Below are 72,089 nucleotides of genomic sequence, written 5' to 3' on the forward strand. Positions count from 1 at the left end.
TTCGTAAATAGATCTCGCCGCAACGAAAAATGTCTTTGCTTTAATGACTTCCATCCCAACTCGTGTATCATATCTGCCACACTCTCTCCCCTATTATGTGATAATATAAAACGAGCTGCGCTTTTTTGCACCCTTTCGATGTCCTCCGTCAATCCCACCTGGTAAGGATCCCACACCGCGCAGCAATATTCTAACAGAGGACGAACGAGTGTAGTGTAAGCTGTCTCTTTAGTGGATGCTGCCTGTAGCAGCCCTAGCTTGTCCCTATCACGTCTCTGCACGCTCCCAAAGCTCCCACAGGCTGCACTGGCAGCCTTTTATCCTTCCGCCTCCACACTCAACACCTCATCTGCACCCCAAATACTTGCTCCAGCCAAGATTGCTGCTCGCCTCTGACAAAGTCACAGTTGCATCTTAGTACCCATGTGTGTGTGAATATGTGTGTTTTCTATGTCTGACAGACTTAGTCTGCTGAATATTCTAGCATTCTTTTCATTTTGCCGTCTGTGATTCAACATCTCCTCAATGTGGTGAGCAACAACCTATTCCTTCCATACAGTTGTAATTCCATCCTGGGTTTTCCATTGTTATATTGTACGAGGTTGGATGGACAACATAAGCTTCTTCTGCAAGTACATTAAATAAGATAGAATACTCCAAATTTTTGGGTGTAAATACTGATGAAAAATAGAACCAGAAGAAGCATATTACTGAGCTTCTCAAACAATTACAGTCAGCTTCTTTTGCTCTTTGTGTAACTACCAGTCTGGGAAACAAATGAATCAACCTCTTACATATTTTTCATATTTCCACTCTGTAATGTCTTATGGAATAACTTTCCGGGGGTAAGTCATCAATTCGAAAGAATTTACTGAATAAAAGCAAGCAGTAAGAACAATATGTAGCATTCATCCACAGCCTTCATGCAGCTCCATGCAGGTATCTCTTCAGGGAGTTGGGCATCTTAGCTGTACCATCACAATACATATATTTGCTAATGAGATTTATCATAAATAATCCATCACATTTTGAGAAGAATACTTAAAAAGCTGCAACCAAAAATTTTTGACAATTTTAAAAAAAGGCAAAGGGTTAGCTGCATTAATAGGACAAAAAAGTGTATACTAATGTCAACATGAAACATGTATACAAGTCCTATAAACTGACTTATTCCATGTCATTTCGATAAAAGAATCATTCAAATGATCTATGAAAAATGTAACTAACTGCTGACTGAAATGTCGAGGACTTGGGTTCGATTCCCAGTACTGCCAGGGATTTTCCTATGTGGAAGGTCTGGTACAGAGTGCACTCGGCTAACTGAGGAGCAACTTGACTGATTAGTAGCATTCCCAAGGTCAAGAAACCTGACAAAGAGCGGGAAAGTGGTGTGATAACCACATGTCCCTCCACACTGCATTGTGTTGCTATTGACAGAGGATGACGCAGCAGTCAGTGAGGCACGACTGGCCCGTCTACGGAACTTTACCTACCTCACCTTACATGTAACTAAGTGACAGGTTTCTGGTTGAGACTATCTCATTTCACAGTATGCTCTATCCAAGTCACACTCTTGATACAGCAACTGATGTGCAGTTGTGCATAACAAAGAAAGTACTTTGTTTCCGGATCATATATGCGCTACAAGTTTAGACCAAAAATAGCACAACTCAAATGCACATCACTGTGTAGTTACTAATTTATACATTATGTCCTGAATAACGTCCTTGATGTTCAAATTAGACTTTCTATTAACTATTAAGATTATTCATGAATAAAGTGAAGCTGTGATTACTGTGGCATGAACAGACTATCACTACCATATTTACTCGAATCTAAGCCGCACTTTTTTTCTGGTTTTTGTAATGCAAAAAGCCGCCTGCGGCTTAGAATAGAGTGCAAAGTAATTGGAAGTTCTGAAAAATGCTGGTAGGTGCCGCCACAACTAACTTCTGCCGTCGAATATATGTAGCACTATAAAAAAAACGGGTGAAAGATGAGCTTTTTTTCTCCGCCTCAATTTTTGACCACTGCATTTTCATACATTATCTGACGAAGTAAATACAAATTCCGTATTGTTAATCTACGAATGTAGCAGCATTTCAATGTACTACAAAAATCCGACTGGCAAGACTGTTTGGGACGTTTGTCAATATGGCCAACTCTACATTCTGAATTTTTTCCTACCTATGAGAAGAGATGGTTGGTAATAGGAACTTTTATGAATTGTGAATCACGTACAGTATTCTCTTCACTATAAGTATAATACGAATATAAACATTTTGCCATGTATTCTTTCGTATTTGCTGCTATCTCATTTAAATCCTGTCTGCCTAATAAACTACGAAGCTAGAGTGAGACAACAGTAAATGCGGAAAAATATATATATCATGTCATGTTTATATTCCTATTATTCTTATGCTGAATAGTGACACAGTCAGAAATGAAGCACGACAATTGACTAGATTTTTAAATCTAAGATGACTCTTATTTCTGTGCAGAATGTAATGTACTAAAGAGACGTCTGCAAAGATTTTCAAACGGAGAAACATTTTTGCTAAACTCTCGTTCAGAACATCATCTATCATACGCAGTCTATTATTTGGTTCTTGTTCATCATTATCAAAGAAAGGAGCAGTGTAAGTAACAACAAATCTCTTGCCATTGTTTCGCTAATGAGACGATTTCTCTCTTTTTTTTTTTTTAATTGTAAGCGGCGGTAGTGTGCACAAAAGCAAGCCACGCCGCGAGCGGCGACAGGCTGTAAACACTCATTATCAGAATGCGACAAACAATGCATGACACAGTACAGTAATGCATTTTCAGCTTAGAGTGACGTAAATACCTATAACAAAGAGGACGGCACTTATCAGCTCAAAGAAAAATAAGCAATCAATTCAAACCAGACAAAGCACGTGAAAAAGGAAGGATAGCCGTATAAATACGGACGGAGCGCCTGACGCATAGCAATGGCCACCTGGTAAAGCTTAACTGCTAAGCTTACGACTCAAACCAAACTACTGTAGCTGTATAGTCATTCATTCGACCTAAATTGTGTCTCATATTACAATGGACCAATTTTGTTTCGATTTGGAGGTGCGGCCTAAAACATTTCTCTCCCCTTGAATTTCGAGTCTCAAATTTCAGGTGCGGCTTAGATTCGAGGGCGGCTTGGATTTGAGTAAATACGGTAATTGCTGGTTTGAAGTTGCTTATATTTGCTAGGTCCAAGTACTAATTTATTAATGTATTCATTTTAAGGTTAGAGCTACAAAACAAAAGGTATGTTTCAGACAAGAGTCAGTCTGTCAAAGCTCTGTAGGATTCCACAGTGGTTAACTTAAAAATGAATTTTGTACAGTGAAAAAAATCACCTGTTTCTGAGCAGTACACTACTGGCTATTGTTTAACACACAATGAAGTGACAAAAGTCATGGGAAAGTGATATGCACATATACAGATAGTGCTAGTATTGTGTACAGAATGTATAAAAAGGCAGTGCATTGGCAAAGCTGCCATCTGTGCTCAGGTGATTCGTGTGAAAAGGCTTGGACTAGACACATGGGATATTCCATTTCAGAAATCATTAGGGATTCAATGTTCCACTAACCACAGCGTCAAGAGGGTGTTGAGAAAACCAAATTTCAGGCATTACCTCTCACCATGGACAACACAGTGACTGAATGCCATCACTTGATGACAGAGCCCAGTGGCATTTGCATAGTTGTTAGTGCTAGCAGACAAGCAACACTGCATGAAATCACTGTGGGACACTTTATGAACATACCTGTTGGGACAGTGCAGCAAAATTTTGTGTTAATGGGATATGGCAGCAAACTACCACTGCAAGTACCTTAGCTAATAGCACAACATTGCCTGCAGTGTCTGTTCTGGGTTTCTGACCATATCCGTAGGACACTATTTGTGATGCAGATCCCACAAAGCCATGGACCCAGGCTGTCAATAAGGCACTGTGTGAGATGGTGGTTGCTCCATAATGGTGGAGACTGTGTTTACATGGAGTGGACAGAATCCTTTGGTCCAACTGAACCAATCACTGACAAAATGGTTGTGTTCAGCTAGTTGGAGACCACCTGCAACCATTCATGGACTTCATGTCTCCAAACAACTATGGAATTTTTATGAATGACAACGTGCCACAATTGTTTGTGATTGGTTTGGAGAACATTCTGGACAATTCAAGTGAATGATTTGGTCATCCAAATCATCCGACATGAATCCCATCAAACATTTATGGGACATAATCGAGAGGTCAGTTCGTGCACAAAATCTTGCACCAGCAACACTTTCACAATTATGGACAGCTTGGCTCAATATTTCTGTAGAGAATTCTAACAACTTGTTGAGTCAATACCATGTTGAGTTGTTGTATTACACCGGACAAAAGGAGATCCAACATGATATTAGGAGGTATCCCATAACTTTTGTCTCTGTATGTTACAAAGTACTGAGACACTTGTTTCCATCGACTTAAATGATGTTAACATTTAGTAGCACAAAAACTACTGATTGAACATTCATGACGAAGTAAAATAGTGTACTACACTAGTAAACAATCCTATTTCTTTGGTATTCGTCAGTAAGTATCTACAAATACACCGTAAGATACAAAGCTTATCTTCCAGTACATTCCCCTTACTTTTTTCAGATTACACTGAAATCCCTTGCATGCCTTCATTGGTATCTCATAATAAAGATAATGAGGAGAATATCTCCATTTTAGCCAAGGAATTCGAAGAAGAATCACACACTTTTCAGCAGCATATATACTTCCTAGCAAATTAGAACTGGTGCTGGACTAGGATTCACAGTATCATTGAGGCACTGTCAGAATGAAGGTTTTAGTCTGTCAATGCGGTTTCCCGACATACTTCAGCAGCTTCTACGAGAGAAAAATATCTGTCTCTTGTCTTAGTCTGGCTCAAAATGTGATCCCAAAAGTTTACTGCAGTACACACTTCAAGAATGTGTGAGGCTTCTTAGTAATTCTTGGATTAACACTTTCGCTGCGGCATCGGTGCAGGCGTGCAACTCTCCAGTGCGGCCTGGCAATTGCGAGTGCGGGCTGCTACCGCTCGAGTGAGGGGCGGTGACACTCTGAAACGGCAGGTACCGCTCGGAGCCGACGCTCCTAAGCACACCTCAGCTACAGGCTGACGTCAAGACCTTGTAAGATCTGTAGGATCATGTTCTATACTGACTTAATGATGACACCTTAGATGCATTACTTCATATAAGCTTCGACTGTATTGTGGTCATGTTTTAAAGTCTGTTTGCTATCTGACATCTGTAGGGGTCACAGACGTCATTCAAATGTTAGTGATTTGTTGATAATGTAACAAAAATACAATTTGGATTCCAAAATGCATATTCTTAAGGAAAAAAGGAACTGGGTTCATTTGAAATTATATTTACTTCAAATGCGCATTTTTTAAGATAGACTCTGATAGCGGTCGTCAATTTAGTAGCATGCTTGCTCCTGATGTGAGAGAATTAGCCGTCTACATTTATCATAGACGCCCAGGGGACGCCCGAATGTGTAGAAATTAGTAAGCGAAACACTTTTCATGCTCCTTTTCACATTGGAAGGTCTATTAACCGCCATTACGAACAATATACGTTCGATAACTGACCACACAAAACAAAAGTTTAGACGCTGCAGCTGGACTGAGTAATCGGACAGTGAGCGTGGACGCTTATGACCGTCAGCCGCACTGGTTCGTGGCTTGTTGTGACGCTTATAAGCGTCAGCCGCAGCGAAAGTGTTAAAAATGTTTGATTAGTCCCATTAGTTTCACTGCCTTGGAGCAATTCAATCAACTCCAATGAAAGTGCTGAACATTCACTGATTGGTCCCTTAGGGATTCACACACATTTGAACATCCACTGTGCATGCAACATCAGCACCTGGCGAGAAAATTTATTTGCTGCAAGAGTCAGCAGCCTAACAGTACATTAATCACCCTCTTAAGAGAAAGAGACGATCTTCCGCATACAAGATCTACATCAGAAATAAGGAACCATTATCATTGGATTCAGATTGCTACATAATCACATATATGGAATGCCACTCACTATTGCTATTTTATGAGAAATTATTTTGCCACAATTAATTCAAACTTATGTTAATCTTTATTGGCTGCGCTCTGTTGATGTTATATTGATGGATTTTGATATCACGAGACTTCAACAGAAGGATGTGCTTTTCTTGTCCCCAAATTGAAACATTCCACGTAATTTCATCTGTCCCCATACTGTACAATTTTCACTGCAGAAGAAATACTGATTTGAGAGGCTTTCAAATTTGGTCATCATGTGGTGCTCCCGACCTGCTGATGATGTCAAGACTCAAAAAGTGTATTGCAAGCTACTGAAATTCTGAATTGGAATCGTAAAATTAATATTCAAACACCGGAAATCTTATAAAGAGGTATGAGAATCTCTTTTCCTTGGGTTCCAACTCATGCACGATTGGTCTACAGTAACAAGGTCAACCAGCTAGTGAAGTAGGCCATGTTTCTGGTACTGTAATGAACATCAGTCTACCATCTTCTCCGCTCAAGTTATGGATGTGGCAACCGGCTGAGGATTGACACCTTTCAGTCAGCCAAAAAGGTCAAAACTAGGCTCTGATCCAACCAGTAAGTAGAAGCACCCCCCCCCCCCCCCCCCACTTTCCAAAGTTTCAGGAGAGCAGGAAGCTAATAACTAGCTTGATATGAGTTCATTACCAATGATTGTTTAACACTTTCCCATGTATATTGCATAGGTATCAAGGATAATGCATTCAGCAATTGCCAAAAGAAAGATGATGATGTCAATCACTTGCTGTTTTCCTAGAATTTCTTCAAGCCACAGCAAAACTGCTTACTGCAAAATCTTGTGAAACTGAAAGTGACCCTTTCAAAAGTGCTCCTGTTTTGTTATGTCATGAAGTTCTTCAAATATACACACCCCTTTTTTGTTTCCTATGAGACTACAATGTATGTATGTATGTAAAATTTTTGATTGCATAAACACTCTACTGAGTTCTCTTTTTTATATTCTATTTTGTTCATAATTGATACGTCAAGCTCTCTTAGTTATCAGTGTTTGAACTTACGTGGAAATTGTAATATAGTTTAAAATAATTTTTCAAACTATTTATATTGTGATACCTCTGTATACATAATTTTATATTTGTATCAAGCTGTTCGCAGTGTGGTTCAAAAAACCTATGTTAGTGATACGACCAAAGAAATGCATCTTTAAAAGAATAATATGAATATGCTAGTGAGAACAAGTGTAGTTACCACAGGCACATTTCACACTTTCTATTCTGGTGAATGTATTACTGCTTCACACATTATAAACTTACAAACATTATAAAAATTTTTAGTTTGTACAGAGATCAACAGTGTTAACATACAGATTAATTTTCATTCTTACTTTGCTTCTTCTTTAACTTCTGATTTTTGTTTCCCCTCTGACTGAGCACCTTTTCTTTCTTGCTCATTTGTTCCTGTACTGACATTTTTGCTGTTCTCCTCATCTATTCTTTTATGTTCTTTGGCAACTAATTCCCTCAATTCATCCTGAAATATTAAGGAAAGAATTTGATATACATAATACACTTATATAAGATGGTAAAGAATGGAAGATAAATTATTTCGACAACTCAGTAACTGCATGCAGAATAAGTACTAATTACAGTTCTTGGTAATTTCAAATTATGAATGGTAATTACTTTATTTACATTTTAGTTACATCAAGTTTAAGTTATCTGACCTCCTACAATCAGACAAAAAACATACTGTAGGACTTACACCCCATCCAAGCTTGTCTGCTAGCAACTGACATCCATAATCACAGTCACCTAGTAGAGCAACATCACGAGAATACTCGGATTTGAAATCAAGACCACCAAGTCCCATCATCACCATGAGAGAACTTCGTTCACCAGCCTTTTCTCTGTTCACAAGTAACCTAGGACAATTGCTTGGAACTCTGCAACAGAAAACATGATTTAAATACATAATTTCACCAATTTCAGGCCTGACTGTGATGATCAGCTATCTTGGTTGGGGTGTGCAGTACAGACAGCTTGCTATGGTCTCACACAGAATGCCACACAGTGTTTGCAGCTAAGTTGGTAGACCACAGGGTTGCTTCCACAGGTGGCCCAACCTTTAATGTGGTAAGAAATGCCACTACTTTTCCCTATGCACAACAACTGACTCCAAACCTAAAATCTCCATCCTGGCCACCATGACCAACTATATCCTCAATCACAATTAGTTCATCTTTGACGTCATCACATATAAACAAATCTGTGGTTCAGCTGTGGGTATCCACGTCACCATCCCATGCCAACCTATTCATGGGCCCATCTAGTCACCCACAATCCTAAACCCTCACTGGGGTCAGATTCTTTAATGAAATCTTGATCAATGGACTGAGGGTAAGAACACCCTAGCCCTACTCCTCCAGAGCCTCAACACCTTCTCCCTCATTCATTTCACCTGGTCATCCTGAGACCAACAAGCCACTTTCCTCAATGTCTACTTCCACCTCATGGATGACCCCGTCAGTAGTTCCGTCCACATCAATCCCTGCAAACACCAACAAAATACTTCCATTTTGACAGAAACCACTAGTTCCACACCAAGAAATCCCTTTCATACAGCCTATCCACCTGTGGCCTTTGCTTGCATCTTTAGTGATAAGCAGTATCTCTACATACACTATGTGATCAAAAGTATCTGGACACTTGGCTGAAAATGTCTTACAAGATCGGGATGCTCTCTATCGGTAATGCTGGAATTAAATATGGTTTTGGCCCACCCTTAGTCTTGATGACAGCTTCCACTCTCACAGGCATATGTTCAATCAAGTGCTGGAAGGTTTCTTGAGGAATGGCAGCCCATTCTTCATGGAGTGCTGCACTGAGGAGAGCTATCGACGTCAGTCAGTGAGGCCCGGCACAAAGTCTGCGTTCCAAAACATCCCAAAGGTGTTTTATAGGATTCAGGTCAGGACTCTGTGCAGACCAGTCCATTACAGGGATGTTATTGTCGTGTAACCAGTCCACCACAGGCTGTGCATTATGAATGGATGCTTGATCGTGTTGAAAGATGCAATTGGTATCCCCGAATTGCTCTTCAACAGTGGGAAGCAAGAACATGCTTAAAACATCAATGTAGGTCTGTACTGTGATAGTGCCACGCACAACAAGGGATGCAAGCCACATGCATGAAAAACACGATCACACCATTACAACAGCCTTTGAATTTTACTGTTGGCACTACATACGCTGGTAAATGACATTCACCAGGCATTCACCATACCCCCACCCTGCTATTGGACCGCCACATTGTGTACCATGATTCGTCATTTCCCACGTTTTTTTTACTACTCAATAGTCCAATGTTTACGCTCCTTACACCAAGTGAGGCGTCGTTTGGCATTTACTGGTGCGATGTGTGGCTTATGAGCAGCCGCTCAACCATGAAATCCAAGTTTTCTCACCTCCCGCCTAATTGTCATAATACTTGCTGTGGATCCTGATGCAGTTTGGAAATCCTGCGTGATGGTCTGGATAGATGTCTCCTATTACACATTATGACGCTCTTCAACTGTCGGTGGTCTCTGTCAGTCAACAGACGAGGTCGGCCTGTACACCTTTGTGCTGTATGTGTCCCTTCGTGTTTCCACTTCACTATCACATCGGAAACAGTGGACCTAGGGATGTTTAGGAGTGTGAAAATCTTGTGTACAGATGTCTGACACAAGTGACACCCAAGCACCTGACCACGTTCAAAGTCCGTGAGTTCCACGGAGCGCCCCATTCTGCTCTTGCATGATGTCTAATAACTATTGAGGTTGCTGATATGGAGTACCTGGCAGTAGGTGGCAGCACAACGCACCTAATATGAAAAATGTATGTTTTTGGGGGTGTCCGATACTTTTGATCACATAGTGGTTATGTTGGGGATCTTGCTGAGAGCCTCACAGGCCAAAATTACCCTATCCACTTTGTCCAGAAACAGATGTCCTATGCCTCGTCTTCCCGGTCATTTACCATTACCCACGTAACCACTGCTCAGTCACAAAGGAGAACCCCTCTCGTGACTCAGTAAGCTCCAGGACTGGAGAAACTGAATCTCATTCACACAGGGTTTTGACTACCTCTCATCTTGCACTGAAATGATAAATATTTTCCCCACCTCTCCCACGGTCATACTCTGCCACTCATCCAACCTATTCTTGTCCATGTGAAATCCATGCCTGCTCCCAACCTCTTGCCTGATATCTCTTCAACAAAACAAGGTGCAAAAAAACTGTCCCATAATCTTCCAACTACCACCTACTCCAATACTGTCACAGGCATCTCCCACCGCAACAAAGGCAGGGTCATGTGCAAAAGCAGCCCTATGTCATACCAACTTAGCTGCAACCACTATTTGGTATTGTATGTGGGCAAGACAATTAACAAGCTGTTGTCCACATGAGTGGTCACTGCCAAACTTTGGTCATGCGACAGCTAGACCATCCAATTGCACAAGTGTGCTGTGCAGTATAGTATACTTGACTTCAGTGACTGCTGCACAGCCTTTGCCATCTTGATACTTCCAACCACCACATAATTACTGTACTATTCATCCCAGCTGAGATCATTGCTCACCACAGTCATACAGTCATGCCTTAGGATCTGGAGATGACAGCATCCTTGTGTGTGTGTGTGTGTGTGTGTGTGTGTGTGTGTGTGTGTGTGTGTGTGGGGCGGGGGGGTGGGGGGGTGGGGGGGGGGGGGCAAAAGTCATTCTCAGACAAAATGTTCTGCATATTGGCAGATAATCAATTTCTCCTCAAGAACGGGTGCAACAAAAATATGGGTAAGCATCAGCCACACTCCGATTGTGTGATGAAGCCTACTTACTATGTGAGGCAAGCTTTAAATGCAGTATTTCACACAATTTCAACACCACCTCTTTATTCACTGCCTTTATAGCCACAGTAAAGAAAATCCAATTCAAACAAGAAACAAATCTGCAACTTTACCAAGGAATTATCACTACACTCAGGAAACATTTATTAAATATGACAGAAAAAAATCAAACAAAAACATTGACTACTCTTCAGAAATATTGAGAATTTCCATTACAGTAAAACCTGTTTGCTGATGATGTGTACTGGTAGCTGAACAGTAGCTCAAACAGAATCAAGCAATGTTTTGATAATTTCTGCATTCACATGTTGTGTCAGGATTCTGCCCTGTCCTTCACACTTTGAAAATCTGTTCTTCCTCATGACTAGTTTTTTTCCCCATCAGCTGCTTCCCACTTTTGTACAAAATGACTTTTTTTATTTTTTTTTATGAGGTCTCCTTCATGTGCCTCTTGGATGCTCCATGGCAGAATTAGTCTCGTATCATTCTTTTCTGTATCCTAGTCCCATTTTGCTCCAATTATTAGTTATATAAGTGATGCAAACTAAGAAGTGCCATGTCAGTTACATGGAAGAATAGTTTTTTTTTCCAGCAGATGGTCACCCATTTAAACAAATAAAATGATAACATCTGGTCCTGCCTATCACTCACAGCCCTACACAGACAGATTATATTTTACAACTGGCAATCATTTTGAGAGTATCTGCTGGTGTGCAGCTGGTACCTCTACAATTGTATTTAAAACATTACAGGGAAATTTAAGAAACATCTCATTAAATCTTCTATTTTCCAATCAACACATCTTGGGAATTCTAAGCAATAATATTTACTTTTCTCAGTTTCTGGATGTGTAACTTATTTAGACATTCTTGTGTGATATGTTTTCAGATTTGAAACTACTTTGGCTAACCAAAAGGTACTGTAATAATTATTCATGTGATTATAATGATCACTACACAACTTTTTTAACACGATTTCTGCTTCCTGCCTCCCTACCAAGATCTTGCCCTAACTGCCCATATTGAAGCAGGTTTTCAACGCCATCTGAAATCAACAGCTGTCTTCATCAACCTGGCAGCCATGTATGACACTGTCTGGCGACAGGTACTTATCTACAAGCTACTGCAAGTTTTACCAAGTCGAGAAATTGTGGATCTAATATCCAGCATGCTTAGTGAAAGGCAATTTTAAGTGTTTTTAGGCAGCCCTAAAATCCACAAACGGAAACTAAATAATGGCCTACCACAGGGATCTGCTTTAGTCCCATCACTATTCAATTTATACATTAATGATTTACAAATCACAATATCAACTAAATTCATCTATGCTGATGACATCACACTGGTAGCACAGAGCAGCAATTTCAAAGATGGTGAATGAATTCTTACGAAGGAACTGACGAAGATGTCAACTTTCTTTAAGACCTGGAGATTGATCCCAACCACATCAAAAACTGAAGTCTCTTGTTTCCATCTAACGAATCATGCTGTGAACTACAAACCAAGAGTTCTGCTCAATGAACAAACGTTGAGGTACAATCCTTTCCCAAAATATCTCGGAATCACTCTAGATAGAACCCTGAGCTACAAAGAGCACATCACCAAGTTCTCTCATAAAGTTGCTGCAAGGAACAACATACTACATAAGCTCAGTGGTACCACCTGGGGAGCCTCTGCTGACTGTCTGCGTTTAACTGGCACCAGTCTTGTGTACTCTGCTGCCGAGTACTGTGCACCTGTCATGTTGGAAAGTGTACATGTGAAGAAAGTAGACACAAAACTTAACAACACAATGCGCTGCATTACTGGTTCCATCAAATCAACCCCATGCCACTGGTTACCTGTACTGAGTCACATCCCACCACCTCACTTAAGGTGGAAACAAGCTCTACTGAGGGAGGCTAAGAAACTCTCAGCATCACCTTCTCTACCACTGCACCAGGAATTCTGTCACCCGCCACAGCAACAATTGCGATCAAGAAGACCAGCAAGTATTACTGCAGGACAACTCATCGCAAATGGTTTTGATCTAAATGAAAGCTGGAAGCATGAATGGTCAACAAAAATATTGGGAACAAGAGCCCATCACCTTGACCCCACAAAGAAGCCAAAAGGTTTTGACCTACCGAGGAAACTTTGGTGCCGCCTCAACAGGTTAAGGACTGGACATGGTTGTTGTAGCTACTTCAGGTACAAATGGGGGTGGATCAGTTCACCAATGTGTGAATGTAATCAAGAAGAGCAGACAATTGAACATTTAGTCCAACGCCGTCCACTTCATTCATACCCTGGAATTCCCGATGACTTGTTCACTCTCATACCCAGCTTAATTAACTGGTTGAAAAACACGGACTTTAAGGTTTAATCTTGTCTTATGTCATATGTATATTGTATAAAATCATTTGCCTTATATCAACTGTATATTGTATAAAATCACCATATGATTAAATAAATGAACCTCCATATCGTCAATCATTGACCAGTATTCACACTTATTTATAGGTACCATCCGTATTGTTCTCAGGGTTGCCACAAGTTTCCCTAAGTGAAATGCCCTGTTATTTCCATGATTTCCAGACAAGTTTTAGCATTTTTCCCTGACAAATTTTGAGATCTCAAGGGAAAGTAAAGACGTAAGTTGACAAAAAAATGTAAGGACTTACGTATTTCTAAATGTCTGAGCAAAAATGTCAAGTATTAACAGTAAAATCTTTTGTAATGAACTGTTTTTGGAAGGAGAAAGAAAGCCAACTGGTATTTACGTTTCATTAAGACCACAGATGTTATTTTATTTCAATAAAGTGAACCACATTTGATGACAAAAAATGAGATTTGTTGGAGTCACAAAACAGGTTTAAAATATCTTCACTGCTTTCAGAAATAACAGAAAAAAGTGAGCCTCTTTAAAGAAACGTATAAGACGGGGAAGGGTTGTGCAAACCAACACTATACGTGACCGCCAATAAAATGTTGCTTCTACTATGTTCATTATTGTCTGTTATTACCCAATGTGTTAGCTCTATTATTCTACAGGTATTGTGTGATTTTTCCTTCAAGAAATACATTAGTACTTAGCATACAAACTGCCAGCAATGCCCCCATATTCTTCTTCTTCTTCTTCTTCTTCTTATCGTCCATACTTTATGATATATAAACTACTTTCCAAGTGCCAAAATGTACTAGAATAAATAAAATGTCTATAAAACACTGCACTGTACAATGTACTTGTGGTGAGACAGTTGCAATTCCTGAAATCCATCACCCGTGGCCTCTGGCCCACTTAGGAGCACCACAGTTCTGTGTCCATGGATAAACCATGGAAATCCGCCACATTATGCCACACACAGACAGACCTGGCCTGTGGGCAGATCGGTTAGACTAGATCCGACAGGCAGAGCCCGCACATTGGTGGGAAACTGTGTGTCACAGACACCATATTGATGAAATGAGACCACAGTGATCATCCACACAACAGATAACTTGCGCAAATACTTTGAAAATCAATACTAATGAGGATAGGAAGCAACTCACCATAAAGATGATCGCTGAGCTGCAGACAGGCACACAGAAAAGACAATCACACTCTCACAACTAAATTTTTGGCCACAGCCTTTGTCAGAAAAAGAGAGTGCACACACATTCACACAATCACACAGACACAAGTCATGCACACGTGGCCACCGCCTTCCGCTGCTGTGTCAACAATCTCCGAGAATTAGATACAAATAAGTCACTCCACTTGCCTTCCAGCCTCTCATCGTCAGCTGCAAGGCTAGCAGCAAGTAGTGGTGGCAGCACTGAGTGCAAGTTGAGGGGAGGAGTGGGAAGGGGAAAAGCAGTAAGAATGACAAAGTAGGGAAGCGGCACACGTACTCAGCTGCGCCCAGCCAGCGACAAAGCATGACATCTCAATAAATGAACAATTTCATGCTACTGAGACAAAAACGAGATTTTCCAGTTTTTTTCAAATTTCCCTGATACGTTTGAAATTCCCTGATATTATCTGATTTCCAGAGCTTGGGGCAACCCTGGTTCTGCGTGTACATCTTTTCCCCTTGGTTTTATGTATACAGAGCGGAAAAAAATCTGATAAAGTCAGAGCAGGGCGGATGAAGTATAATCCTGCAAAATTTTCCATGTGACAACAGGTTGAAAATGCACCGTTGTGGAGCCACAACAATTAAACAACAGCCAACTGGCAATGTGCATGCTAACTACCTGAAGTTACAGCTGAACATTCAAAGCAAGGCAAACTCAAAAATTCCTATCTGTTGCTGGTTATGTTAGATGAATTTTTTCTGAAACTTAACTATCAAATCAACAATGCTAAAAATACTATAAGACCATTAATTTATTAAATTAATGAGCTTCATTGCTGTAAGATGGTCCACATCTGGTACTTTAAGGTGTAACATTGTTTATAATGAACTCTAAGGGCCATGTGTTTTAATTTTTGCTAATGTACAGGCAGCATGAATGAATTTTTTTCTCTAACATGCACAGTACATCAGTCAGTGTGAACTAAGACAATGGTGGAATCAAATTTTAAATATTATTTTTCCCTTAAGTCACATATTTTGCAGGAAGTGCTTCAAATGCCTGCCTCCAACTTTGAAAAGATAATTGGTGCCCTTTCTTGAAAATTCCTAGCATGCTAAAAATTACAGTAATGGCCTCTAAAATTATTGTGAGCAACTCTTCATGGATGTTGACAAGTGCCTGGTAAGAGCTATCTTTCATAAAATCTCAAACAAACAAAAATAAGGTCATTAGTGTTAAATGGGGTGATCTGAGAAGCCACTCTCGCAGACCATCATGCCAAACTCACCTGCACCTGAGCACCAAACACACACACACACACACACACACACACACACACACACACACACACACGACTACTGTCTCTGGCTGGCCTCGGCAGCCAGACCAAGTAGTTGTGTGTGTGTGTGTGTGTGTGTGTGTGTGTGTGTGTGTGTGTGTGTGTGTTTTGTCTAATTGAGAAAAAGGCCTTTTGGCTAAAAGTTTACTTGTTAAGTCTTTTTGTTGTACCAATCTGTGACTCAACATCTCCACTGTATGGTGATTCGCAATCTATCCTTTTCATAATAAAGGGAGGAATAACACTTTAAGAGGATAAATGTGAACATAATTCGGCTTTTATACGACAAGTGCTAGCACAGCTACTCACATGAAATTTGGTAATCTCAGTCAAAAAAAACTCTTTGCTGCATAAGTATAATTTCCCCCTTAGTGAATCTGCCAATGTTGATTCCAATAGGCTTCAAAGAATTTCTCCTTGGACTTGGGTAGCATAAAGAGCTTTTATGGAGAAACTTTTCTAATTCCTTGAATCTTCCCTTCTATTTAGTACGTCTCACATGCAGGCAAACACAAAGCCACTACATTTAGATTATCTCAACCAATAAAATTCGGTTTCATTAAAGCCTTTCATTCAGAGCTGCATACTCAAATAATTTTGTTAGGGATCTACAAGTTATGGTATACGATTTTTGTTAAATAAAAACACTATTTAGTCAAGTCACTTACCTATCAATAAGAGAAGCAAACGGCTGTACAGCAAGGGATGATCCCATTATGATGAGAAGGTCACATTTTGGAAAATCTTTCTGCATCAAAGTAAAAAATCTTGTCGGCAAATTTTCTCCAAAAAAGACTATATCTGGTTTGACAATGCCGTTACAATCTTCACATGTTGGGACGGAATCAGCAAATATTTTCTCTAAATAAGGAGAAAAACATAGCATCAACAAGATAGTAAAAAAGTGTTCAAAATCTCAAAACACACAGTTGCACTCACCAACAGCACTTAATCAGTGACCCATGAAGATGTAAAAACAAAACTTGAATTAAAGATCCCTTTGACAGAGGGTTAGAAAGTAACAGCACATGAGAGTTGGGAATGATCATTATAGGACATGGGAAAAAGTTGCACATAAACAGGCACAGAGAGGCACAGCCCTCAAGTGGGCGTGCCTTTATTTAAAGAGTGCCACCCAACAAATAACCTTGACCTGTACCATTCCACTGTTGTTTTACAGTTGTGAGCCTGTATCTATTCCTTCATTATCACTTGAGCTAACACTGTGATAATTTGTATAGTCATACGTCCAAGAGAGCAGCAATAATATAAAATAAACAGTGAGTTAGGTAAGAAAAAATTTATGATCAATGCAAGAAAACAACCCAGATTCTGAGCTTGCAACACAATCTCAAGATTAGGCAGTTGTCTGCAAGATAATTAGCAACTGAAGAAACAACTGACTTGTATCTGAAGCAATTGCATTGTTTAATGTTTTGAGTGGGTCATTACTGTGGGGAAACACTTGTATACAGCAACAAAACGATAAAATGAAACTTTTGTTTATTATTGTTCAACTAAACAGTAATCTGGCTCATATAATGTAAGTATATTTTATCATTGTTGAATTATAATAAGTTGAAACTGTGGTATTGCTCATACATGTTTACCTTGGTAACATAAAGACAGCTACCCTTGACATGTGCACAAAGCATACCGGATGCCTGATCATGTTATAAAAAATGGCACACCCGCTTGAAGGTTAACTAAAATAACTACGGGAACCTGAGAGATATTTTTAGAAATGTAAATGGCTATTTGTGTTGTTCTACATCTTCTGTAATCGACACGGCTCACAGAAGTTACCTTCAGTGCTTAAGGGAAAAATAACCACTGGGTAGCTACTCAATGTGTTTATTTTGCATCCAATTTTGAGACATCATAGCTGTTTTCAATGAGGCAAAAGAAAGGTGTCAGTTATTGCATTCAGATGTGAGAAAGTTAAAAGATATAAAAAGTGACAGAGGTTAATATCTATTTACACAAGTTACGCAATTCATTTGGGAAAAGTGGAGAACATACACCACATCAGGGCAATGTACCATGGGCAATCATCATCAATTACAAGCAGGGACCACCACCTAAATTCCTTGGTCAAAGATTGCTTTTAATTTTATTGGGGATAATACAGTGCAGACAAAACACTGGACCCTAGTGGTGGATGTGTAAGTGTATTTCCTTATGTGTATATGAAGTTGTGTTGATGACTTGCTGACCATACTTTATGTACTATGTTCTAGTGAAAAAAAAAAAACTATACTTACATACAAATGAAGTGTAATGCTAAAAATGAGGGTACCGTTTAAAACATGATCTTACAAACAAGTGCAAAGGTGACTTAATGAGGCAGTATAATAGATAATCAACTTAATGTAGAAACACACACACACGCAAACGCACACACCCACGCACGCACGCACGCGCGCACACACACACACACACACACACACACACACACACACACACACACACACACAAAAAGGAAGTCATGTAGCTGCATAGTCAATTTTTTTCCTTATACAAAGAGAATTACTACTCAGTGAAGGTATTTGTTATTTATCAGGTGAAATATGATACTTGTACATCACCATACAATTGAAATAAGAAAATATGGAGTACCAAATTGTTGAAAAAATGAGATTATTCAAGGGAATATTGTAAAATGCTGTAGCGCTATTGTATATTAAATTAGGAGCTGCAAACTTCCAGGAAACCCAAGAAATATATACAGCAAAGACATAATTTTTAGGAGAGATCTCCTATGTTCTTTACACCATAGCACTACAATCTGGCACAAAAGTCTTTCAGACTGTTCATGTCAGGTTTAGCTGTTGCACAGGTACCCTGCGAGTTGGATTTAAATGGATGCTCAATTGGTAAAAACTGCAGACATACAATTTAAAAAAATAAAACAATGGAAAATCCAGGATGGAATGTAACAATATTATGAGAAGGAAAGTTGCTACTTACCATATAGCGGAGATGCTGAGTCGCAGATAGGCACGTTAAAAAGACTCTCACAATTATAGCAGTCATGTATGTGAGTTGCATTTGCGTGAGTGTGTGCATATGTCTGTCTATTGTTGACTAAGGCCTTAATGCCCAAAAGCTATAATTGTTAGAGTTTTTTGTTGTGCCTATCTGCAACTCAGTATCTCTGATGTATGTTCAGTAGCAACTTTCCTTCTTATAAATTTAAAAAATCAGGTTTTAAGTATTATGAACAGAAATTTCAGAAATTCTGCACATGCCATCTATGTGGATTCAGAATGGTGTTTTGGTGTGATAGGCTTCAAAACAGCCTAGTAAATGCAAAGAGACAGAATTTTCTGCAGTGCCAACCAGTTTTACTCAATTTTCCTCTGCTTCAGCCCAATGCATAACATTCTGTTTTGTGGGATTCTCCTTATTTTCAGATGATTTGCCAGAAAATGAGCCTAGTGCTTTGATCATAAACGCACAACATATTTCATCGCCTTACAGTTGTAGACCGTGCCTGGAACATACCTTTAATCCATTCCATTGAGTAACCTGAGTGACAGTCTATGCAATGAGATGTGTGAAATGTTCCATGGGCTTCTACAATCTTCTCTCCAGGAATTCCAGCTACTCTTTCTAATGTGTCAATATTCTGTAAAAAATTGTGAATCAGCAAATGAGTAACGACTGCAACACTTTCCAAAACAGTCTTAGACAATGGGAAAAATAATCATAAAAGAAGCAGATAATAAATACTGGTACACTATATTTAAGCTAACTGCACAAGACTGTCCACCAATGGTATGACAACAGTTCAGATCCCTTTCAAACTATATGCAGTTAAATTTTCGATTGTTTCTTTACAATACGTAAGGTAAATGCTGGGATGGTTCCTTTGGAACAGACACTGCCAATTTCTTTCATTAATCTGAGCTTGCACTCACACACACGGACCGAAAGAGAGAGAAAAAGTAACAAAATTCATATTCAGTGTCAAACTCTCTCCGGAATAAATGAACTCGACAGATTTAGGAAACACAGCAACACAGTGCATGCAATGTTTTGTGAAGCAAAAAGGCATTTCTAAAAAACGAAATTACACAAAGTACTTTAATGTGTGTGTCCAGTGCCCTCAGAATGCTGTATACCACATTTAAAATCATCATACCTATAATGACAAAAATAATCAATTTGGCAATATAATGTAATGGGATAGATAAAAAACTTACAAACCGGCAGCAGGCAAAAAAAAGTTTTACATATGAAAGCTTTAGAAGTTTAGCAGCCAGTGCCTCCTTCTTCAGACAGAGGAGCTGAAGGGGAAGGAAGAGGGGTGAAGGGGAAGGAACTGGACAGATTTAGGAAAAGCGGTAGAGTTTGGAAAGATCATCCAGAACCCTGGGTCAGGTGAGATTTTTTGGACGAGATGAGAAGGAAAGACTGATTGTTAGTCCTTGTGGCCACCATTCCTTCTTATGCAATCCTCTTGTCAGTCTTTGTCATCATCGATCTTCTTTAAACTGTTGTCTGTTTTCTACCTTATGTGCTAGTTCATTTGTTTCCGGCCAGTAAGCACAGTGCCACCCCACAAGGGGTTATGGGCGCTAAAATCTCCCAACATTAGGAAAAGTTTAGGGAGTTGATGAATCAGTGCAGCCAACACGTCCAGTGGTACTGCGCCATCTGGAGGAAGATATACATTCCAGACAGTTATTTCCTTTGTCGTCCTTATCCTGACAGCCACAGCTTCAAGAGCAATTTGAAGGGGCACAGGTTCACTACATACTGAGTTCAGGACATAGACGCAAACTGCACCTGACACACTATTATAGTCGCTACGGTTCTTGTAACATCCCCTATAGCTGTGAAGGGCAGGGGTCCGCATTGCCGGGAACCAGGTTTCCTGGAAGGCTATGCAGAAAGCAGATGTAAAGCTTAACAGTAGCTGTAGCTCAGCCAGGTGGTGGAAAAACCACAGCAATTCCACTGGAGGATGACTTTATCGTGAGACTGGGAAGACATGAAGCATGCAAGGAGGCAGGTTACCTGCTGCCACCGATTGAGTACTTGTATCTATTCCTATTGTGTATGATGCATCAGTGAGATCCAGGTCCTCAGGGATGCTGTGATCTCCACCTCATCTGCAGGTGCAGGTGCAGAATTGGTAGGGAGTGGTGGTGTTGGGGCCACCGGAGGGTCCTTTTCCTTAGCAGACTTCCTTGTTTGCATGCCCTCTCACTTCTCTTTAGGGGCTTGCTGGGAGGACTTATCCAAAGTAGCTTCAGGCATGGAGTAAGACTGTGAAGCTCTTTGTCCAGCAGCTTTTGGCTCCTTTAGCCACTGGAGAGTGTCCACTGTGGCATCAGTGGAGACCTTGGGAAAGAGCATGCCAACGGACCCCTTCCGCAGGAAAGGAGCCATAGGAGGCTGTTGCTCCTCTCGCTGGGAGGAGGGGACTGTTGTCCCCTGCATTGGGGGGGGGGGGGGGGGGGGGGGGGGGGCTTGCTTCCGAAGTACGTACTTTGGGAGCAACAAAAGGAGATTTTCCCCCTACCACCAAGGGGGCGGAAGTCTTCTGGAGGCCCAGACGGCCCACTGTTCGTAGCACAGAGTGTGGTACAACTGGTACTTGTGGTGGCGATGGTAATGTAGCTGCAGCATATGTGGACATCAACCCAACGAGGTGTAACCGTTCAAATTTATATTTACCTTCTTGGTAAGTCAGCCGGTCCAGGGTCTTGTACTCCATGATTTTCCGCTCCTTTTGGAGTACTGTGCAGTCTGGCGAGCAGGAGGAGTGCTGCTCTCCGCAGTTGATACAAGTGAGAGGAGGCACACAGGGAGTATCTGGATGTATTGGACATCCGGTCACATGTGACGTTGGAAGTGAAGTGGGGAGACATGTGCCTGAACTTCCAGCACTTAAAGCACCACATACGGAGGGACTTACGGTTTAATGTCACAGCAATAAACCATCACCTTGACCTTTTCAGGCAATGAATCACCCTCAAAGGCCAAGATGAAGGCACCGGTAGCAACCCTATTGTCTTTGGGCAGAAAATATCTAGAGATATAATTGAGAAAGTGACCAAATACTCCTAATGTACATCACATATCTGCTAATTATTCTCTTTGGTAAGTGCTCTATTTATTAACTTAATTACCACAGATCATACTATATGTCTAGCATTATATTACTGATTTATGGAGGTCTAAGATCTACTTCAGTTTTACACTCAGACTTATTTCAAATGAAAGATGATGTGTCTGTTTCACATTTTGTTCCTGTGTAATGTGACACAATGTCAATCGCTTCATGCTGCAGTTTTTTTAATTGTGTCTTTCTTTCTCTGGCCCTATATTCTGGGACACAGTGTAGTCAATTAATTATACCATGAAAGCAATAAGTTTTGTTATGATGATTCATTAACCACTGTAAATTATATCTGGAATAATTCAAGAACCCTTGAAATACAATACCCAATTCTGACCTGAGTATAGTGTCTTAGCAGTAGCCCTTTTTCCTGCAAGAGCCGAATGAAGTAGTGGCATACAGTTGGCTTGAAAGAACCAGGATATAGCTCCTTTGCCAGTGTGAAAAAAGGTTTTGGATTCTCTCTAAAAAAGCCTATTTCAAATATTGCCTGTGGATCAGGCAAGTTGTATTTCTCAAGATTGTGGTAAAGACCTGATCCTGGTGATCGAAAATCAGGAATTCCAGCAGCTGCAAAACAGGAAAGACATCACAACTAATGAACAATCATTTATGTTGCACATAAGACTTACAACATAAACACTTAGATTTTTGTGATACAAAAAATTGAAAATGGAATTTACTGATAAAAAGAAAATGTGTAATAGTGGAATTCAAACATACACATTGTGTTTCGGAGTGATGTTCATTCATTCATTCGTCCATCCATCCACAATGTATTCTGCAAATCTTGTCATGGAAGGATTAGTGAAACGAATCAAATTATATATTAATAGGCAGAAGCAGCTGTTGCTGATGGCTTCTGTAACATATACTAATAGTAAATTACAACTAGTGATATTCTGACGACTTTTAAAAGGAGCGGCAAACAAGATACTTTTTAACCGAGATAAAAATATTGACAGATTTACGTGTACCAGCAGTTTTGGAAAAACACACCACAATAAAAATATTTTTAATTCTCTAATAATATTAAATGCACCAAATTTCTGGAATATTTCTCATTGTGGAACAGAAAAGATAGAACTAAGATGTATTTTTGTAAGGTGTCCAAGTTATAGGTAGAGTTAAGCACTTTTGAACACCAAGCAATCAAAACAAGAAATTCTGCAATTACTATGGTAAGATAATCATTCAATTCTTGAACTTCATAAGTGCCATAAGATCAAATCCATTAACTCAACAATTGAGTGGAGCTACTGGAAACACTAAAGATTTAGGGGACAAAATGTTGGCACCAAGGTTAACATGATGACCCAGTACCCAATTGTTCACAACAATGTGCGTACCGGAAACTGATTTCAACTGAAATGACTGTGTAATATTGCTTTCACGAGATAACTGCACTTCTCTAAACACATTGAAATATGGGAATTTTTAATAATTAAAATGCCAACTATTTCAGTTTTCTTCTTTTCTTTCTTGTCCCTCCAATCCTATTAGAAAACAACAAATATGAAACCACAAATGCCATTCTTTGTTTGTCCATTACAACAACAACAACATGGAACTTTACACAACAAGCTTTAATTTCATTAATGAATAACTCAACTAAAATTCAGTAGGTGTATATATATATATATATATATATATATATATATATATATATATATATATATATATATATATATATATATATATATATAAAAAAAAAATAGATGAGGTGACTTACCGAACAAAAGCGCTGGCAGGTCGATAGACACACAAACAAACACAAACATACACACAAAATTCAAGCTTTCGCAACAAACTGTTGCCTCATCAGGAAAGAGGGAAGGAGAGGGGAAGACGAAAGGAAGTGGGTTTTCAGGGAGAGGGTAAGGAGTCATTCCAATCCCGGGAGCGGAAAGACTTACCTTAGGGGAAAAAAAGGACAGGTATACACTCGCACACACGCACATATCCATCCACACATACAGACACAAGCAGACATATTTAAAGATCTTTGGTGTGGATGGATATGTGCGTGTGTGCGAGTGTATACCTGTCCTTTTTTCCCCCTAAGGTAAGTCTTTCCGCTCCCGGGATTGGAATGACTCCTTACCCTCTCCCTTAAAACCCACTTCCTTTCGTCTTCCCCTCTCCTTCCCTCTTTCCTGATGAGGCAACAGTTTGTTGCGAAAGCTTGAATTTTGTGTGTATGTTTGTGTTTGTTTGTGTGTCTATCGACCTGCCAGCGCTTTTGTTCGGTAAGTCACCTCATCTATTTTTTATATATATATATATATATATATATATATATATATATATATAAAAAAAATAGATGAGGTGACTTACCGAACAAAAGCGCTGGCAGGTCGATAGACACACAAACAAACACAAACATACACACAAAATTCAAGCTTTCGCAACAAACTGTTGCCTCATCAGGAAAGAGGGAAGGAGAGGGGAAGACGAAAGGAAGTGGGTTTTAAGGGAGAGGGTAAGGAGTCATTCCAATCCCGGGAGCGGAAAGACTTACCTTAGGGGGAAAAAAGGACAGGTATACACTCGCACACACGCACATATCCATCCACACATACAGACACAAGCAGACATATTTAAAGACCTTTGGTGTGGATGGATATGTGCGTGTGTGCGAGTGTATACCTGTCCTTTTTTCCCCCTAAGGTAAGTCTTTCCGCTCCCGGGATTGGAATGACTCCTTACCCTCTCCCTTAAAACCCACTTCCTTTCGTCTTCCCCTCTCCTTCCCTCTTTCCTGATGAGGCAACAGTTTGTTGCGAAAGCTTGAATTTTGTGTGTATGTTTGTGTTTGTTTGTGTGTCTATCGACCTGCCAGCGCTTTTGTTCGGTAAGTCACCTCATCTTTGTTTTTATATATAATTTTTCCCACGTGGAATGTTTCCTTCCAATATATATATTCAGTATGGTTAACTGTTCCCATGTAAATCTGAGGACTGCTGATCCTATTTTGGTGGTACGCAAAACTGGGCGTTAATGCCAATGTGGGTAGGAGAAGTATGAAATATGCCATACAAAACTTAAATGCAGTACTGCAGCGTGTTTACGTCTTTTATCACACTTGTGAACCAATCCCCCCCCCCCCCCCCCCCCCAAATCTAAAAGTAAATTCACTCAGACAAGAAAATAACAGATACCTGAATACAACACAGTCCTCAACATCAACAGTAAATTAGAGGGGGACACATTCTGATAGTGGATGAAGCATGGCACAAAAAATTATGTAAAATAGAGTATAAAATAAAGCACGCATGGAAACATGTTCAGAAATATCTCTACCATAAGATATGTGGCACTCTTGGTGGTCTCTGATTCAGAGAATCCATTAGTGTTCAATGATAAAAGGAGAAGTTGCCCTCTCAACAACACATTACAAAGCACTTCATACGAGGTGTGAGGGAATGACTAATGTTATCAGTAATCAGTAGTCTTTAACAAATAAGTTACAAAAACTGGTGAGGAGTTGAACAAATGCCCGACTCTTTCAAAATTAAAATTCCTCTAACTGGTATTAGAGAACACATTCTGTTTCTTTAAATAGCTCTCATAAAAGAACAAAAATTGTAGGAACCTTTTGTACGGAAGGAGATAGAGTATGCTGTTTATGACAAGTGCACAGGTTAAGATTTACAATGAGACCACACAGCTGGGTGTATTTTTAAGAATAAAGTAAGTTTGCATGAGTTAGCTACATAATAAAAAATTAATTTCGGCACCTTAATGAAAATTTTGAACTTGTAGGTTTCATGATGCAACTTAAGAATATCATGACTGCGGATTAGAAACAGAATGAGTCCTTCACACACCAAATACTAACATGTCGCAACAGACAAATTCCTCCCACAGTTCTGAGAGATGTCACTGATGTTGGAACAAGCCAAGATTGTCCAAGAGATTTGTTGCACATGTTACTGATTTGACAAGGATTTACAACTGAGTAATGAGGGGAGTCATGTTCAATGGCAAGGAAATAGCACAACTGTTGTGAGTGAGGTGCATTTCAGGTACATTTTGAAACTTCCTGGCAGATTAAAACTGTGTGCTGGACCGAGACTTGAGCTCGGGACCTTTGCCTTTCACGGACAAGTGCTCTACCAACTGAGCTACCCAAGCACGACTCACGCCCCGTCCTCACAACTTTACTTCTGGCAGTACCTCGTCTCCTACCTTCCAAACTTTACAGAAGCTCTCCTGCGAACCTTGCAGAACTAGCACTCCCGAAAGAAAAGATACTGCGGAGACACGCAAATTTCTCAACCAGAGGCTCTGTCGATTCTGTGACAGGGATTAGTGATCATGACATTACAGCAATAATAATTACCAAAGTTAATAAATCCATCAAGAAAGTTAGAAGAATTTTCTGCAGCAAAGAGCAGATAAGCAGTTGTCAGCCTACTCCTTAAACAATGAATGGACGTCATTTAGGTTCAATACAACGAACATAGAGGAAGTATGGGCAAAGTTTAAACTGGCAGTCTTGTGAAGTACTTCTGAACTCTGGAGAATTATGTGGAAGTATGTGCATTAAGGATGGAAAATACACACAATAGTTTAACAACAAAATTTAAAAAATGCTGAGGAAGCACAGGCTCTTGCACTCGGTTCAAAAAAGACCACAGAAATGTCGATAAGCAAGAATCAGTAGAAATTTGTGCATCCACTAAAAGATCAATTAGCGAAGCGTACAACGACTTCCACCATAATACCTTAGCAAAACATCTTGTTGAGAACCTGAGAAGATTCTGGTCATACATAAAATCATTAAGTGGTCTGAAGGTTTCTATCCAGTCAATTGCCAACTGTTCAGGTGTGGAAATAGAAGACAGCAAAAGTTTTAAATTTCACATTTAAAAAATCATTCTCACCTGAGGATCGTACATACATACCATCATTTGAATATCAAACAGAATCACATATGGAGGACACAGAAATAGGGATCCCTGGCACTGCCAAACAACTGACAGAGTTGAAAACAAATGTCATCAGTCCTGGCTGAAATCCCAGTTTGGTACACAGAGTACTCTTTGGCATTGGCCCCTTACTTGGTTTGCAATAATCGTGAATCTCTCGCCTTGTGCGAAGTACAAAGCAACTGGAAAAAAAGTGCAGCTGACTCCTATATATAAGAAGATGAAAAGAAAAGCCTCTGCAAAATTACAGACCACTTTGGATCACTGTAGAATTACTGAGCATATTCTGAATTCAAATATAATAAATTTCCTTGAGACATAAAAGCTTCTGTTTGCAAATCGGCATGAATTTTGAAAGCACTGCTCAAGAAAAACTCAGCTCTTGCCCTTCCTTATACAGTACCCCGTGAACCACAGATGAAGGGCAAGGGCAGATTCCATATTCCTAGATTTCCAGAAAATGTTTTATACAGTGCCCCACTGCAAACTTTGAACGAAGGTCCCAGCATAAGGAATACGTTCCCAAATACGTGAGTGGCTCTACGGCGTCTTATGTAACAGAAGTGCATTGTTCTGGATGACAAGCGTTTATCAGAGATGAGGATACCTTCAGGAATGTCCCATGGAAGTGTGATAGGGCCATTCTTGTTCTCTATGTACATAAATAATCTGACAGGTACGGTAAGCTGAAATCCGCGACTGCATACTGATGATGCTGTAGTCTATGGGAAAGTGTTGTCACCGACACCCAAACCTCCAAATGTCAGAACTCAGAACAGTACCATAGTTGTATGTCGATTGAGTATCAACCACAGCTCCGATTTAGTTCCGTACTACGTGCTGTTGTCCAGCAGAATGGGCATACACGTTACTTAAAAGTAACACCAGAACTGTGGAGCACAGGAAAAGCGGAACTGTGTGTAAAAAACACAATAGCTTCCATGGGGAATTGGTAGAGCGTTGGATTGACATACCAAGGATCATGGGGACATAGCCCAATGACAACAATTTTTTATTTAATGCATGAAAGTGTTATATGGGACTATTAATACTTCCACATGTGTGATGCAATTGTTTCTTTATTCTACTGTTCCAGTTGTTTACGTTTATTGTGAGAATCCGCAAATGCACTAGCTGCTTCATCACGCGTGGTGTCTGTTCTGTCGCACATGTACGACAGAACACCAAATCTATCTATACAAATCTATTCTATAGGTTTGCTACTTTCACCTAATGAAGCAAAAGCAGAATGCCAAAAGAACACTGCTACAGACTCCGAAAAGATCGCTCCTTAAAAATATTTTCGTTTGAACATATCATGACTGAAGCGACCGGAGTTACAAACATTTTAATGAAAGTTTGGCGTTTCTAAATTAAATAGTTTGAGAGATACGAGCGTGTGAACTTTCTGGTCGCAGTAACAATTCCATGTGGCATGTTTCGTGCTCTGTATGGAATATTTTAGCGAGCTCCTCTTACAAAGAAGACCACTGAAACAACCGAATGTTTAACTCATGAACAGAACGTGAAAATTAGTTGGATCTGACTTACTAAAATTCTGGCTGCTTTTCGAGTGAATATTTGTTATACGGACAGTGAACTTTGAATGATAATGTTTTACCATATTAAATACGGACTTGATAGCCATTTCATGTGTTTCAATATGAATAAAAATCAGAGTTAATCTAATTTCAAACACTTTTCTGCAAGTATACTGAAGATCCCAAACACCCGATTTTTTAACCATGAACTTTCAGGAGCTGACTTTCAACTAGAGTTACGCGGCCTCTGTGTGGTAGATATTAGATGGTGGTTTCATCAACGTAGCTTTACTCTGCCTGGCATGTATCTGCTACCATAGAGTGAAGGGACAGCGGCAAGAATCCTATCGAGGTAGGTGGACTGAACAACAGTGTTAACAAAAAAGCAGACAACCAACCTACACCTCCAGGAAGTGACGGACAATGGTCCTTCCAGTACAAAATAATGCGACTGTCCATGATGAACCCGAAAATTCAAACAAATGAAAATCAAATAAACATGGACTACTGCCCTTTTCATATTCCCCAATTCAGTTACACAACATACTGCAGTTTATGGAAAAATGATTAAAAATAAAAAGTATTTCTTTATCGTAGCTCAGTTTTCCCAAATCATGCATAGTAATGAGATGCAGGAAACTGTAACTCACTTTTAGGGTGCTAAGTCAACACTCATTCTTGTACTCATTTAGTAGTGTGAAAACTTGTGTACATTTGTAGATGTGAGCAGTACATTTCTTACAAAAATCTTTGTCAGCATCTACTGACCTATATGCCAATACCATCATGGAAAAATTTATATTTTTTGTAGCCAGTTTTTTGAGGTAACACGGGAAAGATAATAAATGACAATCACAAAGTCTGAAAGGGTAATATACATTTTAACCAATTTTTTGACCAACTGCCATCTCACTAGTGCTGCCATTAGACACAGTGTGGGCATTTACTGTGCACAATGAGCTACAAATTACTGCAAACAATAATGCATCAAAAGTAACTCAAAAGCAGTATAATGATTGGAAGCGCATGACACGATTGCGCACAGATCCTGTCACCCTCGACAACTTGATGACTGGGCAAAAGCCAAAAGAAGCAAGTCATAAGTGTGACTAAAGTCTGTCTAAAATTACTTGTTAGTTAACATGTCATGCCTCGGAAAACCGAATTGTTCCAACCAAAGCTCTCAATGTCACACGTCAATAGTCCACTGCCGCCAATGTGTCGCAACAGTGTCAGTCAAGTTGCAGTATTCAAGTTGTGTAGTGCATTCTCATTTACAGCCTCATTGATGATTGCTGGTTACAACCTGTAATAATTTATTATTTGTTTATTGGCAGCTTGCTCCCTGTTTGACTGTACCTTGGCCAGAAGGCAGCTGACAACCAATGTGGCAATGTTTGACAGTATAATGTAACTGGATACATAAAAAATTCACTCACCAACCAGCGGCAGAACATGCACATAAAATAAGGTTGTAATTATGCAATGTTTTGGAGAGTGGAGAGGCTCTCCAGCCCTTTCCCTTCACCCCTGCTCCTTCCCCTTCAACCCTTCTGCCAGAAGAAGGGGCCACTGGCTCCAAAACATTGCATAATTACAATCTTCTTTTATAAGCTTTTCTGCCGCTGGCTTGGCGAGTACATTTTATAATGTATCCAGTTACATTACATTGTCAAAAATGTGGCAGACATCAGCTAACAAGTAATTTCAGTTAGATTTTGGAACTCTAAATGGACAGAACTTATATTTGTATGTTTTCTTGGAGGAATGTTGGCAGCATTCAGCATAGTGGCAATCAAGTATGGACAACAACTCGTTTTGTTAGCTGAAAGAGAATATAAGTAAGATGATGTGTTTTGTAGCATTTAAATCTCTCATGGCCCAATCATAATTACTCTCTCAATGTGCAATTTATTAAAAAAATACAACCAGAATATATTGGCAAATAATTTAAACTAATCTTTTATTTTTCACTGTAACCAGAACATCAAGATTGCAATGTGTAACACCACTGAGCCACTAGCTTTTGCATTACCATAAAACACAATCATTGTCGTAGCTGAAATTTAAAGAAATTTCACATTTTCTAACTTTACCACAAATGCAAGCTGTGCTATGTATTCAAACGAAACAGCCGAACACTTGAAACAAACTTTTCACAATACCGGAAACTTCAATTTTAGTGCTAGAAATGTTTCATCATTTTTCTATTTTCTTATTAGTTACCTAAAACTGTCCTCCACAGGGATGCAAAACTGTTGGTGATAATTGTAGTTTTATATGGATTGGACTACTAGGTCATCAGTGTCTCTGTCCTAGGCGAAACCACTATTCATGATGGTGAGAGGGAGGATAAACACTGACCTGATTCAACATAAAATTTGTTTACGATGTGTTACTGTCATCCTTTACTTGACTAAAGTAATGACAAGCAGGAGAGGAATAACCAGATATCCACAAGGAAAACCTCTTCTGGAAGATACAAGATAAGTCATCGATTTACGAAAACTGAGACAGTGCCACGGTTTTGCGATGCAAGGGAGTACCCTGACGGAGGCCTCCTGCGGCTCCTACTCCGGCAAAAAACTCTCTCCCTGCATTCATCCCACCCATCAACTTCAAACTGGCAAGACTGTAGGAAAAGTTCTAACAACAATTACATCTAAAATTGAGAAATAAGGCATGCTAGCTTTGCTGGATCTAAAATTATTGAATGATTAAAAGACTAAAACAATTTATTGGTTGCACAGATCACAGCTAGTGGTCTCTCAGGACTCTTATTGCAGTGAAAGATTCTCTCTCCCTGTCCGCCCCAAACACTTGCATAAACCTAAGAAAAGGATAAAATTTTTTGGGGTTATGAATTTAGGACTTATAAACAGTTGTTCCACCACCTGAAAGTATGAGAGGTGGAGGGAGACTCAGCATGAAATCTCTCCTCAGGTTGACGCAGGTGGCACACACTCTCAATACATGGGCTGTTGAGTGGGGAGCCCCACACACAAAATGACATGGGTTTTTCTTTTCACCACAAGATAAAATCTTTAGTGAGCTTAATGTACAAAATTTCTGCCTGCATAAAGTGATAGATCCTTTCAACGATGTTCAACAGAAAATCCTATATGCAGTAGTTGTTTCCGTAATCATTGTTAATTTGTTGGGAGTTGTGACAGTTTGCCACTAAATATCCTAAATCTTCAAGATTAGGTGCTTTTTGGCATCATCAGTTGATACCAAGTACTTCAGAAACTAGTAATTCACTTCTAGTTAATCTTAAGACAGTTGGTTAGTGAGCTTGTTTTCTGGCATACAAACACAGTTTAGTGGCTGGGTCGGGGATTTTCTCCGCTCAGGGACTGGGTATTGTGTTGTCTTCATCATCATTTCATCCCCATCCAGCACGCAGGTTGCCCAATGTGGTGTCAAATGTATTAAGACCTGCTACAAGGCGGCCGGACCTGCCTCGTAAGGGGCCTCCCAGCCTATGGCGCCAAACGCTCATTTCCACTGATAAGGTATTTCTGACATTTGATTCGTAGTGGTGGCGTGTCTGCTTCAGTCACAAGTGTCAAAGGGACTTGAGCAAAAGGCTTCAGTTGCCAGCATCATGCCAGTATGGTGGACAGGTTCTACTACACTTGATGCCAATGGTGCTGCAGATCCATAAGCCATACAGCTGTAACCTAAACTAGATTTCAGTTTGTTGGGAGAATTAGAGTCACAAAAGAAAGCCCACCAGGAAGTTCCATTCAGGGACTAAAGAGTGTTGAGTTTATTCGTACAGTTAACGTTTAATAGGCATGAATTAGGTAACATGTTAGCTTCTAGTCAAAATCAAGACCTAGGAACCAAAATTGTTCTACCACAACTAACATACTACATGATCAGAAGTATCCAGATGTCTATTAGTGGCTATTAATATGGGGTACATCCACCCTTCATCTTTATGTCAGCTCGAACTCTGCTGGGAACATTTTCAGTGAAGTGTGTGGACATCTGTGGAGGAATGGCAGACCTTTCTTCCTCAAGAGCCAAAACCAGAGAAGATAGTGATGCTGGTCACAGGGGTGTGGAGTGAAGTCAATGTTCCAATTCCTTCCAAAAGTGTTACACTGGGTTCAGGTTGGGACTTCCAGCAGGCCAGTCCATATCAGGAATGTTACTGTCCACAAACTATTGCCTCACACTTGCTGCTTGACGACAGCATGCATTGTCATGCTGATACAAACAATTGTTGACCCCGAACCATTCCTCTAGTGCACATAGTACACAATAGTGTAAAATGTGTTCATACTCTTCCACATTTAGCATTTTTCCAGTACGACAACAGGATTACACCTTAGCCATGAAGAACACCCCATACTGTAACACCACTTCCTCTGTACTTCACTGCTGGCAATACACATGACAGATATCGTTCTCCAGGCATTCGCCAAACCTTTCATCAGATTGTCACAGCACAGCACAATTTATCACGCCAAATCACTTATTTCCAGTCATCCATTGTGCAATCACAATAACACACAAAGTCACAACACTCCTGCTCAGTTTTGTTACATGCTCCAAGCAAACAGAAAGCTACACTTTCGAATATGATATTTAAAGAATACAAACAGTATTCTTTATACTGTAATATAGTTTTTACCATAGGAAGCATATGTAGTGCCATAAAAATCATCAATAACTAACAAACAACATCACATTTGCCTTTCATTAGTTTTCCAAGGACCCATGGAGGTATGAAACAGATCTTTACGGGATAGTATACTTATGATTATCTTGTAACCTACATAAGGTGTCATCGCTGGGTGACTGTAGCAGGATAAGAGATGACTTAGACAAAATTTCTATTTGTATGATGAATGGCAGCCACCTTTAAATGTGCAAAAATGTAAGTCAATGCAGATGAGTACGAAAAACAAACTCATAATGTTCAAGTGCAGCATTAGTAGTGTGAAGTTTGATACAGCAACGTCAATTAAAAATCTAGACGTAATGTTGCAAAGCAATATGAAATAGAATGAGCATGTAAGGATTGTAGTAGAGAAGGTGAATGGTTGACTTTGCTTTGTTGGGAGAATTGTAGGAAAATGTCGTTCAGCTGTAAAGGAGACCACATATAGGACACTAGTGTGATCCATTGATGAGTACAGTTCAAGAGTTTGGAATCCACACCAGGTTGGACATTAAAGCAATTCGGTGGCATACTGCTAGATTTATTACCAGTAGGTTCAAACAACATGTAAATCTTATGGAGATGCTTTGGAAACTCAAATGGGAATTACTAAAGGGAAGGCATTGTTCTTTTAGAGGAGCACTATTGAAAAAATTTAGGTAACAGGCATTTGAGGTTGACTGCAGAACAATTCTACTGCTGCCAATGTACATTTTGCATAAGGACCACAGAGATAAGACTAGAGAGATTAGGACTTGCAGGGAGACAGACAGACAGTTGTTTTTTCCAACAGGAAAAGAAATGACTAGCAACAGTAGAGAGTACTCTCCACTACACACCATATGGTGTCTTGCAAAATATGTATGTAACATCACCCACTGTTGACTTGGCCAGATTTGGAAGGGTTGAGATATCCGTAATGGAATTGTTACCTAAGTGAGATATAATGAATAGTCCACGTTTAAAGTCACTGAGATCTCCTGACTGACACATTCTGCTGTTACCGCTTCTCTAATGATGATGCAATACTCCCCACTTTCTTTTATACTGGTTGGTCCACCTCTTGTGACTTCTAGTGACCAACTCCCCATAACATCAGGATGCTCACGCACATTTGATCAGATAGTGTACTTGATTACCTAGGTGAAGTCAGAAAAGTTCAAAATGCTGGTCCAGAGTTCCGAGTATACAGAAGTGCATGAAGTGCTTTTTTACAGAGGAGACCAGGATCTGTGTCACTTGGCTGCACCAACTGAAGAAAACAGAAGGTATCTAAATACAGCTTGGAGAAACTATATGGCTCATTGCAGACAATGATATTGGAGCAAAAAGGGTGATACTCATGTCTGATCCCTTCAAGACTCTTGTTCTCTTGTGTTTATCAGTTGCTGATGGATATTCCAATTTAAACATGAAACAATCAGGGATATCAATAGTTTCACATGAATTATGGTAAACGACCTTGGAATCTCCGCATACGGAATTTACAAAGGAGGCGGGGTAACATCAAGTAATGTCATATACTTTCTTCAAATTGAAGAATAGCTCATGAAAAGGTCAGAAACTGATACAACGACAACACAACACAGAAAGGAACAAGTGTCTCGGTGGTATTATCCCTAAATATAACTCTGGAAATACAATGGAATAAAACATGAAGTAAAAAGTTTTCAAAACTTATAAAATTTCATGATACACAGAGATATCTTGATACAGTACACAGTAGTACCTCAAAGTTATTGCTTTTCCCTTGGTCCAAAAACAAACACCATGCATATGAACTTGAACATCAACACAGTGTGATCAAAACTATTAGATTCATTTACAGTTTCTAATACAGAAAAAGGAACACCAACTGAAACTTACATGTGGATATTCCAGCTCCAGCCATTGTAATTATATTCTTGCATTTGCTATCTTTAATGTATTTTATTATTCCATCTACAGAAGACTCTTCCAAAATCTGTAAAAGTTTATTTTGTTGTTATTAACTAATAACATCTGGAATATTTGAGAGAGAGAGAGAGAGAGAGAGAGAGAGAGAGAGAGAGGGGGGGGGGGGGGGGGGGGGGAAAGGACGGGTGCTGTGATAAGATGGGGCAGGAGGAGACAAGGGAGTGAGGGAGACAGGGGAGATAGAGAGAGACAGAGAGGGCCCAAGTCAAGGGAGATGGCGGGAGTTCAGGCAGAGGGGGACAGCGAGAGACCAGGCAGAGGGGGACAGCGAGAGGCCAGGCAGAGGGGGACAGCGAGAGGCCAGGCAGAGGGGGAGAGACGAGGAGACGGCGAGAGAGGGGGGAGATGGATACGGAACATACGGTTGCTGCAATGAGGAGGAGAGACTAGGAGCGGCATTACTTTATTTAGGTCATTCCATCTAGTTCTGTCCCTGATGAGTTACTTTTATTTGTGACTACTGCAACCACTTAACACATTGCAGTAATTCCTAGAAAGTGTCTCGGAGGCATATAAACAAAAACATTCCCTGTAGTAGGTTGTTCCATATGCATACTGAACTCATTCCTGTATCACAGAAGCAATTTTATTAGTAGGTTTTCTTTTTCCCTGTTTGTGTTGAAGCAGGGACCCTGCAAAGGAGTGGCAGGGAGATGATAGGATGAGATGGGGAAGGAAAGTATGAGAGTTGTTGAGGGACCTGTTTCTCAAGCAGGTTTAATATTCTACAGCATCTGCAATAGGATCATGAGATGCGACAGACAAAATAAGTGTTACATAACATGAATCTTTTGTCCCATTTTTCCAAGCATTTTTTAATTTTATATATCTTCACTGGTGTTGGTGAAATTTCGTATTTTGGTCATTTGCTATTTATTTTTGTTTGCCCACTAGGAAGATATGGCTACCTGTGTAGAAATGGCAGCTGCCATCCTTTTTAGCTTTTCTACCAGACCTAGGAGTATTTGAAGTAAGTGTACAATCATGCTGTCAGTTGCAAGGACAGGTGTTGCTCTTCTCATTATTCCCCTCAATCTGTGTCAAGATACCAGACTTCACTGTAGGTTTCCAAACAACAGCAGCAAATGAGGTAACATATAAAAGTGTATCACCTTATAGACCTTTTTTGCTGCAACATGTGAAGTATGTATATGAAGTATTCCCGGGCAGTTCATCTAGTGAAAGCGCTGCCCACAGAAGGCAAAGATCAGCATACTTGCATACTTATGTCATTCTCCACTACTTCCTGTCCAGGTTCCTCTCAGGCTCACAGAGTCAAATGAGAAGCAGTTTGATTAAATACGCAGATACCAACATGCAAGGTTCTGTGGTAGAATACACCAAAGGAGCACTACACTGTTTAAAAAGTGACCATGCCGTGGACTATGGAAAAGGAAAGTTACCTTGACAATCCTCTTCACTTGGGACTCTGTTATTAAAAAATGACAAATGTGAGTTGAGCAGAACCTTGTAAACAGAAGTGGTGGATTCCAGCTTAGCCATGGGAACCTATGTTTGGCAAACTGGTGGTACAAGTGAAGCAGAAGTGACCCCAGTGGCATCACAGCAGTAACTGAGTCTCCAGAGTACATCCCAATTTGGGTTAACTGAAGCCTTCAATATCGTTTCATCAACTTATAACCAAACTGATAGTTTCCAACTTGGCGTAGGCCTCAGGCTACACTAAAGATCAGTATGCCACCATAAAACACCTGTATTATTCAGTCAGTACAGAATTCTTCTGTACATTTTCCATTAATTTGCAAAATGGCAACAGTAATGTCAGCAGCCATAGTTGTTGTATGCAGAGTGATATGACAATGCTGAACAAAACAGAAGGTGTAGCCAAGTTCATTTCTGGTTGTTTGTTGCTCTGGTAGCTCTTTTGTAAACAACTAGCTGTCAATCACTTGGTTATACTGATCTGAGTATAAGTTTTCATATTCAGATTAACAGGCTTTGCCGACTCTCAGGCAAATTGCCATCTTTTAACCTAGACCTCAGACTGTTACAGATCTGTCAGTCACTACAACCAACATCTCAAAAAATTATACAAACACAAAAAAAATTGTTGGTGTTCCATTCTCTTCCTGTTTACTAATGTACGATCTCTCATGCCAAATCATCATTATGGTATGCGAGGATGTGACGTCCAGTACCAGTAGCTTCAGCTGAACCTCACTAAACTGTCACTACAACATTTTGGGAAAAGAGGATGCCATGAGAATACCAAAAATACTCTGTTGGACCCACACATCATAGCTCCCCAGTCATCTGAAGATGGCATCAAGTCTTGCTGCTGAAAATTTGTGCACCAATGATTCACCAGCAGATCACCCTTGAAAATTATGCAGACATCCACCCACTCAGGCAGGGATTTGATTCCCAATCACCTTGAAATACAAGTTTAATGTTTTAACCATTACATCACCTCACTTGGTAATTTTAAACACCTTGAAACTGCTTCCTGGTAGGAAATGTTTGACCGTAATTTCAAACAGAAAAATCATGGACATTGTTTCACATGTGTGCACAAAGCTGCATAGCAAGTGAAATAGGCATTTCTTACAATTTTACAGACAGCATCCAGTAATGAAACTAAATGCTAATAAATTGAAAGTACCACCATACTAGATCAAGAGAATTAACTGAAGACTATGGTTAATAATCCTATTAACATATATGCTTTTAATATTGAAGCACAAGCATTTATTTAGGAAGGAAGGCCAGACTTTGACACTGACAATGGAGTTAACAGAGATGAAACACAAGCTCAGAATATCAGCTGTATTTTCCTTAAACAAAACATCCCCAAATTTGGCTTAAACAATTCAGGAAAATCAAGGAAAACCTACATCTGGAAGGCAGGACATGGACTTGAAATGCCAAGTATAAGTACGCAGTCTTATACATCACTTGTTAAACGTTTTGTATTACTGAAGATGCTTAGGTTCAACAGATTGTGATAGATCTCTCATTGTTATAGCCTAATCTATTGCATCGAATAAGGCCTTGGTTAGGTTACAAGGTAACAATTAGTGTATGAGGTGGCAAAGCCAATGAATGTGGATGAGAGAGAAATACTGATTGATTTGTAGAATAGCCTGGTGTCTATGTTCGCACCACATTATAAATTTCGAAAATTAAAGGGGGGAAGGTAGCTCAGTAACTCTTATTGATGCAAATTAAATAAAATTAAAGTCTGTAGTACTGAGTAGACCACTAAAAATACGGTAAAATAAATCAAATATTATCACCCACAGGAAACAATATCTAGATGATCCAGATTGTATAGACGAAAATGACAGACTATGATAGAATATTAGTAGTGGATTAGATTATGGTTCAGATTGTACACCTGGCATAACTAATACCATAGTTTACCTTTTCTGTGGGTTCTTCTAGCTCATCCTCGTCCCTGCGGAAACCAAATTTTCTTGCAAAGTACTGTGTAATTCGTTCTATGTCCCATCTATCAGAAATATCAGTAGCTGATGCAGATGCTGTATTATCTTCTCCATCACTGCTTACTTTACCTGAATTAATTAAGATTTAATAGCACTCACTCACGCGAATTTCACAACACTACGTCTACAAGGTAACTTAAATACACATTGTAAAATGTCACTACACAGAAGTATCATACTTGCCAGTAGGTTCTTCCTTCGATGCCATTTATTTTAAATTTTTCTGTCTTTATTTACCTGCGGTTACTCTTAAGCCCAGTCTTACAAAACCAGTGTTCGACGTAAACTCACAAGAACTCCCTCAAATCTGGAGCAATTTCTGACAGAATATTTACAGCCGCAGCAGAAGATTAGCTGGTGGAATCGAATATGTATTACTTTCCAAAAACTGAACTAATATTTTCAACGTATTACATAGTTTTCCTCTGTTTTGTTTTGTTTTATTGTCTTGATGCGCAACTGCACCGATCAGCTGCGCACGATGACTATAGTCAACATATATTATTGTCATGTTACATCTCTGACAAATAGTGAAGTAGCGCTTTGTCAAGCGTGGAATAGCTTTGAAAACGTGCACATGTGAAAGGGCCATCCTCACGCAACGATCTGTCTGCGCAAATGTTTGTGCCTGCTACAAATCTCTGTTAATGTGGTGTGTTCACGAGTTCCAATCTGCTGTTTGTCTGCTATCTGTCGCTGTAGAAAGAAACTACAGCGGCTAGCGACTACACTCCCACAACTTCAATCTTTATTTCATTTATTCGGAAATTCATGATGCAGAAAATTCTATTGTGCTCTGTGTCCGCAATAGTGTTGCAAAAAAAAAAAAAAAAAAAAATGCAAGAGGCAAAAAGACCGATTAAAAGGGTCTACACAGTGACCACTTAAGTGATGACAGCTTCTGCAAACAAATACCAAAAATATGGCACATTAGTTAGCACACTGGACTCACATTCGGGAGGACGACTGTTCAAATCCGTGTCCGCGATACCTGATTTAGGTTGCCACTGATTTGCCTAAATCGCTCCAGCAAATGTTGCAGTGGTCCCTTTGAAAGAACTTGTCCGAATTGCTTCCCCATCCTTGAAAATATTCCTACCTTGTGTTCAAGGCGAGTTCGAGAACATTTATTTAACACTCACTCCCATTTCTTTCACTCATAGATTTTCACGCGTGTCAGTCTTCGCCGCTAGTTGTGATACGTGAATTATACAAATCTCGCACTTGGGTACTCCTCTCAGCTTTGCGCCTCAAATGGCACCTAGTGTTGCTTGGACTTTAAACTGGCGTTGCGTGTGGTTAGGTTAGTGTTTTTTTTAACGTCCCGTCGACAACGAGGTCATTAGAGACGGAGCACAAGCTCGGGTTAGGGAAGGATGGGGAAGGAAATCGGCCGTGCCTTTTCAAAGGAACCCTCCCGGCATTTGCAAGAAACGATTTAGGGAAATCACGGAAAACTTAAATCAGGATGGCTGGAGACACGATTGAACCGTCGTCCTCCCGAATACGAGTCCAGTGTGCTAACCACTGCGCCACCTCGCTCAGTGCCGTTGCATGTGTTCCGTCTCTAATGACCTCGGTGTCGACGGGACGTTAAACCCTAATCTGCCTTTCTTTCACACTTAATTTTACTTCGCGAAATGCAGGGAGAACCGGACGACTGACGTAATAATTTCCAAATGGATGTGGAAATATATAATTACTTTTTTAAAGCTCATAACTCTTCGTATAATACATAGTTGAGGAGAGTAGTTTCTCCACCCGAGCAACTGGCGGTGACGCTAGCTTTCCTGGCAACTGGAAGAAGCTACAAGGATTAGAATTTTCAACTGTAATTTTGAAACAAGTATTCAGTGAAATCATACACAAAACATGTGGTATTACTGTATTTAACCTGTCCTGAAGGAGTATTGAGTGCAAGTAAAGTACCTGTATTCTGTAATATATCAACTGTGAAAAGGTACAGGTCATATTTTTAAAGTTTTTGGCATGATTGAAATCACAGTCTACCATAAAAATCGCAACACTCTATCTCATTTTTGTTACCCACTGCGCTTACAGTGCACCAAGGACCAAGAAGTTATTCTGCTGAGTTTGGCGAGATCTTATGGAATCGAAAGCGAATCGTAATTGTTTATATTGATCTACAGAGCAACACAAGAACAAGACACCATATTTGTCTTTTTTTTTAGATTTCCAAACGATCCTAGAAGGTATGAACCGCTACATTACAGAATAGTTTATTTACGATTTTCTTGTAATCTGCACAAGTGGTGCAGTACCAGTGGTTACAAATGACAGAACAGCTATTTTTTGGGATAGGGAGGGCAGGAGCAAAAAATGTTCAGAGACAGGCTGAAAATGTCTTTCACATTGATAAAACAGGAAGCCAGAAAGCAAATTTGATGTACATAATTCATGCATACAGCATATGACTGAGAGATCCTCAAAAATTGACAGAAAAATTAAGTTCATACAGTTGTAAATTAGCCAGTGCATAAAATCAGTTATTCGTCTTGCATCAGAATATCCGAGGACTAAGTGTTAAGCTTAACGAGTTGCTTGTTTGCGTTGTAGAACTAAAGTTGAGCAAACCAGTTAATACAATCTGCCTCTCTGGACATCATGTGTTCATTGGTATTAAATATTACAGGATTCAGGTTAGCTTCTTACTTCTGTAGAGAAAATACGGAGAAAGGAGGAGTTGTCACATTTATCAGAAACTATTTTGATTTCAAGAATACTGATACTAATAAATTTTGCTCAGATCAGCACATAGAAGCTTGTGTAACAGAAGTCGTATTTGATAATGAGTCCTTTATAATAGGAAGTATGTACAGAGCATCATCAGGAAACTTTAAACTTCATAAAAAATTTGGAAGCTTTGTTGTTCCATCTCACAGTAAAAAATGAGGAAGTAGTGGTTCTGGTGATTCTAATGTGGATTTATTGAGAAGCTCTGTCAGTGAACAATTATCACAATCAGTAATACTGTCATTCAGTTTAGTTCCTACTGTGAACTTTGGCAACTAGCATATGTAAATGCCCTGAGACTGCTACTGATAATATCTTTGTAGACAAATCTAGGAAAAATGAGATATCACAAAATCAGTAGTAAATGGCATCTTGCGTTAAAAATTGAAACTTGTCAGGATAAAAAAATCTATTTAATCTGAGTACAGGAGGGTAATGAATCAGTCAAAAATAGAGAATTTCAGGGGATTGCTCAAAAAAATGAACTAGATAGATGTTCTGACCGAAATGGAAAATACAAAGCCTTCATTAATAAAGTTAATTTCACTGTTGAAAATTATTTTCCCCTAAACGAAACTCAAATCAAACAGAAGTCAAAAAATAAACCATAGATTCCACAAGGAACAAAGATATCATGTGGGATGAAAAGGAGACTTTATCTACATCTAGGAACACCTCTGATTTTAGCATTGCAATGTACTGCAGAGAATACTGCAAAATATTGAAGTAAGTAATCCAGGAATGGAAGCAGCTTTGCTATGGGAAATAGATAATTACAAAATGCAACAAAATAAAAACTGTATGGCTCAAAATGGTTCAAATGGCTCTGAGCACTATGGGACTCAACTGCTGCGGTCATTAGTCCCCTAGAACTTAGAACTAGTTAAACCTAACTAACCTAAGGACATCACAAACACCCATGCCCGAGGCAGGATTCGAACCTGCGACCGTAGAGGTCTGGAACTCCAGACTGCAGCGCCTTTAACCACACGGCCACTTCGGCCGGCACAAAACTGTATGGGATATAGTGAATACAGAGACAGGTGGGGCCAGAAAGGAAGAGGGACAGATATCTATAAGAAGAAATGAGACATTGGTGACAAGCGCATGTAGGTTGCAAACTTCTTAAACTTGTACTTTGGTTTTGTTAGTGAAAGCTTGGGGTTATCAGGTACAATGAACCGTCTAATGGAGTAACTGAGACCAGACTTTAAAAATAACTTCAGTAAAATGGAAATGACAGTCATGTCTACCAGCGAAGTAGCATCCATCATAAACTCTGTAAAATCTAAGTATTCTAGAGGATATATTGACATATCAATGAACTTAATCTATGAGTGTTCATGCAAGTTGAGTTCTCTCTTAAGTTATTTGTGTAACCAATCTCTTGCCAGTTGTACAGGTACACGATGAAAGACACCCCCAGGATATCGTAAAGTTAATATTTATTAAAAAAACAAAAAATTAAACACAGACTGAACAGAGGAGTAGGAAAAGACATTAATTATGAATGCGCAGCAAGATGCAGACTAACGAAATTCATTCAATTATTTGTACATGATTTTGTTTTTTATACACACTCACTCGTATGGAGGATGATGAAGGTGTGAGATTTTAGATATCAAGTACTACAAGTTTTATGTATTATATATGTACATGGATAATAGTATATTGAACAACAGTATCAAGTATTTTTTTATTTATTAAAAGTGAAGTGCTGTTGTTCTTGGAGTCCGCAGCCTATAACTACAATTGAAATGTTAGTGAAGTCTGAGTAGCCAAGAAAAATTCAAATGAGGGTAGAGCATTTGTAATAATGCAATCGTATTTTATCCTACAGAAATGTGTTTTCATATGCATATTCAATAATATTTAGTAATAATAATTTATTTTATTTTTCATTTTTTTTATTGTAACACAAATTACTACCTGTGTGCCAGGACTTCAGGGCGCCAGTTGTGAGTATTGTTTGTTAAATATTGTTAGAGTAAGAAATTCCTATAACAATGTTATGAGTCATAAAAACTAATTGTCTGTACTTTCTGTCTGTATGAACGACCATGGGGAGCAAGTACTGCAAAAAGGCAAAAATTGAGGGGAAATTTTGGTAAGAAATGAGAATTGGATGCAGGTTATGTAAAAATTTTCAATTGCAAGCTGTTTTGTTCAGGGCAGCAAAGGCAGGATGGCTATGCAAGTTTCTTGCATGGCTACACTTAGTAGCGCCTCTTTTGAAGTAGATTATTCCTTTCCTTGAATTTTATTTGGGAAAAATTTACAGAAAATTTTCAGTGCATTGTAAGTAAACATAAAGAACTGTGACACAATAGTTTGCACATCATAACTGACATAAAACTGGCTTTGACGTCTCATTATCATAATAACAATTGATAAGAATTAAATAAATAATCAATCAATTAATAGGAAATATACTAAATGAAAAGCAAAATGAACATAAACATTTCACATGCACACACACATCACTTTCTTAGTCTCTATAATGAAAATTATTTTTTGTTCAAAAATGCACCCGATATTATCAAAAAATCACTTCACTCCTTAGTTAATACTGTTCCATTTTTATCTTTTTTACTGTTTGAAGTGAAGGTCGGTAAACTCGTGGCATGGTGAAAAACGTTTAATTTGAGTTTCTATAATCTCAGCGAAATTACTGTCTTCTCGCCTCACGAGAAAATTCAGAATTGTTTAATTTAATTTCGTGGGTATCACATTGATAGAGTGAGAAAAATGTAGTAAGGCAAAATGTGTAACATTTATAAATTGGGGATTGATGATCGTTACTACGAAATGAAATCAGAAATGGCAAATTAAACAATTATTATTTAACGAAAGAACTTTTTTATACAAACATCTGACATCTCGTGCATTAATCTCACTGTTCTGAACATAACAAAGATTATAGTCCGGCGAAATATGTAAAACTTACGATAATCTTAACCCAACCCTGGAGCTAAAGAAAAATTATTCATAATAAAGTCATATCAGTAATTGCGATTGGCGATAATAATGGCACAATTAAACAAATTGCTAACAGGAATACAATTTCAGTTCATTTGAACAAAATGGAAGAAAGTAAGAGTCTGATAGAGTGAGGTGCTGTCGGAATGGCGCCCGACTAAAGAAGAAGAGAGAAAAAATGACGAGTGCGCATTGTTATGGAACAAAATACAGATGATAATGTTACACCGCTCTTATTGTCCTGGGCGTACATATTCGCTAACTTGCAGCGCAGTTTATTGACTCAGTGGTTAAATTATATCTTTAACTCTTGATATTACGATAGGAAAGGAAAACAGTACGTTATTACGTTGCAGGCAGGGCACAAAATTAGAATGTAAATTACAATTGTCAAGTATAATAATTAACATATAAAATTTTGACATATCTTGAAATTTCTATTTTTTGCATATTCATACAACATGGGAGAAAAATTTATGTTCATTGTTGATAGCGATAGCGAAGACGCAATCAGCCAAGATGCTGTGGAATTGCGTGATAGAACAATTGAATTTCAGGCGCCATGCATGCCTATACAGAAAGTTTAAGTAGATCAGAGATGAGTGTCACAGGAGTTACAAATGATAGCGATGCTTCACAGTGGAACAACCTTGATGGCACAAGGTTTACAATTGATGAAACAATGTCACGTATCTCCCAGAGTGACATACTGCTCATGAATGAAACATTGGAGAGCGATTCCAATATGAATTTTGACAACATGATACCAGCAACACTTGGTCACAACACAAACATTAACTTGGGAAGGGCAGCTGACAGCAACCACAGTAGTACAACTGAAGCACTGGTATGGCAGTTACTATCTAACATAAATGCGAAATTTGATTATATGAAACACAATATGAACACCAATTTCAGTAATTTGACACAAGATATGAACATGGTAAAACCGCAAATAGCCACTGTTACACAAGATCTAAATGCAATGAAGTAAGAACAAAAACAAGCATTCAAGGATTTGCAAGACACAGTCTCACAGAAATTCGATGACTTAGCCAAAAATTTACAGAGTTAAAACAGAAGGTAGATTCTTTTATGACCATCATGATCTAGTGGAGCAACAGATAAAGAAAATTACAGAAGCTAACACAAACACTGAAGCCACACAAAACCAGTTGATTTCGACAGAAAAAAGGTAACCACCTGTGATGTCGCGAGCTATTACGCGATAACAGTAAACGCAGTAAGCTACATTGCAGTTCTGCCTGCAGTATTGGAGCCATTGGCCGTGAAGGAGACAGCAAGTGTCTTAGCGATGAGTCATTCGCACCTGTCGCTAATGCTAGCTGTGAGATACAGTATCTGTGTTACTTTGAATAACTGTGTATTCATGCCACCTATGAACCTAAATAAACAATATTAAATATTGTTCAGTCATTTCCAAAGTCAGTACACTACCTTTATTCTTAGTCAGGAGAAGCTTGTATAAAAATTTCAATCCCTTAACTACCATAGTTTCGGAGAACACTTAGGGAATTAAATTCAGTTAGGAACTATAGCAGTTATCTTTTGGTATCATTTGAAAACATAACAAGAACTCTCAATGGGCAGACTTATTTAATAGAGATTTTAATTTAAAAACTTTAACTGCTTTTCGTTTTCGTTATATAAATATCAGATAAAATTATTATTTGTGTCTTATGTTGTTCTGGGAATAAATGAGAGTAAATGTGAGAGTGTGTGAGAAGCATACGTTAAATTTCAATATTTTATGTAATGCATTACGCAATCATAGCATGGGAAATATATTTGTACTCACATTGCTGATGACGTATGTCTAAGTGTACTTACTTTTGTAAGGAAGCAGCCAGAATATCGGTAGAAAGTAAAATCATATTCTAAATTTATTTCAAGATTAATTTTCTTTTCTATTTGTTTTATTAAATCTTATATTAGTATTTGCATGTTGGAATGACGTAAATGGATCTGAGAATAATGGTTGGATCAGGCCAGTTTTGGCACGAGAATGTTATCGAACAATTCTTCTGACTGGCCAGCCAAAATGATCGGCCAATCAGAGTTAAGCAGTTTCCGCGCACTGCTAGATAGATATGCTGTGGTAGAAGCAGCATCTAGAGAGTCGCTAATCAGCTATTGGATGTGCAGGTCATGCTGAAAGTTTCAGCCTTCATTAGGTGTAAAATGAAGTAGTAACTGGTTTTTCAAATCCAGACTGTGTTGCCCTGAAAGCAATTGTATTTACGAACAGATTGGTGATAGTTGGAAATTTTGGAATTGTTTTGTTGGAAATATAATCACGTGTGAACTGTTGGCTTGTATGTAAACTCCGCGTGACATGTTTTGTATTTATATGTGGAATATTTGGCGAGCAGTTTCTGTTAAAGAAATCCACTCAGAAGGATCGAGAGTGAAACTCACTATTAATAGCGGAACTGTAACTGTGAAATCGCGTAACTATCGGGTCGCACTTATGTATATTTCTGGCTGCTTTGCATGTGATCTGGATTGCATGAACTGTTAACTGAGAACAGTGGTCTTGTTAGTTAAGTAGATTTGGACTTGATGGTAGGTTCTTTTTCATTTGAGCTAAAGCAAATAAAAAGACTTGTATTAGAATTTTGATATTTTACTAAAGGAATGAAACAACCACCTTCCACCCAAAAATTATTATAAGATATTTACAGGTTAGCTGGCTACTAGTGTTACAAAGACTCTGCAACGTAAGTATAGGCGTCGTTTTAACAACACTGCTTTTTCGATGTACTAATAGTACCTACATTTGCCTAGAAACGGGATAGTGAACTGACACTGTACTGAAGTAGGTGGAACTTCTGCAGTGAACAGTACGACGAGGAGGAAACATGTTAAACCCGCCCCGCCGCACACTGTCGTTAACAACGGAAATAAAGACTATGAAAATGCACCTCTAGCTGCAGAAGAGCTTACTTCAAGGGTAGTAACATTAGAAGTTGCCTGAGCATGTGCTAAGAAGGAGAGAGACAGGATCAATAAAACTCTATGTGATACCATTAGTTAAGATGAAACAGGTAAGTTGGATAAGGGTAAAACCATTGCAGAGAAGTTAGTAACCAATTGTAAGTTATACACAGATGTAGTAGAAAAGCCTGTTCAGAAAAAAGAAAATGAAATCATGAACAAGGTAAACATTAACCTACAAGTGGCGGAAGATAGAATCCGCATCTTTTAGAAGAAAATATTGCCAGATCTCGAAATAGGCATGTAAATAATACATAGGCTACAGTGAACAAACTACAACCTGTCGGTATTTGTCTACAAGTGTCACGAGTCCCACAGCAGGTACCAGTGACAGTGTAGAGTCCCAAATGTAAACATACCCATAACTCCAATACCTGAACAATTAATTACCAGCTGGAATTGCCCGCCGGCCGTGGTGGCCGTGCGGTTCTAGGCGCTCCAGTCCGGAGCCGCGCTGCTGCTACGGTCGCAGGTTCGAATCCTGCCTCAGGCATGGGTGTGTGTGATGTCCTTAGGTTAGTTAGGTTTAAGTAGTTCTAAGCTCTAGGGGACTGATGACCACAGCAGTTGAGTCCCATAGTGCTCAGAGCCATTTGAACCATTTTTGGAATTGCCGGTAACTACAATACGACTGGAAATACCACGTGTCTATCAACTGTTTTTTCAGACGAAGACTTGTGGAGACATTGACAGTTTCCTACATCCACCACCACAGGTAAAAGTATGAATCCCATAGTATTTATCAGTGCTTTTCGTCATGTATTTCCATGCAAATGGACGGAAGCACAGGAAATCAGATTTGTCATGAGATATACGCAAGGTGAATTTCTTTTATGGGCAACTGAAGTGGCTGAACATTGCAGCACTTACATCCAACTTGAACGAGCTTTCCTCGACAAACACTGGCCTGTAGCGGTGCAAGAAAGACGCAGACGGATGTTTTCAACCCCACACCGTTCAATAGCCAATACGGTAGCCTAGGTGGGTACTTTGAAAAATACCTAAACAAGACATGCTACTGTACGAACTCAATATCACAGGTAGACGTGTTAAGCATTTTGAAAAGTCGTTTACCATCGCACATTAGAGAAACATTAGTCACAACACCAGAGCACGACACTGAATATTTTTTGTCAGTGCTTGATTCTATCGACTTAATCTGTGAGGAAAGACCTGTACCCAAGAGAGCAACAGAAAATCAGGCACAACTACAACATAGTTATGTAAATGAGTCAGTAAAACGTGATCTAAACACACAGCAAGGATGGTACACAACAGCAAAGTAATATACCCAGAGGTAACGAGAACGAAAAAAAAAACGATTTAAAAGAAATTTTCATAAAAAAGGCGTAATTTCAACGCACGAACGAATTCACCATCACAAGGCCCTATGCCGAACATGAATAGAAACAGTCAGCCACAGCATTGGCTGACATGCGGCAACAATTCCATGCCTTATGCTGTGCCACAGCCGACCTTTGGACAACAGAATAACTGCACAACAGCTAACGACACAAATTGGCGAAGTACACACACAGTGCAACTCACTGAAATTACTCCAAGTAATGAAATAAGTCACACTATGCCGTCAGAAAACACCAACCCATCGTGGTTAGGCACAAGGCTATTGAACTCTCTGAGAATGGGCGCAAAGCAAAACTAAAAACATGTTTCATAAGATCTGACAACCAAGGTAACATCAAGGATGATTTGTATCAGCATGAGTTAGGTGCAATAGGTAATATCCTGGAAAAACGGGTACAAGCAATCATTAAGGTGAAAATATTTTAACATTGACACACAGTTAATTTTAGATACAGGTTCAACTACCAACCTAATGTCAAATGCATTTTTTTTTGTGAATTAAAAAAGAGAGGCAAATTCCCAACATTTCCTGTATAAAATTGCGAGGTGTAAACTGCTACAGGCAGTAAGACTAAATAAGAATCAGGCTCTTATTTTATCACAAATTGAACATTTTACAGTAAAGTCCAACTTTCTTATAATTGATAAACTTATAGTTAATTGTCTTATTGGTACAGAGACATTTAGAATATACGAAACACACACTGACACAGATAATTAGTAATGCCACTTTTTTTGTAAAGAATCAGATCTTTTCTATTGATTTATTCAAATTCCTGATGAAAGTAACAAAAACAAACCTGAGTCAAATGTAGTGGTACAATATTCCTTTCAAGCTATATATTTCACAAACAAATTTGATACTGAACGAGAAGCAAACACTGAGGATAGTTAGAAAACGGTAGAGCAGAAACTAAATGAATCACAGATACTAAATGAGATGCAATGACAAAAACTTTCTAACTTATTATTTACATAAGAGTAAGCAAAGACTATGAATATAAATTTGAAGTCTATCCACACAAGATATTTTGTGTAATGTCATATCCTATTTCATGGACAAAGCAAGAGGCATTAAGGTGCGAGATTAGTCATATGTTCAAACCAGATGGTTCTGTAAGATTAGTTCCAATGCTAGATTTATCGATAACATTCTAACACCAATACACATAAGACCAGACTACTTGGATGAACAGCTTCTATAAAGTTTTACAATACAAAATATTTCAGTATACTCGATCTCAAGATATCCTACAGGAAAATAAAGCTCCACGACGAAAGTCGAAAATATACGGAATTTATTTGCGGTGGCAGAAGTTAAGAAATCCGTGTTCTACCTTTTGGACTGAAAATTAGCACAGGAGTGTTTATATCTGCATTGGACAAGGTTTTAGGGCCATAATTTCTTAGCAAAGTCACTGTTTATGTAGACGAAATGCTAATTGCTACACACACTTGATTGCAACATATCAGGCTCATTGTACAGGTACTTCAATGATTTGCAGATTATGGAGTAACAGCCAATTTAAAAAAAGTCTAGTTTTGGTTAGGAGCAAGTCAAATTTTTAGGGTATTTTGTGTCAGAATAAGGTACATTACCTGATCCAAAAAAAACCTGATGCCATACACAATTGTCCAGCTCCAAGGAATAAAAAACATTTAAAAGCCTTTTTATGACTAGCTTCGTTTTTTCGTAAGTTCGTACCACAACCACTGATGAACAGTGCTGCATTGCTCAACTTATTACGAAAAAGTAAGCTTTGATTATGGGATGATAAGTGTCAAGAGGACTTTAATATCATTAAGCAGGCATTAATCAATTCAAACATTGTTAGCCACCCTGATATTTCCAAGGTTTTTTGTCTATACACAGACACCTCAGCTCAAGGGCTGTGGGCATACATGTTCCAGATGCGAGAGGAAGAAGGTAAGGTCATCAGTTTTGTTAGATGTTACTCTGTGTCAGAATTGGAAAGTTTAGCTGTAGTATGGGCATTTAAAAAGTTTGAATATTGTTTTTGGAGCAAGAATACCAAAGTATACTGTGACCACCAGACGATGTCATTTATTTTAAAATTATTAAACCATCGATTACCTAGTTGGTGTCTATATGTACAAGATTTCAATTTCGAGATCATTTATATTTAAGGAAATCAGAATATTATTGTAGATGCCTCATCTAGATTACCACAAGGTTTACAAGAATTTGGTGAATTAACAGAGCAAGATGGAGAAATCAAAATGTTATTAATGTAAGGTACAACACAACAGTCTGATACTATAAGTTTCTTAAGCAAATGAAAATTATACAACAGCAAGATCGTAAATTGAGGAAAGTCATGCAAAACCTTAAGCAGTATCAAAGTGGAAAGATAAGTAAATGGTGTAAGGAGTACAAGGGTGCTTTGATTCATAGGAAAAATGAAAAATCTTATCAATGGTGTGTGTGTGTATTCCTGAAGATTATATCGATGAATTTATAAGACACACACATGAAATATGGGGACATTATGTAGTAGGCAAATGTACTGAAGAAATAGCAAAACTTCCTTATTTTCCGAAGTTGAGAAGGTGTGTGCTATGGGTATTAAGAAAACGTGCAATATGCCAAAAATCAAAACACTCCAATGTGTCAAAAAATACTGAGCTGTACCGAATACTCGCACAAAACCCTCTAGATATAGTATCCCTGTCAATCTTTTATATCCTACAAAAATGTGTGTTCATATGCATATTGAATAATATTTAGTAAAAATAATATTTTTTTTATTTTTCATTTTTATTACTACAACACAGAGAAGAACATTCCCATACTGGCTAAAATATGCTGAAGTCAAGTCTCCTTACAAGAAGCTGGATAAAGAGATACCATCAAACTATCGACCAATTTCTCTTTTGGCAGCTTTTTCAAAAGTATTTGAGAAGGTTGGGCTCAAGCATCTCCTTTCCATCTGACTGCAAATAATATATTTTCCAAGTCACAGTTTGTTTTTCTTAAGGGTTCTGATTTACAGGACGCAGCTTACACTTCCAGTAGCAATGTACTTAATTCATTAGATAATAAATTAGAAGCTACTGGGATTTTTCGATGATCTGCCTTAGACTGTGTGAACCACAGCATTCTCTTATGTAAATTAGCATATTATGGCATCACTGGAAATGCTGCCAAATGGTTTGAGTCTCATCTAACTAACAGGAAACAAATGGCGTCATTGCAAAATACTTTTACAGTAAGCTGTCAGTCTTCATCTGATTGGGAATTAATTACATATGGTGTTCCTCAAGGTTCCATCTTGTGCCCCTTGTTTTTTCCTGTGTACATTAATGGTCTCTGGTCTGTTACATAGACTGGTGCTAAGTTTGTTTTGTTTGTAGTTGATAAAACATTTCAATAAGTAACAGTCAAGTACAGATTTAGAAATAGCTGCTAATCAAATTTTCACTGACATTAATAAATGGTTTAAAGCTAACAATCATTAAACTTAGAAAAGACTCACTATACGCATTTCAGAACCTGTAAGATATTTCCTTCCAGCATGTGTATAACATATGAAGACATGCAGATCGAAGAGGTTGACAGTGTTAAATTTCTGGCATTACAACTCAATAATAAATTCAGCTGGGAAGTGCATTCCATAGAGTTGCTGAAGCGCCTAAACAGGGATGAATTTTCAGTGAGAATTATGTCAGATATAGGAGATATAAATATAAAAAACTGCCTACTTTTCTTACTTTAGTTCTATTATGTCATACAGGATCATAATCTGGAGGAACTCATCAAACCGAGCAAAAGTTTTTTGCATGGAAAAGTTGGTAACAAGAATCATTTGCGGTGTAAATTCAGGAACATCATGTTGAAACCTGTTCAACGAACTTTGTATTCTAACCACTGCTTCTCATTATATTTAGTCACTAATGAAGTTTGTTGTAAGTACTATATCTCCATTTCCAACCAATAGCTCAATACATAGTATCAGTACTAGGAATAAGAACAATCTATATAAATATCTAAAATCATTTATCTTGGTCCAAAAAGGGGTCTATATGCAGGAACACACATTTTCAATAAATTGCCAGCAAACATTGAAAACTTTTTTCAGATAAAGCACTGTTTAAACACAGTTTTTGATAGGCAGCTCCTTCTACTCTATAAATGAATATCTTAACAGGGACTGTGAGACCAGCTTAAGTAAAAATGCCTGTCAGATCAGTTTTGATGGCGCTTTTGTCACAATAGTCAAGATTAGGTATTTTGTATATGATAAATTTATTAAAAGTGCATAACAATGTTTAATGACAAATGATCAGGTAGTAAGTCTTATATTCAAATGTTTTACGTTTTTTATCTTATGCTTTCTGACATGTTCCACACCCATGAGAATGTTCCACACCCATGAGTTTTTGATCTATGGATCTAAAACTGAGTCCAATCTAATTTAATCTACAGATATTCTATGAAGAATGTCATGAACTTTAAGAACAAAAAAATTGATAGTAAACAGCAGAAAACCTAATCTTTTTCAGAAAAGCATCTTCTTCACTACACTTCCAGTCAAATCAGTGAATGTGGAACATAGGAAACGTATATGGAAAATAGCTACATAATATAGTGCAACAGATGAGGTACCACAACTGTAGAAGAAGAAAAACCATACCAACATGATAAAATAAGAATGAAAGCAATAAAGCTGCTTTCTAACACCGAAGAAATCAATTCCACAAATGTTGTTGCATCTGAGCCACAAATGGCAAGAATCTTCAACATATTCACGTTTGAAGCACAAGTCATTACATTTACACCTCTCTGGGGGACACCACCTTGACGAAGAACTGTCCATGCGGGTGGAGAGACATGTATATCTGCGGGAAACTGAGAGCTATGCCAAAGGTAGGGGACCTACTGCCAGAAAGGCCTCAGCCGATGGATAAGACTAATGGCCAAGTGCACTAATCTCGATTAAGAGTTAACCGTAGTTAAATCGATATATAATCCTTTCAACGCAAAATTCTGGTGCACCAACATCGATCTAAGTTAAACGAGCGAATCGACCACGGTTATATTTAACTGGGGCTCTTTCCCGGTTTTTTCGACATAACAGCAGTTTTAGAAGCATACGCTATTAAGATGGCGGCTGTTATTGATGTTACGGATGGCACTGAGGAAGAATTGTTATACCTTGACCATTTAAATCGTGACCGAAACCGTGTTGCAGTGATTGTGGAAAGAGGAAACCCTTTTGAAGATTATGGTGACAGGAAGTTTGAAGGAGAGATTTCGTCTGTCAAAAGAAACAGTATGGTGGTTATTAAACCAAGTTAATGATAGGTTAGAATTTCCTACTAATCGGAATAACCCTATTTCGCCGATAAACAGATTTTTGATTACTTTAAGAGCATATGCGACAGGTGCATTCAACATTATTACTGCGGACAACAGTAATGTACATCGTACAACAGCACAACGAATCATCAATGATGTATCAGACATCATAGAATCAATGTCTCCTCGCTTTATAAAATTTCCTACAAGAGAAGAAGTGCGCTCTGTGATGTATGGTTTTAGTCAGTTGTACCGATTTCCTGGCGTTCTTGGTACCTTGGATTGTACGCATATAAGAATTCAGTCTCCTGGAGGACATAATGCAGAACTTTCCTGCAATAGGAAATTATATTTTTCCTTTAACTGTCAAACCATTAGTGATCACAATTTGTTAATAAGAGAAATTGTCACTCAATGGTCAGGCTCTGTGCACGACAGTACCATATTTCTCAACTGTGCTCACAGAGCTCAATTTGAAAACGGAGAAATACCACAAAGTCACTTATTGGGAGACAGTGGTTATTCACGTAGCTCGTACTTGTTAACTGCTCTTTTAAATCCGCAAAATGAAGCAGAGCATCGATATAATAGGTCTCATATTAAAACTAGAAACACTGTTGAGAGAATATATGGTATGTGGAAGAGAAGATTTCCCATATTATCTGTAGGAATATGATGTAATCCACAGAAAGCAATGTCAGTAATTGCGGGTATGGCTGTCTTGCATAATACTGCGAGGAGTACAAGCAGTGAAGAACCACCACAAGATGCAGAAAATTCTTGACTTTTAAATCAGTTATGTGATAAGCGAGGCCCCAACATTGAAGATAACGAACCTGTGCTACCTGGACAGCAGATGTATCGTGATGATACATTACCTGGAAGATCAGTTCGCCATGCTATAATTAATGAACATTTCCGATAAGGTAAGATAAATTCAGACATTGTTCAGAATGAAAAATTACGATTATAGTTACAGGATTTCGCCGTATTTTTAATTTTCACGATTATTTCGGCATGTAATCTATTTTTCTGCTATCTAGGGAACATAAAAGTACTCACTGAACTGGGTGTGTGATGAGAAATTTGAGGCTGTGGCGTGCCAGGGACAGGATGTGCTGCCTACAGACAGTTACCTTGCTGCTGCTTTTCTGCGATATTTTTTTGGTGTGGAACTGCTGATAATTCATTATTAAAGATATATTTCTCGTATCACATTGGTTGTGAAAGCATTGCAGTACTCTGTTATTTATATACATGTTCAGTTTCTGGGTATGTACTTAAATTTGAAAACAAATGTCTCCATTACATTTAGAGAGTGTGAGAGTAAAAGTGAGTGGAATAAAATATAATGGATAGTTCTGTATTATGTTCACTATAGATCCTAAACATCTCTTAAATTTTCTACTGTAACAACAAATATGTGGATGTCCAACAGTTTTGCAATATTTTCAGGCTTTTCCGGCAAGATCTTGACGTGTAGCATAATCGGGTCTACTGCCGGATGTTTGTGTCGTTCTGGCACAATATTTCGGTCACACAACTCATTGCCTTCTTCAGGTGCCACCTGAGACTGCCATATTGGAGTTTTTCTTTTTCTTTTTTTCTTTTTTTTTTTTTTAGCACATTTCATTCCCTTCCCTTAGGGGGGAGGGCAGGCTATTCTAGTGCTTGCATTGCACCTTTTAGCCTTAGGCGAGGTTTACAATTTTATTTTCTTTTTTATTATAATTTAAAGTGCTTGCAGAAAGGTGCTTCACAAATTTTTTGCACTTTGATGTGGTCATTAACAATCAATTAACATTTAGTATTATAATATATGATTAACTATTTTATATAATTAACAAGGTTATAGTAAATTTAACAAGGTTATATTTTGGTTTAACAAAGAATATAGTAATAGAATTTAACAACAAGATATGATTTACATGGTTATATTTTAGTTTCTCAATGTATATAGTACTAGAATTAACAATGTTTATAATAATAGAATATGGAAGGGGAGAGGTTAAGGGAGAGATTTGGGGGTGTGACAGTAAGAGAGAAAAATTTAAGCATTGGCATTTGGTGAGGTTTGTAGGTGTAAACATTGACATGTGGTGATATATAATTGTGGTTATTTACATTGGAGTGTGTAGTGTTTCTGTGTGTGATTTGTGTGTAATATTTCCTAAATTACGTTTGTGTTCAGTTGTGTAGCAGAGGGGATGAGAGCATATGAGAAGAGGTTTTTGAAGTTAGTCTGTGAATAGCATATAATGATGTTAGTATTGTTACTTGCTTTGCTGTACAATTATAGCTATTTTCTATTTTCATATTTTTCAGTGGCAGAACAGGATTGAGTAGTTGAAGAGTGTGCCGGCTTGTTTAAGTGTGCGAGTGTTGTCGTTTTGTTGTTTGTGTGTGTGTGTGTGTGTGTGTGTGTGTGTGTGTGTGTGTTTGTGTGCGTGAGAGAGAGAGAGAGAGAGAGAGTGAGAGAGAGGGAGAGAGAGAGAGAGAGAGAGAGAGAGAGAGGGGGGGGGGAGGGAGAGAAAGAGGGAGAGATGGTATATGTCTGTCTGTGTTTGATTGTCTGACGTCTAGGTGGGGAGGGGTAGTGGTATGGGTTGTCAGCGGTTCCATAGTTGGGGCTAAGTCTGGGAAGTGGTGTGATGTGTTTTGTGCTACCGTACGCGCTGGGCAGATATACTTGTGTTTGGGGAGTCGTTGAGTACGAGGTCTTGTTGTAATTAGGTTTTCCATGTCGGGTCTTTGCGTTAGTATTCGTTGTCCGTAGTTCGCGCGCAGTTTTTTCAGTCGTGTCTGGAGGGGTTCCACGTTAACTATTTCGTATACGTCGTTGCTGGGCGTCCTTGTCGGGAGTCTCGCAAGGTTGCGGAGCAGTCGTCGTTCTGTACTGTAAAGTCTGTCTGCTACCGTGTGCGGAATTCCTCCCAGCGGAGCGCTGGCGTATTCGAGGACAGGTCTGATAAAAGCTTTGTAAGTATGTATGGCAGTTTCCATACTGCAGCCACGGAGGCGTCCTTGTACTTGTCGTATCAGTCTTTGGCGTTTTCTAGTCTTGTCGAGAAGGTAGTTCAGGTGAGTCATCCAGTTCATGTGTTTGTCTAGGAATACGCCAAGGTACCTGGCCGTGTTGACAAGTCTGAGTGGCGTGTTCCAGAGTGTTAATTGTATGTCGTTGTCGTTTTGCTGTCTCTTTTTGGTCAGGTTTCTGTGTCGAAAGAGTACTGTTTGTGTCTTTGCTGGGTTTGGTCTGATTCTCCACTTTTCCATCTAGTCTTCGAGTCGTTTTAGGTATGCGTCCGTCTTTCTCTGTATAGTTGTTGTCCTGAGTGATGTACACCAGTAAGCTGTGTCGTCTGCGTATAGGGCTATTGTTTCATCTGGGGACTGTGTGGTCGGTATATCTGCTGTGTACAGCGCGTACAGCAGCGGAGACAGGATGCCGCCCTGCGGCACTCCTGCTTGTGGGGTGAAAGGTTGGGAAGAGGTGTTGTGTACGTGTAATCTGCATACTCGGTCGGTGAGGTATGCTTTTATGAGCCGGACCATTTTGACAGGAATCCCTATCTCGCACAGCTTGTAGAGGAGTCCGTCATGCCATAGCTTGTCGAACGCCCTTTCAATATCCAGGAATACTGCGAGGGTGCAGTGTCCATTGTTAAAGCCCTGTGTGACTCCGTTCACAAGTTTGAACAGTGGATCATTCGTGGAGTGCTTACTGCGGAAGCCAGCTTGGATCAGGGGAAGGAGTTCTTTCTGTTCTACGTATGTCTTGAGTCTGTCTGTGATGATTCTTTCATAGGTTTTTCCCAGTACGTCTAAAAGAGAGATGGGTCTGTAGGATCGTGGGTCTGTTCTTAGTTTGTCTGGTTTAGGGATCATGATCGTCTTGCTTGTTTTCCAGGCAGTTGGGATGGTCTCTGTACTGATGCAGTAATTGAATATGAGGGATAGGATAGGGATGAGTGTAAGGAGAGGTGCCTTTTGTAGGTGGATTCGTCGTATGTCGTTTAGGCCTGGCGCTGAGTTCCGTCCCGTTAGTATCGCGTCCATTATTTCTTTGTCTGTTATCGGTTTAGTTAGGGAGTTTTCGTTTTCCGTCTCTACTGTGTGTGTGTTAAGTAGTCGTGGGAGTCGGAGTTCTACTGTTCGCCTGTAAACCTCGTCGAAGTTGTTGTCATGTGGGAAGGAGTATACGTCTTCTAACACGTCTTTGTAGATGTCGGCTTGTTGTTGTGGGTCTGTCGTTGGCTCGTTGTTTGTAATTAGTGTGTTGGTAGTTGTCGCTCTTTGTCCCGTCAGTGTTTTAAATCGTTTCCAAAATTGTCCTCCGTTCCTGTAGTTTAGTCTCTCGCATGTTTCTTCCCATTGTCTTTGTCGATGAGTCGAGATGATTTGTTTGACGCGATTGTTCAGACGGTTCCAGGTTTGTCGTACGTTCGGGTTGTTGGTTCGTCTCATCTCTCTTTGTAGTCGTCTTTTCCGTTGTATTAGGTCGAGAGCTTCTCGGGGGATAGTAGGTTTCCAGTTGTCTATGGTAATTTGCGGTATGGCTTCCTCTATTGCGTGTTTAAAAGCTGATTCTATTTTAGTCGTGGCAAGTTCAAGGTCGTGGGGGTCTGTCACGGTCATGGGGATGGATAATTCTTGTTCGAGTACGTCTTTGTACTTTATCCAGTCGGCGTTTGAGTACTGTCGTATAGTTCGTCTGATTGGTGGAGGATTCAGTGGCGCTATTGCATTTGTGGAGAAGAGGATGGGGAGGTGGTCACTTGTTATTGAGTTGCCGACTTCCGCATTGGCTATTGAGTCACTCATGGTAGGGCTGTATAGGACATGATTGGGCGCTGACGTTCCTTGGTGGCCTATAAAAGTGGGTTGGTAGATGGGGAGGCGGTCTGCAGGTTCGGTCGTCAGAAGGTCAAAGAGGATTTGTCCGTTGTGGTTTGTGCTGTGGTCGCCAAGTCTCTCGTGTCGCGCGTTCTGGTCAGCTAGTAAGATGAATCTGTCTTTTGTCATAAGGTGTCGTATCGCGTGGATCGGGAGAGGGTTATTAGGAGGGTTGTACAAACATGCAATTGTTACAGTCCTAGCGTTATGGCCCTTTAGTTTGACCATGACGATCTCTGTGTCTCCAAGCTTTTTCGGCGATCTTAGGTCGTTTGGGGCACTTATAAGATAAGGCCGAGTGGTCACCTTCACAGTTTGCACACTTCTCCGGGTTTTTGACGTCACACCGGGTAAGTTTGTGGTTGCCTCCGCACTGCGGACACTTTGGCTGGGCCTTGCAGTTCGCTGTGCAATGATTGAAGCCCAGGCACTGCCCGCATTGCGCTGGCTGCGGTGGAGGAAGTTTGGAGTGTTTCGCTTCTTTTTTTGCATAATCAATGACAACGCCATTTGTGAGTATGCTATCGATAGTGTCCTGATTACGCGATATTATTCTAAAGTTCCTGGTGGGAGCTTGCCTCTCCCTTGAAGTGATACGCCAAGCCCTCTCTACATCTAGGCCCTGTTCGCGCAGCTGTTGGATCACATCACTAGCCTCTACATCTAATGGCACTTTTTTGATGACCGCGCTGAGGGGTGGCTTTCGAGACCTTTCCATGGGCTGTCTCGGTTCGCGTACTTTTTCAGGGCGCACTGTTAGTGAGGACACTATATGGTGTCGGAAGATTCTTTGGAAGTAGTCCTCCCGCCCTCTAGTTGTGGAGTTGATGTAGGCCCTCCCATTTCTTATTACGTTCAGAGACCTAATCTCTGACCTGACAGCGTATTCTACAAATGAGTTGATCTTTGCTGCCATCGTTTTTTGTGTGATGTCGTGGGGAAGATTCTCCACGACGTAAGTCACCGTACGGTTGTCGGTCGTTGGTGTAGCCACTTCTGCTCTGCCGACAGTGTCGCGGGGAGGCGATCGGGAGTGGGGGGTCCCACCTCAATCTTCAGTGTTCATGATGTGGTCGTGTGTGATGTTTGTGTGATGTGTGTGATCGCACCAGTGATTGTTCCAGCTCAGTCCCACTTGTTGACACCGTAGGGTAGCTGTGGGCTGATTTGGCCTGATCTACACGTACGCGGGTATCGGGGCTATGCCACCGGCCCTGGTACGGAGATTACCCTACTCTGGTGGGAGGAGGCAGCAATAGCTGCCGTGCGATGCTGGTGTATCGACAATTTTGCTTGTCTACCCGCTTGCGCTAGGTAGATAAACACGACATTTTTGCTTGTCTGCCTGATTACTCAGACAGACCGACACGACAAAATTGCGAAAAACACGACAAAATTGCTCTTTTCGAATACACCTCGGTGTAGGAGGTGCGATGGCGCTGTTCTGCCTTCTCGTTGTTGATGAAGAAGACGGCTGGTCACCGCGTGGGCTGACGCTTTGGTCAGCGGCGGCTGCTGTGTCCCCCTCGATGGTGGTGGGGGGTGGGGTGGGTGCGCGGGCACTGCGCTCGCTCGACGACTGCTGCTGTGCGGCTCTCGGTCCGCTCCAGTCGGCACCCACGGCTCGTCTGCCGTATTGGAGGATCTTGTCCAGTATTTATGCTCAGAGGGCGCTGGGCGCTCTGTTTGCCGTCCGCGCCCGCCTGGCGCTGCTTGTAAGATGTTGTCTCTTCCCCGGTGCTCCCTCGGACGTCCGCGCCCGACTTGGTCGCCGTCTGTGGCAGGTCTCTGAGGCCCGGCTTGTGTCGGGCGTTCCATTCGCGATCCGCGCCCGCCTGGTGCTGCTCCTGAGGTTTTGGCCGTTCCCTGGTGCTCCCACGGACGTCCGCGCCCGCATCGTCCACCATCTGTAGTCGTCGCAGCTGTCTGAGGCCGGACCCGCGTTGGGCGCTCCGTTCGCGGACCGCGCCCGCCTGGCGCTGCTCCTGAGGTGTTGGCACTTCCCTGGTGCTCCGACAGTCGTCCGCGCCCGGCTCGTCCATCATCTGCGATCGTGGCGGCTGTCAGAGGTCCGTCCTGCGTCGGGAGTTGCGTACCTGGTCCACGTATGCCTGGTGCTGCTCCTACGGTGTCACAACTTTTTGAGGAGTTGGGCCCTGACAAGCTCCAGAGCTGGACTCCACACCGAGCTGAGTTGGTAACTCCTGTCTGTGACCTTAATCTCGATGGCCTCCTTTATGACTCTGTCCCAAAATCTTGGTGTCTGTGACACAATTTTGGTGTTGTTGTAGTCTATTGAGTGACCGAGCTCCAGACAGTGCCCCACTATGGCAGATTTGGTTGCCTGTCCGAGTCTGGTGCGCCTCTGGTGTTCTTTGCACCTGACGTCCACCATCCTGGTTGTCTGGCCAATGTATGACTTTCTACACTGGCACAGGATGTTGTAAATGCCTAGTTTACGTAGCTGCAGGTCGTCCTCCACACTCCCTAGCATTGTCCCAATTTTGGAGGATGGACAGAAGATACTCTTTATATCATATTTTGAAAGAATTCTGCCGATCTTTGCAAAAATAGGTCCAGCATATGGCAGGTATGCCACCTTCTTCGCATCCTCTGGCTCCTCTTCTGTACCCTGTGGTTGGCTGGTAGCACGAAATGCCCTTTTGATGTCTGTGGAGGAGTATCCATTTCTGCTGAACACCAGCTGTAGATGTTCTATCTCTGTGGCCAGACTTTCTGTATTCAACAGAGCCCGAGCCATGCGACTAGTGTTTTCAAGACTCCATTCTTCTGCGCAGAGTCGTGGTAGCTACTGGCTTGAAGGTATAAGTCAGTGCAGATGGGCTTCAATACACACTGTGCCCCGAGTGCCATCCGACTTCCACTTGTCCAGGACATCCAAGAATGGGAGCTGTCCATCCTTCTGTATCTCCATAGTAAATTTTATACTTGCATGGCGTGAATTTAGATGTTCCAAAAAGTCATCTAGCTTCTCCCTGTCATGGGGCCAAATGACAAATGTGTCATCGACATACCTAAGAAAGCACTTGGGTTGGTAAGAGACCGATGCATGTGCCTCCTCTTCGTACCACCCCATGAAAAAGGTTGGCTACCACTGGTGATAAAGAGCTGCCCATTGCCACTCCTTCCGGTTGCTGATAAAATTGTCCTCTGTAAAGAAAATATGTTGAGGTCAGTAAATGCTTGATTAGGTATAGCAGGTCACCATCGGACTTCTCTTGAATGATATTGAGTGAATCGGTGAGTGGTACTCGTGTGAAGTGCGACACCACATCGAAACTGAACATGATGTCAGAGTCCACAGTGTGTATCTGCCTTAGCCGTTGTAGGAAGCCCTCCCAATTCTGAATGTGGTGTGCATTTTTGCCCACATATGGTTCCGGTATCTTCTTCAGGTATTGTGGAGTGAGGTATGTCGCTGCGCCGATGTTACCGAGAATAGGTCGAAGAGGGACGCCCTCCTTGTGGATCTTGGGGAGTCCATAGAGTCTGGGGGGTACAGGTGCTTTGGGATGAAGCTTCTTGATGACCTGTGGCACCCTCTCGTCGCTCGAGATGTATCATTTGGGGGACTTTGTCCTGGCGAGTGCCCTGCAGTTCGCCCTGCAGATCTCTTCAGACATGCTGGAAGGTAGTGTGTTGATGACTTGCTCAACAGAACTGATGAAGGCTGCAACGGGTACGTTTCTGGGAGTCACTGCAAAATAGAGGCCCTTGTTGAGTGCTTTTGAGGTGGCCTCATCGATCTGCTTGTCACTGAGGTGGACCACTGTCTGTGTGTCCCCATCCTGTTATACCTTCTTGTTGAGGCCCTCAAACTTGGCTTGTTGACATGCTGTTGATTTCCTAATGGTGCATTCGGGCGCGGACGTCCGAGGGAGCACCATGGAAGAGACAACACCTTACAAGCAGCGCCAGGTGTGCGCGGACCGCGAATGGACTGCCCGACGCGAGACGCTCCTCAGACAGCTGCCACAACTTCAGATGGTGGACGAGGCGGGTGCGGACGTCTGTCGGAGTACCAGGGAAGTACCAACACCTCAGGAGCAGCGCCAAGCGGGCGCGGACTGCGGACCGCTAGGAGGGGGTCCCTCTTCGACCTATTGTCAGTAACATCGGCGCAGCGACATACCTCACTCCACAGTACCTGAAGAAGATAGTGGCACCCCGAAACGCTGGTCCGGCCCCAGACAGCTGCCAAGACCACAGATGGTGGACGAGCCGGGCGGGGACGGCCGTGGGAGCACCAGGGAAGGGCTTTGCTTCACTTGTACCTTACGAGCTTCCTTTGCTTGCGTAGGGGCAGGGTAAACAATATTTTGTTGTTCGTGCTATACCTATGGCTTTTTGGTTGTAGTGCCTTACTTATTGATTTGGCCTATGGGGATGCAATTGCATCCTGCCTGCTGAGGGTTGTTAATCCCTCAGTAGGTCTGGCCAACATGTGGTTGGCCTGCGGTGTATGTTTTGGTCCAGATCCTGTATAAGCCAGTTTTCTGAACCCTCGGCCTTGCTGTAGAACAGTCGTGCAGACTGTCTGAAATGGTCCCTCAGTTGCAGGATGCCGGTCTGTTTGTGTAGTAGAGCGGAGGAACATCGTCTTGGAAGGCGCAGGGCGAGCTTCAGAGCTCTGTCCTGCACCCTCTGCAGTGCGCCTATATGAATGTCGGCTGCCATGCCCCACACCACAGCTGTGTACTCTAGTACTGGTCGGACCAGCACTAGGTACAGGGTTATGCCGTGTTGGGGGGCCAGCGTCGATGTGGGGTTAAGCAGGGGTTACAAGGTGTGAAGTCGCCCTATAGCCCTGCTCCTTACATCCTGGACGTGTGGTCTCCAGGTAAGCCTCTGGTTGAGTGTGACCCCGAGGTATTTTCGAGTTTTACTCCACGGCACGGGGCTTCCCGTGATAGTAACCAGCGGCAAATCGGGAGGCAGCAGTCTTCTAGTGAAGACTACTGTCTGGCTCTTTGCAGCGTTCTGCTTGAGCCGCCACTTGGTTGACCACGCACCCAGGGTGTCGCAACCAATCTGGAGGAGGCGTCGCATTTCCCTCGCGTTCATGCTCCACACGAATAGCGTGGTGTCGTCAGCGTAGAGTGCTAACTTCACCGGTGCACTCGTGGGGCATCTGCGGTGAAAATGGAGTACAGCAGGGGGCCAAGGACGGACCCCTGCGGCACTCCTGCTCGTATCGGCCTGTGGGTCGAGGTTCCATGATCTAGTCAGACGTGTGGGGTCCGGTCGGCCAGGTAGGAGTGGATTAGGACCCCGTGTGATGTTGGTACCCCGAGCACAAAGAGTTTGTACATGAGGCCGTCGTGCCACACGGAGTCGAAGGCCCTGGAGACGTCAAGGAACACCGCCCCTAGGTATTCCCTGATCTCCAGGGCGTGCATGGCCTCTTCCACCAGCCGCTCCTGAATCCAAACTGTTCGTCTGGAATGATGTCCTCGACCGTCACATGTCGGAGCAGCCTCTTGGCGTACAGACGCTCGAACGCCTTGGAGAGGGACGGGAGAAGGCTGATTGGCCTGTAATTTTCGGCCTGCCGGGTGACCCTATTCGCTTTGGGTATGGCTACCACCTCCGCGTGTTTCCACTCAGAGGGGTAGATCCCAGAGCGGAGGACCTGGCTGAAGATGCCTGTAAGGAGCTGGTAGGCCCCTTCTGGCAGGTTCTTCAACAGGTGATTGTTGACGTCATCGGCGCCTCCCGCCCTTTTGGTGTTGAGCGTCTGTATCTGTTCTGCCACTTCCTCCTCGGAGATGGGGTCAATCCTGTCCCCTTCTTCTCTCGCTGCTAGGAAGATGGGGAGCTCTTCCTCCACTCTACCAATGTGGGCCACATAGAGATTGTCATCCACCGGGGTGAACGACGACTCGAAGTGGTCGGCCAACAATCCTGCTTTCCCATCTGGACTGCAGACTACCATCTGCCCGGCCTGCAGCAGTGGGACTCGCTACCGCCGGCGCAGGAAGGACTTGACGACTCGCCAAGCACTGCCATCCTGTGGATTGAGGGTGGCAACTAGGTCAGCCCAGTCGTGGTTTTTGTGTTCCTCAACCGCCGCCTTGATCACCCTCCTCATCCTGTTTAGGAGGCGTTTGGTGGCAGATTGTTGCGTGAGTTGCCACTCACTGAACATTCTGTTCTTCTCCCGTATGGTCTCTCGTATATGCAACGGGAGGCTATGGGCGAAATCCTTTGGCTGGCGCGGGGGCGGAGGTGATGCTTCTTCAGCTGCGAGGAGCAGCTGGCTGTTGAAGTACCGTAGTACATTGTCTGCCCCCACTTGCATGGGGTCTGGTGCATCCGAGAGAAGTTCCAGAACGTTCTCCTGAAACCTCTCGGTGTCCATTCGGTGGTAGTTCCTACGGCGGGGTGGGAGATGTCGATGTCGTAGACCACTGGTAGGTGATCTGACGACAGTGCACACTGGGTGGTGGCAGTCATGTCGTTCCCGATGCCCTTAATAAGGGTGATATCAAGAACATCTGACTGCCCTCGGTGTGGATAGATGGTGTGGTCGTGGGGTCCGAGCGCGATGGCGCCATTGCGGAGGGCGGCAGGGAGGAGTCGACGACCGCTGACGTTGGGAAGACGGGAGTTCCACTCCGTGTGCTTGGCGTTAAAGTCGCCTGCAAGGAAGACCCGTCCCCCAATCGTCAGCAGCGTGTCGAAGTCTTCCTCCAGGAGATGACCGTGTGGCGACCTGTAGGCAGCCACGAAGGTGATCTGTCCCACCATGGAGGAGACATTGATGCCTGTGGCTTCAAGGGTAGCCAGGGCTGGGAGGTGGACCTGGCTGTGTCGTAGGGAGGACCTGATATAGATGGCAGTTCCTCCTCCGGCGGTTGGTCTGTCATGGCAGTAGCAGGCATAGTTGGTTACCTTAACGTGGACTCCTGGTTTGAGGTGAGTCTCGCACACTGCCTCGTCCTGTATAAATTGGTGAAACTCACCATGTTGTTTAACCAGTCCATTTGCGTTAAATACGCAGACCGAGAGGCCATGTATCTGCTATATATCCATGGTGGGCTGGTGAGGGAATGGTGACTGCCTGGAGGGCCTCTGTTACTGCCGTGATGAGTACTGGCAGTTGGGTTAGTAGTGTGTTGAGTGAGCGTAGTAGCTCACAAAAGCTGGTTGCATCTGTACCTAGAGGGGTGGCTTCTGTGGGGGCGGGTGCCGCGGCGGCGGCAGCGGTTTGTGGTTGCGACGCCGCTACCGGTCGCCGCATGGGGCGTTCCGCACTTTGCAGTGGGTTGCTGATGGTGGGGGGCACTTGGGGGTGTCCACACACTGTGCCAAAACCTCAGGAGCAGCACCAGGCGGGTGCGGACCTCGAACGGAACGCCTGAAACAGGACGGGCCTCAGAGACCAGCCACAGATGGCGATCAAGTCGGGCGCGGACGTCTGAGGGAGCACCGGGGAAGAGACAACACCTTACAAGCAGCGCCAGGCGGGCGCGGACGGCAAACAGAGCGCCTAGCGCCCTCTGGGCATAAATACTGGACAAGATCCTCCAATACGGCAGTATCAGGTAGCACCTGAAGAAGGCAACGAGTTACATGGCCGAAATATTGTGCCAGAACGACAAAAACATCCAGCAGTAGACCCGATGATTCCACATGTCAAGATCTCGCCCGGAAAGCCTGAAGAGCTACGTCAGAAGACTCTACAGGGAGGAGATGTACCTTAACATCAAGAAGCTGGATAAGCTTCGACAGAGCAAGGGGAGGATGATTAGTTCTTTCAGTTTCCTTCTGAGATGCCGAGAAGGGGATGTAGTTCCTGTCTTCACCAGGTTCAAGCATCATGTTAACACCAGAACGGCGAACAGAATCAAACACCGAGCCAGCCTCGCGCTAGTAAGAGAAAGAGTGCATGACTTGCGCCACCGCCTAGATCTCACGTACAGGGATTTGCTGTATCTCCACCTTTCCATAGCAGCTACCCTGACTCAAGAAGACTGGGACCAGGTTGATGGTGCCTCCTGGTACTTGGCTGATTGCACCATGAGGAAATCAGCAGCATGTCAACAAACCAAGTTTGATCACCTTAACAAGAAGGTACAACAGGATGGGGACACACAGACAGTCGTCAACCTGAGTGACAAGTGGCTCGATGAGGCCATCTCAAAAGCACTTAACAAGGACCTCTATTTTGCAGTGACTCCCAGAAACGTACCTGTTGCAGCCTTCATCAGTTCAGTTGAGCAAGTCGTCAACATGCTACCTTCCAGCGTGTCTGAAGAGATCCGCAGGGAGACCTGCAGGGCACTCACCAGGACAAAACCCCCCAAATACTACATTTCGAGTGAGGAGAGGGTGGCACTCAGGCAGCTATGGGAGGATGACAGCGTTGTAGTTCCGCCAGCTGATAAGGGTAACTCCACGGTAATCTTAAACAAGTTGGAGTATGATACGATGGTGCAACAACTTCTGGAAGACACTGCTTACAAACCACTAGATGGCGACCCCACTGACAAGGTGGACAAGAAGACCTGAAAGTTGCTGAAAGAGACAGGTCTACCTGAACAGGTCATCAAGAAACTTCATCCCAAAGCACCTGTACCACCCAGACTCTATGAACCCCCCAAGGTCCACAATGAGGAGGCCCTCTTCGACCTATCGTTAGTAACATCGGCGCAGTGACATACCTCACTCCACAATACCTGAAGAAGATACTGACACCATATGTGGGAAAATGTGCACACCACATTCGGAACTCGGAGGACTTCCTACTGTAGAGGACAAGGGGTTATTTTTAGGAAATACGGTGCGAAATTGTGATTTAGTGTGTTTCAGTGCACGATGCGCCAGCCTCACGACAAACGGCGGACGAAGACCGGTCGGCGCGATATGCAGGTGACACAGTTTTTCAACGAGCGTCGGTATGTGTGTACGTGCGCGGCAGCCATCGGAACGCAGCATTAGCAGAATTACAGGGGCGCTGGCCGCGTGTGGCGCGGTCGCTTTAGCCAACTCACCGAGAACCATCTAATAAACATGCATCCACGTAACCAGCGGATTAATCAGCGGCCTGCACTATTTAAGGGCATCAGAGGTGGGCGTCGGCATTCAGTTCGACCGACTGGGCGTTCGGTCGCTATCACTTCGTCGTCATCAGTTACGCTGATCCCGAGGACCGACCGGCAGGGGGCGTTGCCCGCTGCTACACCGGCGACTCCCGGCGTCGTCATGAGCCACCGCATCTGCGAGCTGGGCCGCGGCTCGTGCTGCTAACCTCCTACCACCTGCGCAGCTGGTGACCGAGCACGGCGTTGCATTCCCCGGACTGCATGCATCAGCACGTCTCCACCACGACACGAGCGGTGGGGCTGAGCTACCGGAAAATGTATTGCAAGAACCAAAAATAAAGAGGAAGATTGCTAAAATCAGCCACCTTCTTCTACCCAGCCACGCCCTACAACCTCGACCACGTCACCCACTCCGGTCGTCCTATTACACTACAACGGCTTAGGCAGCTAAACACTGTGGATTCTGACATCATGCTCAGCTTCAATGTGGTGTCGCTCTTCACACAAGTGTCACGCACCGATTCACTCAATATCATTCGAGAGAAGTTTGATGGTGACCTGCTATACCTAATCAAGCATTTACTGACCTCAACATATTTTCTTTACGGGGTCAATTTTATGAGCAAACAGAAGGAGTGGCAATGGGCAGCCCTTTATCACCAGTGGTAGCCAACCTTTTCGTGGGAAGGCACGAAGAGGAGGCACATGCATCAGTCTCTTACCAACCCAAGTGCTTTCTTACGTATGTTGAGGACACATTTGTCATTTGGCCCCATGGCAGGGAGAAGCTAGATGACTTTTTGGAACATCTAAATTCACGCCATTCAAGTATAAAATTTACTATGGAGATAGAGAAGGACGGACAGCTCCCATTCTTGGATGTCCTGGTCAAGAGGAAAGCAGATAGCACTTGGGGCACAGTGTGTATCATAAGCCCACCCACACTGACTTACACCTTCAAGCCAGTAGCTACCACCACCCTGCACAGAAGAATGGAGTATTGAAAACACTAGTTCACAGGGCTCGGGCTCTGTTGGATACGGAAAGTCTGGCCACAGACATAGAACATCTACAGCTGGTGTTCAGCAGAAATGGATATTCCTCCAAAGACATCCGAAGGGCATTTCGTGCAACCAGCCAACCACAGGGTACAAAAGAGGAGCCAGAGGATGCGAAGAAGGTGGCATACCTGCCATATGCTGGACCTATTTTTGCAAAGATCGGCAGAATTCTTTCAAAATATGATATAAAGAGTATCTTCTGTCTACCCTTCAAAATTGGGACAATGCTAGGGAGTGTGGAGGACGACCTGCGGCTACGTAAACCAGGCATTTACAACATCCCGTGCCAGTGTGGAAAGTCATACATTGGCCAGACAACCAGGACGGTGGACGTCAGGTGCAAAGAACACCAGAAGCACACCAGACTCGGACAGGCAACCAAATCTGCCATAGTGGGGCACTGTCTGGAGCTCGGTCACTCAATAGACTCAAACAACACCAAAATTGTGTCACAGATGCCAAGATTTTGGGACAGAGTCATAAAGGAGGCCATCGAGATTAAGGTCACAGACAACCTAATAAACCGAGACAGCAGTTACCAGCTCAGCTCGGTGTGGAGTCCGGCTCTGCAGCTTATCAGGGCCCACCGAATGAAACCAAGAAACTCCTGAAGAAGTTGTGACACCACAGGAGCAACGCCAGGCATACGCGGACCGGGTACGCAACTCCCGACGCGGGACGGGCCTCTGACAGCCGCCACGATCGCAGATGATGGACGAGCCTGGCGTAGACGACTGTCGGAGCATCAGGGAAGTGCCAACACCTCAGGAGCAGCGCCAGGCGGGCGCGGACCGCGAACGGAGCGCCCAACGCGGGACGGGCCTCAGAGGGCTGCCAAGGAAGGCGACCAAGTCGGGCGCGGACGTCCGAGGGAGCACCAGGGAAGTGCCAAAACCTCAGGAGCAGCACCAGGCGGGCGCGGACCGCGAATGGAACGCCCGACACAAGACGGGCCTCAGAGACCTGCCACAGATGGTGACCAAGTCGGGCGCGGACGTCCGAGGGAGCACCGGGGAAGAGACAACACCTTACAAGCAGCGCCAGGCGGGCGCGGACGGCAAACAGAGCACCCAGCGCCCTCTGGACATAAATACTGGACAAGATCCTCCAATACGGCAGTCTCAGGTAGGACCTGAAGCAGGTAACGAGTTATATAGCCGGAATATTGTGCCAGAACGACACAAAGATCCGGTAGTAGACCCAATTATTCCACATGTCACATTGTTTATTATTAGAACCCTTCAGATCATTTTACTGCACTTCTGCTCACTATTAATGCAGTCTATCACCTAGATTAGCTTAGACTTGTGAATATGCAGTAAACACATAGGCACAAAATAAATAATCATTTGTGTAATAACATAAAATGTTAGGTTGGGATAGTTTATTTGTTAAATTGTTTCCATCTTAATAAGTACTCTTTGTTTACAATATTATTTGCTTTAAACATAAGTGTGTGCAGCTATAAGGTTGTGCAAAGAATTGAATTACATTGTTAATTATAGCCAGTCATGCTTGTAGCAGCACTTTACACAATATTATATACAACTGTATGCTATCAAAAGAAAGACATGAAATTGATGACAAATTTGTGTCTAGAAATTGCCACCAAAAATATGTTCTCATTGCTACAAAAGGCAATGGAATTTTTTCAGCAATGTCTAATACTTTGGGGATCAGTGCAAGAGCAATAATTAGTTAAGGAGTGTGCTACTTAGGAAGATATGAAAACGCAACTGTAATGCTGTGGGTTGTCGGTAAGAAGTCTCATACTTTAAGTTATTACTGAGGTAAACTCCCTCCCTCACTCTGTCACTGATATTGATTCAGTTTTTTCACATATTTAATGCTCACCTTTACAGAAGGGAATTCCTTGTCATTGCATAGTGCCACCGAAAACTGCCTCACTACAAATTCAGTTGTGGCAGAAGTTATGGGTTGCCATCATGAACATTAGCAGGTGCAGAGTATTGCTAAGAAAGCCACACATGCTATGATTACTATAGCAGAAAACAGTGCCCCACTATAGGAATGCATTACTGAAAATATCTTGCTACAAATTCTGTTGTAATAAAAGTTATGGGCTGACATTATAAACATTAACAGGTGCAGAGTATTGCTAGAAAAGCCACACAATGCTAATCTCACTACTGCAGAAATTAGTGCTCAATTACTCAATTACTCAATAATGTCTCTCTACAAATTCTGTTGTGATAAATGTTACAGGTTTCCACCACACACACTACCAAGTGGTGTGGCTAGGAAAGCCACATATACTACGCTTACTTTTGCTGAAAATGGAGCCCATCACAGCAATGTATTTCTGAGAATGCCTCACTTCAAATTGTATTGTCATAAAAGTTATAGGTTCCCATTATAAACATTACCATGTGCAGAGTATTGCTAGGAAAATGGCACACACGAAGTAATGATTTGGAGCGCTTTCCCTCATAATTTAATATGTTAGGATATTTCTGGTATAAATAATGCAAAACATGATTACACTGGGCCTCATGTATATAACTGTTACAGCACATATATTCATTTCAAAGTTAGAGTAACAAGGATGCTTTATTACTATTATTTTGTTTCATTAACAGTCATTTAAGTAGAAATTGGCACCTGACATTACAGCTGCAGGCCTGCAACTGATATGTAGCTTACTTGTGTAAAATGCAGTGTTGCTAATCTGTTTTAATATACGAAGTAATTCTAAGTGATTGGATGAAACTTAGTCCAGACCAAATAAGCTGTAAGCAGATATTAGACCAACAACAACTAGAATAGTAGCAGTCGTCACTAACAGGACAAACACAGAGAAACAATTATAACTGTGAGACAACTTTAATACGTTAGATAGAATACAACATAGCACAAAAAAATTACAAAAATTCACTGTCACAGGGAAAAAAATCACATGTTACTGGCATTTTTCTTCTTCCAGTATTTTAGTTTTTCTTTCAGGACCAGAATTTTTAAATTTTTAATCTTCATCTCCTTCTTATGTTCTGCCTTCATCATGTGTAATTGGGCCTCCAGTGTCTCCACTCTCTTCTTGCACACATTTTCGATTACTGTTCCCGAACCTGATGGTTT

At 41.4% G+C, this 72,089-nt stretch overlaps 1 protein-coding gene across 1 annotated transcript; it reads right to left on the bottom strand.

The window, feature by feature from the left end:
* Positions 1-7,323: 7,323 nt before the first annotated feature.
* On the bottom strand, positions 7,324-39,047 carry LOC124623011 (NAD-dependent protein deacetylase sirtuin-2). Its single transcript, XM_047148805.1, has 8 exons — positions 38,716-39,047; positions 38,450-38,601; positions 34,976-35,072; positions 22,297-22,529; positions 19,334-19,457; positions 16,495-16,687; positions 7,827-8,007; positions 7,324-7,595 (listed from the first exon to the last, which is right to left on the bottom strand). Exons 1-8 carry the CDS (start codon positions 38,738-38,740, stop codon positions 7,446-7,448), a joined length of 1,155 nt encoding a protein of 384 aa, XP_047004761.1. The 5' UTR covers positions 38,741-39,047; the 3' UTR covers positions 7,324-7,445.
* Positions 39,048-72,089: the final 33,042 nt, after the last annotated feature.

The sequence above is a fragment of the Schistocerca americana genome, chromosome 1 (genome assembly GCF_021461395.2).
Source record: "Schistocerca americana isolate TAMUIC-IGC-003095 chromosome 1, iqSchAmer2.1, whole genome shotgun sequence".
NCBI classification, from domain to species: Eukaryota; Metazoa; Arthropoda; class Insecta; order Orthoptera; family Acrididae; genus Schistocerca; species Schistocerca americana.

Coding starts and splice junctions, on each gene's coding strand:
- LOC124623011 (XM_047148805.1), bottom strand. CDS start 38,740: ATGGCATCGAAGGAAGAACCTACTG. Junction 38,602..38,715: donor ATCGAAGGAAGAACCTACTG/GCAAGTATGATA, acceptor TAATTAATTCAG/GTAAAGTAAGCAGTGATGGA. Junction 8,008..16,494: donor TTTGCTTCTCTTATTGATAG/GTAAGTGACTTG, acceptor TTTCTGTTGCAG/AGTTCCAAGCAATTGTCCTA.